The sequence below is a fragment of the Choloepus didactylus genome, chromosome 8 (genome assembly GCF_015220235.1).
Source record: "Choloepus didactylus isolate mChoDid1 chromosome 8, mChoDid1.pri, whole genome shotgun sequence".
In the NCBI taxonomy this organism is placed as follows: domain Eukaryota; kingdom Metazoa; phylum Chordata; class Mammalia; order Pilosa; family Megalonychidae; genus Choloepus; species Choloepus didactylus.
Window position 1 is genome coordinate 42250210 of NC_051314.1, and position 72089 is coordinate 42322298.

General features: G+C 37.1%; 1 pseudogene; it reads right to left on the reverse strand.

The window, feature by feature from the left end:
• Window positions 1-36071: 36071 nt before the first annotated feature.
• LOC119542611 lies at window positions 36072-40914 on the reverse strand (annotated as a pseudogene).
• Between the last annotated feature and the right edge of the window lie 31175 nt (window positions 40915-72089).

The following is a 72089-nucleotide window of genomic DNA, read 5'->3' on the forward strand; positions in this document are numbered from 1 at the left end:
GGGTTTGTATTATTTTTGCAACTGTCCTGTAAGTTTGAATTTATTTCAAAATAAAAAGTTAAAAAAAGATGAGTGGTTATCATCACAACTGCACACACCTGAGTTCCACCTACCGGCTTTAATCTGCCTTTAGAATCAATTAAATAAAACCACATCAATTCCCTACCACCACTAGAATTGTCCAGAACTGACCTCTGATGGCTTGTTTTTGGTTTAGCAGTTGGGTTTTGGTTTTCCCATTGCTAAATTCCAAAACCCTTTCATGTTCTCACTTCTTGTTGACTACCTCCTGGATGTACCACATCATCATTTGGGAGCTCTTCATTGCCTGATGTTGATTCATTCTTTCTCTCTTCCTACTAATTTACATCAAAATTAAATCAAAAAGCTCCTCACTTTCCAGAATGCAGTTTTCTATTTTACATCATGTCCAGAGTGCAAAATTGTTCTCACTTTCAATTATACTCTCCTCTTGGGTGTTTAAATGCATCAATAAAATAGATCCAAAACTAAACATCCTCCACGGTTCTAAAGAACATGGAAATAGTTCCTTTCCTTGAGAGATACAAAATTTAAGTTAATATATTATTTCCATTGTTCTTCATGTGATAATATTATTTTATCCCTTCTGTAGGGTCAAGTTGGGTGGGTAGCAGGAGCAGGAAGCTACATATTCAGCGTGGTTCCTAAGCCTGGAGAAGAAGTTTCAGGCAGTTACATGACTAATGGGGCCACGCCAGGCAAATAACTGCACTGTACCGTGATTTTCTTATCTATAAAAATAGGGATGACAATAGCTCAAACTGGCTTAAAAATAATATAGAATTTATTAATTCATAACCGGCCATTCAAAAGTGGAGTTGTATCAGCACCAGTCACAGTTTGTTCATGGCTTTGGTTCCTTTTCTCTCTTTTCTCTAGGCTCTACCCTTTTCTGTATGTAGGTTTGTCATAAGGATGGCTCCTATCATAATTGAAAGATGACTGCCAACAAAACTAGGGGATAATTTTTCCAACCCTAGAAGAAGACAGAGAATGCTATCCTATCTCACTCATTTATGGGCTAAAGTAGAATTTTTATAGAAAATTCTAGTATATCTCTCCTCTGAAATGGGTGCTCATTTATTCCAGAAGTATCACTGACAGGAAGGGGGAATTTCCTGTAAACCAGTCAGGTTCTTTCCTTGATCTGAGTTCAGTTCCTGAAACTGCAATGCTGTTTCTAATCAGGAGAGAGAATATTAGAAAGTCAACCAGGGTATTCACTATACTTTATTTTTCAATTATGAAAGGAAGAAGATGGATTAAATGATTGGTAACATCCTTTCTAGCTCTAGTATTCGGTGACTTTCTATTAGACAGCAGGTGTTCTTAACCATTTTTCAGTTATAGACCTTTTCTGGTAGTCTGCTAAAGCTTATGGACTCCTCAGAATAATTACAAAGGAAATGAGCTATACTGGCATGTAATTATTAAAATACAAAAACTATTATGTGCCGTAGTAACACCTGTGTATATGTCAGAGTTCTCCAGAAAAAACAGAATTGACGGGATATATGTGTATGTGTGTGAGTAAATATTAAGCAATTTATTATAGGAATTGGCTCATGCAACCATGGTAATTGGAAGTCTGAATTCCATAAGGCAGGCTGCAAGTTGGGAACTTGATAGTAACATCAAATCCCCCGGAGATGCTGCAAGTTGGGAACTCTGATGAAGGTAATGAATTTCCCAGGAGAAGCTGGCTGGCTGGCTGAAGTAGAGTTAAAAATTCTTCTTTCTGACTGCTGAAATCCTCAGTTCTCCTTTTAAGGCCTCCAACTGATTGGATGAGAGATTCCTCTTGTTGCTGAAGGCAGTCTGCTTTGTTAATTGCTGATGTAATTAGCCACAGATGCAATCAACTGACTAATAATTTAAATTCAAGAAATACCCTCACAGTAACAATCAGACCAGTGCTTGCTTGACCAAACAATTGGACACCATAACCTATTCAATTTGACACATGAAATTAACCATCACACTATGCTTTTTAGTGGCATATTATATAGCAATAATTACTGTAATTCTGAAGGAGTGATGAAAGTAACTAATAGCTTAAGACCTCATTTGTGATTTCTATTGGTGTCAAAGACACAGACATAGCTAACACCACTGTGAATTTTTGCCTACATTTATAATTACTGGAAATTGTAAATTTTACTTAGAAGTTAATGGAAATAAAGATATAATTCTTTTCCCCTTCCTAGTCCATGTACTTCCTGACTTCAATCTATGGACCTTGTTTCAGTTTGCTAAAGCTGTTGGAATGCAATATACCAGAAATGGGTTGGCTTTCAACAATTGGAATGTATTAAGTTACAAGTTACAATTCTAAGGCCATAACAATATCCAAAATAAGGCAGTAACAAGGACACCTTCTATGAAGAAAGGCTGCTGGCATCCCCTCTGTCAGATAGCAAGGCACATGGCTAGCATTTAATGGTCCTTTGTTCCTGGGTTTTGTTGGTTTCAGCTTCTGATCCCAGTTGCCTTCTCTCTGTGCATCTGTGGGTTTTGTCTTAGCATCTCCACGGCGTTTCTCTCTGTAAGTGGCGTTTCTCTCTGCAAGCTCTCTCCAAATGTCTCTGCCTTTTATCCTCTCATAAAGGTCTCCAATAAAGGATTCAGATCCACCTTGAATTGGGTGGTTTACATCTTGATTGGTACAACCTAATCAAAAGGTTGCACCCACAATAGGTCTGCACCCACAGGAATTGATTAAAAGAATATGATCTTTTCTGGCATACATACAGCTCCAAACCACAGACATCTTGGGGTTTCATGAATCCCAGATTAAGAACCACTGTCATAGGACCCTGATTTAAGAAGCCAAGAAAATTCCATGTTACCCAGATCATAAGAATGGAGGTTCAGTTGTAAAATTCTTATAGCACTTATCACATTTTCCCCCATAATATGATTATGAGAGTCTGTGGTACACTTTGACAACTGGGTTGTAAGCTCCTTAAAGTAGAGAGCCATGCCATCTATATCTTTGATTTAACCACAGCACTATTCTTAAAACTGACCCTGAAGCAAAATCACTTTGGGAGTTGTCATGGATTGAATCATATACTCCATAAATATATATTCAAGTCATAATCTCTGTCCCTGTGGATGTGAACCCATTTGTAAAAAGGAACTTTAAAGATGTTATTAGTTGAGGGGAAACCAAACTGAATCATGATGGGCCTTAATCCAATGACTGGATTCCTTATAAGCAGAGGAAATTTGAACACACCATAGTAGGAGACACATGGGGAATGAGATGACCACGTGATGGAGGCAGAAATTGATTTATGAATTGCCATCAATCTACCACCAGAACACTATAGACTTCAGAGAAAGCATGGTTCTGCCAACACCTTGATTTTGGGTTTCTAAACTGCAAAACTGTGAGACAATAAATTCCTGTTGTTTAAGTCAATTAAGTCTGTGGTACTTTATATTACAGCAGCCCCGACAAACTAAAAAGACAGGAGCTCTAAAAAATACAGATGCTCCCAATTTCCTAAGACCCTCAGAATCAGAATCTCTACACAGGAATCTGAGATCTGTATCCCTAAAGCCTTCCAGATTATTTCAATGCAGTTAGATTTTACCTAGTCAATGATTCACATTAGAAAACCATGGTAATTTGGCACCTGGCATAATGCCTTGCACAAATTACATCCTCAGTAAATGGTTATGGATTTAAATGAGAGAAACTAGGACATATAAAAGGAGTTTATGTTTAGAAACAACATGAAAAAAAAATCTGTCATTCAAGTGTAACATGAAAGTTCTCACAAGAGCGAAGTTTCATTTTTTACAAATTTCTTTTAATAACAAAATTATAGTGGAAAACATGGTCCATGGCTCTTACATAAGTATTGACAGTAAAAATTGCTTCTTGAATTTAGTGCCAGAGAAATTTTAGCACCTCAGATGAACTCTTGTGATTCTTTATATTATAAGAGCCATATGATCCGTATGAACAGAAATAATGGAGGTGTTGAGACACTAGAGGTGGCATTCCTGTTTAGGAACTTGTAGCAGTAGTATTACAAATGCCACTGGGGCAGGTGACTTGGAGGAGTCAATTAAACATAATCCAACTTTGGCACCAAATCATGACTAGTTGGCCTGTTGGACACAAATTTCAGGTATATTCACTTCCATACTGAAGAAGTTTTTTTAAACTTGGAACTCTGGAAAACAATAGAATAAATTTGTTGAGAGGACTCCCAAACAAACTATGGATCGACTATCTGCAGGTTTATTTAAAATTTTAATTTATATTCATATATTACAGATTAAGTAGCTAAAATACATGTCCATGTACATATACTGCTTTTTCTAGGTGATTAACTAGAGTGCTCTTGAGTAATCATGAATCCTTCTTCACAAATGGATTGAAAACTCTTCTCAATATGGAAAGCTAGAGCCGATGTCTTAGTTTTTACACCACCCCTCCCATTTTTCTGCATCATTTCTTTTTTTCTGTTATGGCATATGCCGTTTCTCCTTGGTTGAATTCTGGAACTATCTAAACTTCTTTGCATTTTCTCATGGTTATAGCTCGAGACCATGCCATAACAATTTCTCTATTCCTGGTTCCTTTCCATTTTTTGAGCTCTGATGTGTATTTCTTTGTGCAGCGCCCTGCTTCTCTTTGCTTCTTTCTTTTTGCTTAAATTCTTTACGGTACAATTTCACATTTTGCTACCTAGTTCCCTACAAACTAATCTTAGTCATTCCAGTTCTTTAAGTAACACCATCTTTGGACATGTAATAAAAAGATATCAACCCACTTGTCACTTCTTTCAGGAGTCTCCCTTGACCTTCAGAGTCCCAGGTATAGTTCCTTGGTTGCAAGCAACAGCAATTAAGTTTGGCTAATTTTACTACAATAGAATTTATTGGAAAATGATTAGAGGCTCTCAGAATTGACCATTAGGGAAATAGTATTGGAGGCAACAGAAGCAGAAAGTTCAGCAACTATCTTGTAGTAAGAACAGTTTGCTTGGGCTACTTCAGTGGAGATGAATAATGAATTCCAACTATTTCTTCTGTGTTTTCAATACTCAAGATGTATTCTCTGGGAAAGAGCAGCTGATTAGCTGAGCTAAGCTCATACATCCATGCCCTGAATTAACTGGGCTATGAAAAGAAAGAACTTGAATCTTCTGATTTTTGCAGTATGAGGCAGGCATCTGAATTTACCATTCTACAAATACTCAATGAAAAGATAAGTCTCCAAGAGGGAATCCAGGCACTTTGGGAAGGAAGGATAAAGCAAGAGTCTTCAAAAAGACAAATGCCCACTACATCGTGTCTTCTAATTGTTCCCAAAAGCACTCTATGCTTCCCTCATCAAAACACTGACCATGCCATCTTGTGTATTTACTTCTATAAACACCTCACTAGGCACTAAATTCTGGAAGAGCAGAGGCCATACTTGGCTTGTTTATTGTATGTCTTCTAGACTTAGAGCAGCATTTGGCCCATATAATAAGTGCTGAATACACAGAAAGATGTTTTTGACAAACTTAATTAAAGTCATTTTATTGGCAGCCATCTCTCCACACTTCTGTGACAATAGCAGAAATAGACTTAATTAATAACAAAATGTATTGATTAATATAACTGGGAAGTTCAGAGGTAGAGCAGGTTTCAGATATCACCAAGGACTTTCTCTCAACCCAGCCTCTTCCTCTCAACCCAGCCTCTGCATGGCTGGTTTCTCAGCAATAATAGTTCCCCTACACTCTTGAAATGGTTTCCAACAGTTATCACAGTTATGGACATCCTTCTTTTATGTCCAGTAAGCAAATGAATTGGTCCCAGAATTCCTGGAACAGGGTGGAGGAGAATCACTCCTTTACGTACTGGGTTTGGTCGTATGTCTGCTTTGAATTAAATATTTCAGCCAGGAGGAGGCAATGGTCTTATTTCTTAGACTGGAGCTAGGGTTGTAGTCCATTTTCCCGGACATATTTCAATTCCTAAAAAACATTTGAAAGCAGTAGGAAGGAAAGGTTTCTGGAGAAGCTACCAACAAATGTGTACATCACCAGCCAAGTTTTATGGCCAGTAATAGCCACACAGTTTTGGTACAAGTCCAACCCATAGATTATGCTGTCTGGTATCCATATAGTCTTCTGGTCTACCCTCTCATGATCCTAGAAAAACTTATTAATCTTGATTCTGTGGTTGAAGAGGAAAAAAGAGAAGAGAAATACTTCTGCGCAGTCTAGAAGACTTTAACTCGGTAACAATAGATCTTATTTTCTGTAACATTCATTTTTTTCCCTCTTTGCATTGTCTGACTGATGGAGATGGCAACCAAAACTCTGTTCCCATCAAAGGTTGTCCAGAGACACAGAAAGTTGTCATAGTCCTTTGTAAAATCCTATTCTCCCCTTTCCTAGTTCCCACAACTACAATTTTGGTCTTGTTAACACAGTTATGGAGAATGATATACCAAAACAGGAAAAAGAAAAAGACAGCTGGAATAGTTTCTTGCCTAATCCCCAGAAACTTTTATATTTCCCTCTTCAAGTAAAAGAAAATTCCAGAGGAAAGTTTTCTAGAGGATGTTCCAAAAGCCACATTTATTGAAATACCACATAACGTATTGCAGCATTCAACCTATTAACTCTTATGGATTATTACTGAACACCTATTTATTTTCAAAACACTAGGCTAGATACTTTGCCATCCCTGGTAAAGTACTTGCTTCTTGGTATTCTCTGAGATTATCTAGGTAGTGATTTCTTATCAATAAAATTCTCATATGTGAGAGACATACACTATTAGTATAAATTACCTTAATTAAATTTAAGCTATTTGAGAATCTAAGTTTGACTAAAATAAGGTATCATAAAATACCTTAGTGCATTAGTATAGGTGAAATGTCACCTCACTTAAGCCCTCTAGTTCTTGGAATTCTCCAGTTCTTCAGAATGAACATTTTGGGGAGGATAAATTATTTCTGTTACTTCCTTTCTGTCTGCCAGACAGTGTCCCCACCTGCCAAGGCCTTAAAAATGCTTTTAACTGGTAGACTGTTATCAATGGACTTTTTAAATAGTTTTGCCTTAGAATTTCTATTTTATTGAATATGAATTCAGATACAGAGGTTAAAGACTGAATTTTATCCTGCAATTTATTCAGATATGTATTTTAAAATATAAACAATAAAAGATCAAAACCATGTCAGAACTTTAAAACAGTCAATAAAATTCAGAATCTAGCATGGCAAGCAGAATGCTAGATTTTTTGCCTGTGAGAAATAAGAATCCATTTAAAGCCAGTGACATTTTAGCCTCAGGAAGTTGATTTTCTGAGTATAAACAAAGCATTTTCAACATGCAAACAATGTTCCACATCTGTTTTTATGCCTTAATTTCTTTCCCCTTCTTGTTTGCTTCATTTTTGCCTTTTTCTTTTCTTTCTTTCCTACCTAAAAATCAATGATCCCTAAGGATTTGTCAATGGACCTCTCTCTTTCCTTAGCCAGGAGCCCTTAATAAGATTTGTGTTTTTTCTGTGCTTACTCTATCTTCCATAGAGACAGCAAGGCTTGTGCAGTTTCCAGCTGGCAAGGAAAAATTGTGATCCTGTTCAAAGAGTCTGTGAACATTCTCAGAAATCAGGGTGTTTTGTGTTGAATAGCACCTGGCAATTACATGTTGGGGATGAAAGGGAAATGCTTCCTTAGTTAATAAAATGTCTTTGGAATGTGTTCATTTCATTACATATTGCTTTTTTTCTTAATATATCATGCACAATGATGGTGTCTAAGTGAAAATATCCTATGAATTTCTGAATGACATCTTCATAAGGGCTCACAGGAAACATTTCTAAGAGTTTATTTTTAACTTAAGTGAGGTGCAACTTCAAAAGATATCCTTGGGAAACAATACAATAATGGATGGTGACTTTGGGGACTGACTGTTATATTCCACTTTCTGTCAAACCTCGTTTTATGTTTCTTTTACTTTTTTTTTGTTCTGCTGTTCTTTGCAGGGATTTCTTGTACCCTCTGTCATAATACTGCTGTTTTGTGGATGCCCATGGAAGGTGCTGGATCACTCTCTCCTACCCAAAATTGGTTTGGATGTGGAGATTGATGATGTCACACACAGGTTTATTACACACATTATGAGATTTTCACATTATGGGGAGAGCAGAGAAGATACCCACACCAGTCTGGAATGACTTGAGCAAAGGGAGGCCTGATAGCTTTGGATTTTATTGTGGTTAGGGGTGGGGTCATGGTGAGCATACCAGCACATGGGCCAAGGTTTGAGTGGTTGGAACTTCTCCCCTGGCACCAAGAGAGGGAGTGCCCTGGAGTTCTTATTGGCTTGTACAGCTGTAGGGCAAGAAGAGAATGGAGAGGGGCGGGACCCGAAAGCTGTCAGCAGTTAAACAACAAAAATGAAAGGAGATGCTTTATTATAACTGTTCTACATGAAAATCTATTCTCATGGTTTTTTTAAAAAAATAAGAATTTTTTTAGAATTAAACACATTTAAAAGGTCAAAAACAAATGTAATATGTAGATTTTTAAAAATATTTTGACATAATTTCAGACTTACAGAAAGGCTGGCTAACAGAAAGTCTGGGCTTTTTCTCATATCCTTCTCCCCAGTTCTTTCCTCCAGGAGTCCTTAGATAAAGCTGTGCATTAGGATCAGAGTTGGTACCTTCAAATACCTCTCCAGATCTCCTTCTATTACACTGATAGCTGCTGCTTTTTCTCTTATGGCAGCTGCCTGAAATGCTACCCTGGTATTACCAACTGCTTCCCAAGCCCTGCCTGCCAAGTTCTTTTGGCCAGAAAGCTTCCTCTGCTTCTTAAGACTTGTTCAGTTTCTTCAAAGGCATTCCCCTCAAGGGGAAAGAACTGCTGAGCCTCTAGGCATATGGATTTTTTTCTTTACACATGAGCTCTCTTTCTTCCTCGTTGGGATTGTGGGGTAGGAAGGGGTGTAATAGGCAGGTGCTGGTCAGGTTATAGTTAGGGAGCACCTTAAATTGGACCTGGAATTACTGTTACTTCTATATTCCATTCCTTGCTGCCAGTTTCGTCCATTTTCCCAGACTTCTTCACTTATGATACTTTTTCTTCTTCAGAGATCTCTTTTTTTATTCTCCCTCCAAATCAACTTCCATCAGGGTTCCAATCCGTTAGACAGGTCTCTACCGACCTACACTAATTTATGGGCTGTGTTCAAGTTTCTTGTCCACAGTATTCCTGAGCCCCAGGGAAGTCAAGGATATGGCTGAACATTTATTTTCACACCCTTGAATATTCTATGACATGAAAAGGAAAACTGTCAAAAGAGACTAAGAAGTCAGAGAAGAACCAGGAGAGTGGTATTACAGAGTCAAGTGGAAAATGTATTTACAAAGGGAGTGGTGAATTATGTCACATGTATCGGTAGCTTGAGTAATATGAGGCTTGAGAATTGATAAAGATTGACATTGATGACCTTGGGTATCAGCATTTTCAGTGAGTTTGGGGGATAAAATCCTTATCAGAGGGTGTTCAAGTGAGAATGGGAGGGGAGGAAGTAGAGGAGACCATGATCTGAACAGCACAAAAAGGTACTTTGCTATAAAGGGTAAAAGAAAAATCTCTCGGTACTTGAGAGGGGTGTGGGCTCGGGAAAGGATCATTTTACAGTGAGAGATATTGCAATCTATATATGCAGTGATGAAAATGATGGAGTAGAGAAGGAGAATTTGATTATGATGGTGAAAGAGAGAGAAAAAGAGATAGAGACAGAGAGAGTGGGGAGGGAGAGGGAGGAAAAAAGAGGAGGGAGAAAAATCGTTGCAAGAGCAAAGGCTTTGCATAGTCAGAAGGGGATAGTATTCACAACACAGGGAAGGTGTTGGCCTTAGAGATAAGCATGAATCATTTATCCATTATAACAGGAGGAAAGGCAGAGGAAATAGAAAAATAGGAACAGATGTTGGGATTTTGGAGGTAAGTATGAGTGGAATTTTCTTCTGATTACTTCCAGTTTTGCAGTGAAATAAAAAGCAAGTAACTAGTATATATTTATGCTTATGTTGGAAGTATATAGTTTATTCTATCCTTTGGGTTAAAGTCTTCTCAATTGTTCACTTTTGAAGTCAGGATTCCAAGTATAAGAAATCATTTCACATAATGTGTGGGAGAAACATGCAAATCAGTTGGGCACAACTCAGAGATTGCAAATTGGTGACCCACCACCAGTAGATGGATTTTATTTAGCCCTCACAGAGTTTAAATATTTTAAATTTAATTTCCATCATATAAATATCAGGGAATTTTATATTAAAATGAAATTGCGTTCTTCACTTTAAAAATATGGATTGCTGACAGTACTGGGCCTGTGTTCCTTCATGGCAATCATAGGATGGAGTTGAGTAACACTGACCCTTTAGACAGGGCACTCTGGTTTTCTCCAGTCTCTAATATTTCCTATTATTACCTTATAATTGACTTGATTTATCCTTTCTTGATTATCTTCTTGGCTTCTGTAAAGGATTGGAAATTGAGACACAGGCTTCGCAAGTTAGACACCAGGGGACACCAATCACGTTGGATCCTCTGTGAAAAGGTATCCCCTGGAGTGGAGATCTCTGACCCAATAAACATTTGCTGTTCCTTTATTGATGCTCACATTGAGTTAAACAACTGAATAGCACTCCTAACAGAATGGATCTCATCCATAAATGTATTTCTATTTAGTGTCTACATCTTTCTAAAAAAAAAGCCCTGGGATGTTACTTTATTTCAGTGTCCATATTTCTAAAACTTTCGCTATTAATTTTTTCCTGAGACTCTTTGAAAGCTCTTTGGCATTCAGTATTTATACCTTAACTTTGATTTCTAGGATTAAAGAAGGGTCCTGCATTTGAATTGAGGATCCCTGCTCTAGTTTGCTAATGCTGCTGGAATGCAAAACACCAGAGATGGATTGGTTTTTATAAAAGGGGGTTTATTTGGTTACACAGTTACAGTCTTAAGGCCATAAAGTGTCCAAGGCAACACATCAGCAATTGGGTACCTTCACTGGAGGATGGCCAATGGTGCCTGGAAAACCTCTGTTAGCTGGGAAGGCACGTGGCTGGTGTCTGCTCCAAAGTTATGGTTTCAAAATTGCTTTCTCCCAGGATGTTCCTCTCTAGGCTGCAGTTCCTCAAAAATGTCACTTTCAGTTGCACTTGGGATATTTGTCCTCTCTCAGCTTCTCCGGAGCAAGAGTCTGCTTTCAACGGCCGTCTTCTAACTGTCTCTCATCTGCAGCTCCTGTGCTTTCTTCAAAGCGTCCCTCTTGGCTGTAGCAGCTTGTTCCTTCTGTCTGACCTTACATAGTGCTCTAATAATTTAATTCAGACCCACCCTGAATGGGTGGGACAACACCTCCATGGAAAGGATAATCAGAGTCATCACCCACAGTTGGGTGGGGTGCATCTCCGTGGAAAATCTCAAAGAATTACAATCTAATTAACACTGATAGGACTGCCCACACAAGATTACATCAAAGATAATGGCATTGGCGGGACACAAGACATCCAAACTGGCACAATCCTGTTTTGGAATTATGCTTATTGCCTTTTATCAATGCTAAAGCACATTTAAAGTCACTCAGCAATCCAAATCACTAATTTTTCTCCAAATGAAATCTATACATGTCTTTAGGTCCCAGAGATTAGGCCCCCATGCAGATTTCTAATCTTTTGTTTCTCTAGCTTTTGGACCATAAAGTACATAATTATGCAATTCAATGATCAATAGTAGAGTTTCATTCTTATCAAGAAAAGACTTGGACTGTCCTGATTTTGTATTACTGTAGTGGATAGAGACCTGGACCATCAAAATTAATTATTTGACAAGATCCACATTTAAGAAGTTGCCTAAAAGCATCTCACCAGATGTAGAATTTATATTAGCGAAAGTGTACTGTCCTACTTAGAAGAAAAAAATGAAAAGGGATGTCCAAAAATGTTAACAGGAAACCTGTAAATGCCAATTATTTGTTTGGTTCCAACCATTGGAAGCACCTGGTAGTAGCTTCACTTTCTTTCAAATCATTTGGAGTATCGCTTAAGACAGTAATAAGATAAAGCAGAGTGAACATAAGTGTTTTACGTCAAGAAAGTAAGAACCATAGAGGATTCTGATTCTTACTCTCCAGGATCAGTGTAGTTTTTGAATTTCTCTAACACAATTATATATTGTTCCAATCAGAAAGGAGTAAACCATGAAAAACGAATTCATTAGACATTGAGCTTTGTGAATTTCAGTTACATGATTAATTACATGAAAAATATATGAACATTTTATTAATTTAACATTTTGGTAACTGAAAAATTAATTATAAGATGAAAGTCTCTCTTCCAAATAAATGACTTCATTAAAACGTTTAATAATCTCTATCTTACTGAAATATATTTTACTGTTAAAAAATCTACTGAATAATTGAACTGTTCTAACTATTGCAAACTAGATCTTTTCCATTATTTTTCTAAAATGGGTATCTTAAATTAAATGTTGTAGTTTTAAGTATTTGAATGTCTAATACTAATGGAGAAATGATTTTCGAGAATCCAGTCAGCTTTCTTAACAAAGGTAATCAAATCATAAATATATTATTTTAGGCAATAACATGTAGAGTTTTACTCTTCAGAGATGTAATATCCAGTCTAAAGTAATAAATTATCAAAATAGTACAAAACTAAAACCTTCATATTTAAAAACTGTTAACATTTCTTTACTACCATAGAGAAAGGTGTTTTTTGTTTGTTTGTTTTTTAATATTAAGCCACATGGACTCTTTGGTTACTGATTTTCCTTGGAGGAAGTAGCAACTAAAGAACAGTAGAGAAACTTTCCCCACAGATAGTTATCATTATTCCCACTTATTAAGGTATCCCCACCTACCATTATTAACTAGCCTCCAATAATACCACCCTATCACGATACAAATTCGTTAGTAATTGTCATATATAATAACTGACTCTGCCTCATGTTACGACTGTATGAATCAGAACTAATCTAATTCCACATAAGCAATTCACTTTAATTGTTGCACGTTAGAACTTTAACATGTTATGGACACAAAGGGCAGTATTCAATGAAAAATTATTTCATTTATTCTTTATTCATGAAATTTATATTGAATGTCTACCATACTCCCAACACCAGGAATATAACAGTGAACAAGACCTGGAGCTTTATGGAGCTTATCATCTATGAGGAAAAAAAAAATGAACATTTGTACAGATGAGCTTTTGTTTTCTCCAAGATTTTGTTGCATATATTAGGTGGGGCAGATAGCATTGCCTGGGAAAATCAAGAAATGTTGTGTTCCTTGCTTCAGTTGGATCTGACAGGTTAACCATTTTACCCTTGTGTCAAATATTTTGTATAAAAAGCACACAAGTACTCAAGTCCTGCCTCACACCCTTCCACTCCAAGAATTGGCAAAGTTCATACAGAGAGTGCCTATATTCCTTTCCTCCAATTTCCCTTAATGCTAACATCTTATATTACAAGGTATATTTGTTAAAATCAAGAAATCAACACTAGCACATTACTAACAATTAAGTTCCAGACTTTATTAGGATTTCACCAGTTTTTCCTTTCATGTCCTTCTATCCCAGGGTCCAAACCAGTATACCACACTGCATTTAGTGGTACCTCAATTTTGTGATTTTCTTAATTTTAAATCATATGCCTTGACTAACTGGAGACAATACAATTTTGCTATTTTTCTCTCTGCCATTCAATTTCATATTCACTTTAATGAAATTACTGTGATTTTTAAATATTCTTTGTCTGCTACACCACTCAATAAATTCACATCTCTTCTGAGTTTCAGGAGGTAGGTTCTTTCCATTTAAATGAAAAATCAGATAGAAAACTTTAGGAAGAGAGAATAAGACCATCAATTTTTCTAAAAATTCATAAGATAATGGAACTTCCTAAGACCTGGTAGAAGAAATAACTTTTCTCTAAAATTCCAGAAAAATATTTTATACTTCAAAGTTAGAAGTAAATTGATCTGATTGCTGCCTGACCTACAAATTCACAGTCTACAGAGATTGAATTCCTGTTTGTAGAAAATCAAAGTGAGATAACTTAAGAACTATGAAATCTGAGTTAGAGAATGGTCTTATTCTCTCTTCCTAAAGTTTTCTATCTGATTTTTCATTTAAATGGAATACTGTCAGCAAGAACATTGGGAACTTTCACAGAGGACTCCTACCGTTGCTTCAGACTTTCTGACACCTGTGAACACCATAAAGCTCAGGAAGATGCTAAGAGGCACTCTCCTATTTTCCCAAACTTCCTTGTGCATCACATAATTTTATTATCTCTTAGAAATGTTTCTGTATGATTTTACTTTAACTATGAAGATTGATGATCTACAATTACTGAAAAAGTGAGTGGTTCAATGAATCTTGTATTTCCCTAGGATCAACATTTTATATGGTTTTGATTTTTACTTGACTAAAGTAATTTTCCTTCATTTATTTTATTATGATTGTTTTAAAACAGAAGATAATATATGAATGTGGTTAAAACAATTAAATCATAATATAGGACATGTAAGAAAATACAAATCCCTTCCTCCCCTCTTTCCAGTGTCATACCCTTGAGGCAAACTCTTTTAACCAGATTTTTTTTTTTTTTTTTTTTTTTTGGTTCCTCTGCTAGTTACCTTTGCAAACCTAAATAATCTATTTATACTACTTTATTCTCAGACTAACCCCTCTCTGGAAAAGACAAAAATGCATCTGTACTTCTGTGTCTTCCCTTTCTACTCCAACCTGGTCTACAATCCTCTTCTCAGGCTTTGATAGTCATCATTTTCAGTTCTCTCACAGGTCACCTTGTAACTTTAATAATATATTAAACACCAGAATTCTTGTTCCACTGACTTTAGACAATGTTTTTTTCCTCCTAATATGCACAATAAGTTTATCATAGCCCTATTTCTTCCCTGCTTCTTCTTCCAACATCTATTAACAAGACTTTTATCGCTACATTGTAGAGGTTAATAGTATTTACATTTTATTTTGTAAATATAATTGTCTTCTACATTTATAGATTAATTAAAAATATAAAAGACATTATACAGCATTCACATTATATTCACAAAGTACATTTTATTCACTGTTGAGCCATGTGGGGGTTGCTAAGATTACATTTTCACTTCCATAGGTACAAAGTAATGATCCCCGTTTTTCTCAACAGCATATGTTAATAGAATCCATATTTTACCCTTTTACACCATGAGTTCATTGCTCACTTTGCTTAACAAATATTTTTGAATGCCTACTATGTGACAGGTGCAATTCAAGGTACTGTGGAAACAGCAGTGAATGAAACAAATGGAAATCTCTGTCTCCATGAAGAAGAGAAGGAAGCATAAGAAGATTATTTGTGGCTATAATGTAAAATAGGGTAAGTTAGAAAAGGTGTCACTAAGTAGGTAGAATTTGAGCAAGACCTAAAAGAGGAAGGGGGAGGAGTGGTGAATTGGTGGGCAGGACATGTCTATTGACAAACTCCACTATTATTGAGTGTGTAGGAAACTGGAACATGTATGAGTCATGTTGTATACCAAACACTCCAAACTCAGTGGTTTACCATAACTATAACAACATATTACCTCACATTCTTCTTCTAGGCTCACCTGGAATCACTCATGTGGATGCAGTCAGTTGGCAGCTCGGCTGGGATGGATGGTCAAAAGGGTTTTGCTCACATGTTTTGGGCCTCAGCTGGCAGAGCTGGAAAGGTTGGGATGGTGGGGCCCTCTCCATGTGGTTTTCCATGCTGGGCTCCTTCACCTAATGGGAGATGTATTCCAAGAGGATGATGACAGGAGCTACAAGAACTCACACAGTGGCCCTTTTGCTCTATTCTGTTGGTTGAAGAAAGCTACAAGTCCAGATTCAAAGGATGGAAAAAAAAATCTACTTCTTGTGGGAAAAGCTACAAAATATTGTAGCCATGTTTCTTCAATCTACAGAAGGTTGCTTGCCTCCCAAATAATTACATAATGAGGGATATGCTCTGGGGTGTTAGCTGTGTAACTTACCGTCGCACAGATATTTCAATTCATTTAGAGAAAATAAATTAATTTTTTTGCCTAGTTTAAGCTTTCTGATTGATTCTGCGCTTAAGAGTGTGTAGATGGAAGCAAATGGCCCAGTGGCTAAAGGAAAGACATTCAGTTAATGTCTCTTTCTCACACTTATCTTCCGTAACTACCCACCCTTAGTCTAACGGCCGTCCATAATTACACTGGAAGAATGGGCTCCCTCACCCATTGCAGCACAATTATTTGTATATTCTAAGCTGCTGCCTTTTCCACTCTGTTTCATTCATCAGAACGCTTCCATCTGATTCTCATCTTCTAAAAATGGTTGTCAATAATGACCTCTTTCCCAATCTCTCTGCTCTTATGGAAATGTTTTTTGTTGATCAACATTCATTTCCACTGTTTTCTACTCTATTACAAGGCACTGAAAGCTTGGGAACTACATGTTTAGAATACTTTGGTTCAAAGGTTCTGATAAAATTTGTTCTTCTAATAAGATGCACTCATGGAAAGAGGAAGGGAAGCAGACACCATTCCTGATCTTGGATTCACAGTAGGCTGCAACAAAAGAGTGCTTCTGCAGCAGCCACTGCTTTTTCTACTGCCAGTCACCAGATTAGTGGTGGTAGAATAACTATGGCTTTGTGAACTCAGGTGGCAGCTTCCTGGTATCTTGAGTTTGGTTTGTTGTTGTGTAACCTAAAGAAGTAGTAGCTATTTGTTCCTGAGATTTGCTCTTTAAGACCTTCCAATTATTTTGTGAACTTCTTTTTTTTTTGTAATGACCCCCTTTCTGTTTGAAACACTTAGAGTTTTTTCTGTTTTCCTGATGGGTATTTGGAGTTATTTCTTTACGTACTCCTCCACTGTCATTTTAATGGTGTCAGGTGGAAAGAGAGACAAATACATGCACTCAATCTCTTCTTTTGAACTAGAAGCTGTTTGTTTCTCTATCACTTGTTTTGCTCAATTGTTTGAGTTTTTATCCTATATACTTATATACTTATATACATGTATACATATGCATAAGTGAGATAAGACTGTACATAGGGTTAAAATTGATTCAGGTAGTAAACGTTGTTGCTGTTGTTATTGCCAATTATTCACTATTCATCTTTGTGAAGAATTAAATTCCTCATCCCACTGACACCAGTTTTGGCTTTTTCACTTGCTTTGACCTTTTAGGCAGTTGCAACATACGCTATTTATTGGCAAAAATTTAAGAACATCAGTGTGGTAGGTTGAATTATGTACATGAACAAACTCATCCTCTTAATCTTAATCCACATCCCTGTGGGTGTGAACCCATTGAAAATATGACCTTTTTTTCTTTTCTTTTTTTTTTCTCTTTTTTTTTTTCATTTTTATTGAGATTGTTCAGGTACCATACAATTATCCAAAGATCCAAAGTGTACAATCACTTGCCCCTGGGTACCCTCATACAGCTGTGCATCCATCACCACACTTAATTTTTGTTCAATTTTTAGAAACTTTTCATTACTCCAGACAAGAAATAAAGATGAAAAAAGAAAAAAAGAAAAGGAAACTCTAATCCTCCCCTATCTCTAACCAACCCCCCCCTCAATTGTTGACTCGTAGTATTGGTATAGTACATTTGTTACTGCTTATGAAAAGATGTCGAAATACTACTAACTGTAGTATATAGTTTGCAATAGGTATATATTTCTTCCCTACGTGCCCCTCTATTATTAACTTCTAATTGTATTGTCATACATTTGTTCTGGTTCATGGAAGCGATTTCTAGTATTTGTACAGTTGATTATGGACATTGCCCACCATAGGATTCAGTTTTATACATTCCCATCTTCTGACCTCCAACTTTCCTTCTGGTGACATATATGACTCTGAGCTTCCCCTTTCCACCTCATTCACATACCATTCGGCACTGTTAGTTATTCTCACATCTTGTTACCGACACTCCTGTTCATTTCCAAACATTTAAGTTCATCCTAATTGAACATTCTGTTCATACTAAGCAACTGCTCCCCATTCTTAAGCCTCGTCCTTTATCTTGGTGCCTTATATTTCATGTCAATGAGTTTACATACTATATTTAGTTCCTATCAGTGAAACTCTGCAATAATTGTCCTTATGTGTCTGGTTTATTTCACTCAGTATATTGCCCTCAAGGTTTTGTCATCAACCCATTTTTTTTTTTTAACATGGTTTTGTTCACTCACCATACATTCCTTCCTAAGTAAATAATCGATGATTCTCTGTATGGTCATATATTTATGTGTTCACCACCTTCACCACTATCTATATAATGGCATCTACATTTCTTCCACAAGGCAGGAGGGAGAATCAAGGAAGGTAGAGAGGCAAAAGAAAGAGGAAAAAAAAATGACAGCTAGGAAGCAGCAAAAGGAAAAATAACCTTAAATCAAAGTAGAGTAAAGAATCAGACAATACCACCAATGTCAAGTGTCTAACATGCCTCCCCATCCCCCCCCCTTATCTGCATTTACCTTGTTATATCACCTTTGTTACATTAAAGGAAGCATAATACAATGATTCTATTAGTTATAGTCTCTAGTTCATGTTGACTGCATCCCTCCCCCAATGCCTCCCCATTTTTAACACCTTGCAAGGTTGACATTTGCTTGTTTTCCCTCGTAAAAGAACATATTTATACATTTTATCACAATTGTTGAATACTCTAGATTTCACCAAGTTACACAAACCCAGTCTTTATCTTTCCTCCTTTCTTCTGGTATCTCACATGCTCCCAACCTTCCTCTCTCAACCATATTCATAATTATCTTTGTTCAGTGTAGTTACATTGTTGTGCTACCATCTCCCAAAATTGTGTTCCAAACCATGCACTCCTGTCTTCTATCACTCTGTAGTGCTCCTTTTAGTATTTCCTGTAGGGCGGGTGTCTTGTTCACAAACCCTCTCATTGTCTGTTTGTCAGAAAATATTTTGAGCTCTCCCTCATATTTGAAGGACAGCTTTGCTGGATATAGGATTCTTGGTTGGTGGGTTTTCTCTTTCAGTATCTTAAATATATCACCCCACTTCCTTCTTGCCTCCATGGTTTCTGCTAAGAGATCAGCACATAGTCTTATTAAGCTTCTTTGTATGTAATGGATTGCTTTTCTCTTGCTGCTTTCAGGATTCTCTCTTTGTCTTTGACATTTGATAATCTGATTATTAAGTGTCTTGGCGTAGGCCTATTCATATCTCTTCTCTTTGGAGTACGCTGCGCTTCTTGGATCTGTAATTTTATGTCTTTCATAAGAGATGGGAAATTTTCATTAATTATTTCCTCTATTATTGCTTCTTCCCCTTTTCCCTTCTCTTCTCCTTCTGGGACACCAATGATACATACATTATTGTACTTTGTTTCATCCTTGAGTTCCCGGAGATGTTGCTCATATTTTTTCATTCTTTTCTCCTTCTGCTCCTTTGCGTGTAGGCTTTCAGGTGTTTTGTTCTCCAGTTCCTGAATGTTTTCTTCTGCCTCTTGAGATCTGCTGTTGTATGTTTCCATTGTGTCTTTCTTCTCTTGTATTGTGCCTTTCATTTCCATAGATTCCACTAGTTGTTTCTTTGAACTTTCGATTTCTGCTGTATATATGCCCAGTGTTTCCTTTACAGCCTCTTTCTCTTTTGCAATATCTTCTCTAAAGTTTTTGAATTGATTTAGCTTTAGTTGTTTAAATTCCTGTATCTCAGTTGAAGTGTACTTTTGTTCCTTTGACTGGGCCATAACTTTCTTTTTCTTAGTGTAGGTTGTAATTTTCTGTTGTCTAGGCATGGTTTCCTTGGTTATCCAAATCAGGTTTTCCCTGACCAGAACAGGCTCAGGTCCCAGAGGGGGGAAATATTCAGTATCTTGTTTCCCTGTGGGTGTGTCTTAGAAAATTGCTCCACCCTGTGATGCCTCAGGTCACTGTGCTTTTCTGCCCAGCAGGTGATGCCTGTTAGCCTATAATTCTTGACTAGTGTGAGGAGGTATGGCTGTGTTCCCCCAGGCTCTGGGATCTGGTTCTGAGTGGAAAGGGCCCCACCCCTTTCCTCTTAGAGAAGACAGACCCCCCAGGTGGAGGTCATTAGCATTTCAATGGTCTCGCTCTCTGCTTGTGCTGTCTCCACCCTTCTCTGAGTTACAGCCCTGGAAACTAAAAATGACTGGGGCTTTCTCCACTGGGCCCTTCAGATCTAGTCCAAAGCGACCCTCCGGCTCTCCAAGGTGAGTCGTCACACAAAGCCTCTGTCTGTTTTTTGGGGATTCATATCTGTAGTGAGCAGTTCACACTCACTACTTAAAACCCCAGTTGGAGCTCAGCTGAGTTATATTTGCTTGCTGGGAGAGAGGTTCTCTCTGGCACCATGAGGCTTTGCAGCTCAGGCTATGGGGGAGGGGGTCTCGCGACTTGGATCTGCAGGTTTTATTTACAGATTTTATGCTGTGTTCTCGGGCATTGCTCCCAATTCAGGTTGGTATATGATGAGTGGATGGTCTCGTTTGTCCCCCTGCAGTTATTCTGGATTATTTGGTAGTTGTTTCTGGTTTTTTGTAGTTGTTACAGGGGGACTACTTAGCTTCCACTCCTCTCTATGCTGCCATCTTGCCCAACTGCCACAAATATGACCTTTTGAAGATGTTATTTTTAGTTAAGATGTGGCCAACTGAATCAGGATGGGTCTTCAGCCATATTACTGGAGGTCTTATAAAGACAACGCAGGAGTCACAGAAGCCAGAGAGGAGGGAACATCACCATGTGATGGGAGGCAGAGATACAAGCCAAGGAACCCAAGGATTGCTGGCAGCCAGCACCAGAATGCCACAATCTTTGGGGAGACTGCAAGCCTTGCTGATATCTTGATTTTGGATTTCTTCTATCCACAAAACCATGAGCTGATAAATGCTTGTGGTTCAAGCTAACCCACCGTGAGGTATTTGTCATAGCAGCCTGACAAATTGAGACAATCAGCATTTTCCCTCTGCCATGAGGCCAAAATGTTCCAGATAGGCAATGCTGCTTCAACCTAAGTCCCCAAATGGAAAAGCAGCCACCCCAAAAGGACAAGAAATTTGAATGAAGAATAAACCTTTGTTTGTGGAAACCAGTGAGGTTTGGGACATTTATTACTGTAGCATAACCTTCTTAAGTTTATTCCCAGGTATTTTATCACCCTGCTGATATTATAATTGGAATCATTTCTTTCATTATGTATTCCTAATGGTTGTTTTTTATGTGTGTGAAGGAAACTGATTTCTGATATAGTTCAGAAAAAAAATTAGAAAAATTTACATCTTTTCTCTTGTCTGGAATAGGTTAAATTGCATTGTAAGTTTTCTTGTGGAGCCATTTGGGACAAATGCTTTTTTTCTTGGAGGGGTGACTATCTCTCCGATGGTTTAAACACTTCTTTACTTTGAAATTGTCTCTTCAGACTTTCTGTCATTTCTTGTAAGTTTTGGTAAGTTATATTTAACCAGAAAAAATATTCATTTCTTCAAGATTTTCAAATTACGCACACAGAAAAGTGCAAATTAGTCACTCACAATTTAAATAATTTTCTCTGTATTATGTTTAAAACTTTTAATAATCATTATTTTCATTGGCACAGAAAAATGGGTGAATAATTTAAGATTGGCATCTATTTAAAACGTCAACATTTAAAAATAAAAATTGGTATCTATTTGGTTCAAAATGGAGTTGAATTCTATTTTCCATAGTTACATATTGCAAGAAATACATTAAGTGTTGCAATACATTTACATTTATATTGTTAAGACAGATGCCTCAGTCTCAGTGGGTCTCTAACTTCCGTATCCATTAAAAAAATCTTCACCTTGAAAATAATAGAAAAAACCCTCATAAATAATTGAAGCTGATGATATATGAGGAGTATGACAAAATATATTTTATCATTGTGGAAAAATAGATATATTGGTCAAATCAAGGATCAATTTGTAGCTGGTTTAGCAGTTTAGTAATAAAGGGCTATTGATTAATCTTCAACATTTTAATCAATGACTTGGAAGGTGACAAAGAAACTGTGCTACCCAAGTTTGTAACTGACAGAAACCCAGGTGGGATAAATGATATAATGGATGATAGAATCAAAATTCTTAATGATCTCAATAGTTTAAATGCAAGGCTGAAACAAACAAGGCAACATTTAAAGACGATGAATGTTAAAGTCAGTATTTTGGTTTGAAAATGAATTGTCATTGTCCAGAATGAGCCTTGATAGCAGTTAAAGTGACTGCAAATTTTAGTTTACCATAACCTCAATTTGAGCCAATTGTATTTTGTTCCCTTAGGCCTGCTTAAGAGTTAACCAAACCTTAGATTAGATTAATAGGAATATAAGGTCATGAGAGGTACATATCTAAATATTCTCTGGACTGGACAGCCTCTTTTAAAATTATTATATTCCATTTTTAAGTTTGTTAAAATTATTGTTTTTTTCTTTAAATTAGAGAGGTTGTAGGTTTATAGAAAAGTCATGTAAAAAACACAACATTCCAATATACCCTCCTACTGTTGACATTTTGCATTAGTGTAATACCTTTGTTACAATTGATAAAAGAATATTAAAATATTACTGTACTCCATAGTTTACATTAGATGAATTTTTTCTGTATGCCACTCCATTATTAATACCTTATAATAGTGTCATACATTTGTTATAATTCAAGAAAGAACATTCTTATATTTGTACTATTAATCACAGTCCATCATCCACAACAGGGTTCACTGTGTTACACAGTCCCATGTTTTATCTTCTAATTTTCCTCCTAGTATTATACATGGCCTAAATCTTCACCTTTGAATGACATTCAGCAACATACTACACTGCTGTTGTTTACTCTCATAATAATGTGCTACTACCACCACTATCCATTTCCAAACATTTACAATCACCTAAATGCAAATTCTGCACAAATTTAGCATCAGATCCCCTTTCTCTACCTCCATTCTGTCCTCTGGTAACTTATATTCTACATTCTAACTCTATGAGTTTGTTTATTTTAATTAGTTCATATCAGTGAGCTTATACAATAATTGTCCTTTTGTGTATGGCTTATTTCGCTCAACATTATATACTTGAGGTTCATTCATGTTGTCACATGCATCAGGATTGCATTCTTTCTTACAGCTGAATAATATCCCATCATATGTATATTCTACATTTTGTTTTCCCATTCATTGGTTAATGGACACTGGGTTGCTTCCGTATTTTGGCAATTGTGAGTTATGCAGCAATTACGTCAGTATGCACGTGTCTAAGTCCCTGCTCTCAGTTACTCTGGTTATATACCTAGCAGTGGGATTGCCAGATCATATGGCAATTCTATACTTAGCTTCCTGAGGAACCACCAAACAGTCTTCCACAGCAGCTGCACCATTCTGCATTGAATGAGTGTTCCTATTTCTGCACATCCTCTCCAACACTTGTAGTTTTCTGTTTTTTTTTTTTTTAATAATGGGCATTCTGGTAGGTGTCGATGACATCTCATTGTGGTTTTGATTTGCATTTCCCTAATGTAGTGATGCTGAGCAGCTTTTCATGTACTTTGTAGCTGTTTGTATTTCCTCTTTGGAAAAATGTCTACTCAAGTCTTTTGCCCATTTAAAAATTGGGTTATTTGTCTTTTTATTTACTCTCCTTTCATTGCCTCTAGCTGCTTTTGCCTGGAGAGTGAATTCTGGGAGGAAGTTCAGCCCAGAGAGGACTTTCCCAAGTCAGTATTTCCCTGCCAGAACAGGGCCAGAAACCCACAAAGGGGTGCAGAGCAGTTACAAAGAGCCCTGGGGAGAGGGTCAGGAAAGACTCTAAAAAGCCTTTTTGATGGCTCCCTGAAAGCTGCACTTTCCTAGCTTGCCCAGCAAACGGTGATCTTCAGCAAACTTTTCCCTGCAGTCCTAAGGGTACTTTGCATCTTTGAACTTACAAAGCCTTCTTCCATGTTGGGAGTGGGATTGAAACAATGGCCATGGTGGTGGACCCTGTCTGAGACAGGCTAAAACCGGGGCTCAACCTGAAACCTACTGATCTCAATTTTCCAATCAAAATCTGTGATCAGTACTTGGCTGTGCACCCACCTCCCATTTTTGAGGAAAAGAGGAAAAGGGCTTCTCTTCCTTCTCCTTTGGCAGCACCCAGCCAGGAGCTAGACTGGAGGTGGCTAGCTTCAGGAGTAGGGTTTGGGTGCCGACAGTCTCCAATGAGTACTTTACACACAGTTCTTTATTGCAGTGTCTCAGTTTCTTCATCTTGCTTTTCCCTGGATACAATATAATGCTTCCCTGATCTTGGAACCCCCAGGCTGGTTGTTTCAGACAGTTTCTGCTTGTCCACCAGCTGTTTTTGGAGGAAGAGTGAGTACTGCAGTTCCTTACTCCACCATCTTTCCTGGAAGTTGCTATAACCTGTTTTGAAAGTTACATTCAAGAGGGAGAATTACAACTGGAATTTGTCCAAAAAATGGCCATTTGGGTGGTGGAGCTGGCCAGGTCTGGAAACCATATTATGAGCAGAGCATTGGATGCATCTGAGGATTACAGTGTGAAGATTAAATGACATTAAAGACCAGCAGAATGAAGAAGACATGTGAAGGGAAGACAAGATGTGAGGCTGAGCAGAAGGGTTTCTTTTTCCCCTAAAGTTCTCCATTCCCTGGTTCCAGCTTACACCTGACCTTTGTTCTCAATTGCATTCTTATAATACACTCCTTTTCTTCTATATTGTGATTCCTTAAGCTAACTAGTGTTAATTTCTGTTACATGCTAAAAAAGAAGCTTGCTAGTAATTGCCAATTTCTACTTACTTGCTGAATGATCTTGGGCAAGTTTAATCTCATGCTTTTAAAAATGAGGTTTGATAATATTATAATACCTAGTGTGCCTGTTTGGATATGTTATGTGCCCCCAAATGCCATGTTCTTTGATGCAGTCTTGTGGGGGCAGACATATTAGTGTTGATTAGGTTGGAATCCTTTGAGTGTTTCCATGGAGATGTGACTCAGTCAACTGTGGGTGAGAACTTTGATTGGATAATTTCTATAGAGGTGTTACCCCACCCATTCAGGGTGGGTCTTAATTGAATCACTGGAGTCCTATAAAAGAGCTCACAAAGAGAAGGAACTTAGAGTAGCTGTGAGTGACATTTTGGAGAGCAACTGAGAGAGACATTTTGGAGACAGCCATTGAAAGCAGACTTACGCTAGCTTTGAGTTTGCTCTGGAGAAGCTAAGAGAGTACAAAACACCCCAAGGGTAACATTTTGTAGAATGCACAGGAGCTGAGAGAGGAGCTGGGACACAATCTGGGAACAGCAGATGCCAGCCACATGCTTTCCCAGTTAACAGAGGTTTTCCAGACACCAATGGCCTTCCTTTGGTAAAGGTATACTTGTGTTGATGCCTTAATTTGGACATTTTCATGGCCTTCAGATTGTAGCTTTGTAACCAAATAAACCCCCTTTATAAAAGCCATCCATTTCTGGTATTTTTCAAATGGCAGCATTAGCAAACCAGAACACCTAGCAATAACATAAATTCAGATAATGCCATTGGATTGGGTTCTTTTCCTCTGTCTAGCTTACTTTCTTAATATTACATGTGAAAGATAGCCACACTTGTATATGGAGAAGAGGAAAAGGTCTGGTGGGGAAATAGCAGGCTAGCCCATTTGGGGAAAAGGGAAGGAGAGTGAGTCCCCAAGTCTCTAGAATTTTCTCAGTTTAATCACACCATATTTGATTGATGAAAGGAGCACTGGAATTGAATCCTGAAATTGCTCCCTATGACCTAGAAGTCCAAGCCATCCACAGGACCCACAATTGTCAGACACATAAAGATATTGAAGCCAGGGTTGACAACTGTCACCAGGTGGTGACAAGTTAAGTTGGTATGTCTGTATCTTGTATCCCAACCTCCTCCCCTCTTGTACATGTTTAACCAAGTCATTTCATTACATTTTTAATACTGTAACTTCATATTTTATGCAGTTGAACTTTTTATGTCACTTATTACATGATGTTGGAGATCATAAAATAAACAAAGCTATTAAAAGAATTAAATGAGATTGTATGTGTAAAGTGCTTGGTACTTAAGTATGAGACAAGTATAATTAATAATAATTATGATTATCCGCAAAATTATGATTATTACAATTGGAGGATGCACAAATAAAGGAGTTTTTGTTCTGGTTTGCTAGTGTTGCCATTATGCAAAATACCAGAAATGGATTGGCTTTTATAAAGGGGATTTATTTGATTACAAAGTTATAGTCCTAAAGCCATAAAAGTGTCCAAACAAGGCATAAACAGGAGTATACCTCCACTGGAGAAAGGCCATTGATGTCCAGAAAACCTCTGTGAGCTGGGAAGGCACATGGCTGGTGTCTGCTTGCTCCTAGGTTGCATTTCAAAACGGCATTCCCCAAAATGTCTCTCTAAGCTGCAGCTGCCCTGAGCTCCTTTTGTCTGAGCTTTTATAGGGCTCTGGGAAACTAATCAAGACCCATGCTGAATGGGTGGGGCCACACCTCCATGGAAATAATCTAATCAAAGGTATTATCTACAGTTGGGTGGGTTACATCTCCATGAAAACAACCTGATCCAAAGATTCCAATCCAATCAACACTAAAATGTCAGCCCCCACAAGATTGCATTAAAGAACACGGTGTTTTTGAAGGACATAATACATCCAAACTGGCAGACACTGTATGATGAATTTTAACACTTCTTATATACTTGGAGAATAAGGTTGATATAAATTACTGAAATTATAATATGCAAATTTCTTTTGTGTAAATTATTGCTGCCTTCTTTACCTATATCAATTGTGAATAGGATGCATATTTAATATCTTCAAAAGAGGAATTGGCAATGGCTTTGCTCTGTTGGCATTATACTGTTCATACATATACTTTATGTCTATAGATGGTATTATTTTTTGCTTCCCTGTCATCACACTGGTCTCCTTTTTTAAGAGCAAACATTTCAAAATATGAACATTTGGGATTTAGTTTATTCATTTTAAAGCACTCATTTTTCTTAACTTGTATTCATTTCCCTTGATATATAAAGTCTGTAGATTCTATGCTACTAAGGATTTGTAAAGCAATTACTAAAAGACTTTGCAATTTATAAAGAATCTGAAGCTTCCAAAGTGATTAACTATTGAGTCCCCAAATGAATCAGACTATCAGGCCACAATAAATATTTAATATTTTCTTGGAATGAAGTGATGCATTTCTCAAAGATTTTTTTTATTATATTGTTTTTTTCTGTGTTTAAAATTTTGTGTGGGCTGTATTGCAATTAGATGTGAACTACTTTAAGTCAATTGACTTTTCAGGTCTTTATATCATGTTTTATTTGTTATTTTAAATAAAGCAAATATATAATATTAATAACCATACATTTTTCATTCAAATATAGATGGTTTCAAATTTATTTGGGGGATTTTTGTGCCTGTTCTTTATTAACAAGTATACAATATTTTTAAATACATACACAAAAAAGGTTTGATGATTTCTCTGGTATGAGTAGATATGTCAATCAGTACAAGATCACTTCTCCAATAGTGGTTGATCCAGATTAATATTTGTAAAGAATTTGTTAAATCCAAACAACTAAGTGCTGTTACCTGTCTCTGTGAAATCAATGGTCTCTCTCTCTCTATATATATTTGATCCTGGAAAATATTGACCAACCCAACAATGTAAGCTTTTAACATCAGCAACTGCATTCAAACAATGAAAGATTTATAATATATTCTTTGTTTAAACATGTTCAAGAGTCTTTAAAGAATATAGTCATAATTCATTTTCCTGTGTTAGTGGCAACATTCATTTGTTTATTCATTTAACAGTTATTTGTTGTGTACATACTTTATGCCCTATGAGAGATTCTGAGAAATAGTGAAAAGGGAAGCCATGGTTCTTGCCTCTCAGAACTTGTAGTATGAGAGAGAAATGCAGTCAATTGCATAAAAGTGCTGTGATAAGTAAAGTACCAAGAACTAAGATAACACACTGAGAATACACTTAACTGTGTGCATTTGCAATTGTTTATCTGTGTTAATATGTGTGTGGTGTGTGTGTGAGGGGGGAAGGTGAAATAAGTAGGAATTTACCATGGAAAAATTGGGGATGAATAATTGAAATAGAAGGGAGGGTGCATGCAAATGCTCAGGGTTTTGAAAAAGTTAATCAGTAAAAAAGAAAAAGGAAGAAAGAATGAGAAATATGTTAAAGGAACTTAATAAACATAGGATAATGAATAAAATGACTTAAGAAAGGTGAAAGAGCAAGTAAAGAACAAGAAATATGGATGATACAAAGAATTAAAAAAGGAATTGGAGAAAAACTCAGAAAAATATAGTTCTGAAAATTAGATCATTTATGAATTGTTTAAAAGCTAAATGTGAGAATTAAGAGTTTGGAGAATGTATATCTATGGATGCTATTGAATATTACCTTAAAACATTTCCACTGCAAAATGAATTTATGAAAAATTGAACAGATTTATTCACCACAGGATTTCTCAGAGCCTTTAATATTCTAGGGTACCCTTTGACCCTTCAAGAAAGCAATATATTATGTAGTTTTCCCCCAAATTTCTTGACCATAAATGCTTTTTCTTCTTACTAGTATCTCCAGGGATTAAGCACCTGAGAAACATAAGGGAATATTACTAAAAGGTATGCACCATAGAGAGCACATAGGGAATCAAAAACAAGCCTTATCTGTTTTGCCTGATGCCAACATCATTTCTTCCCCAGAAAAGCCCTTCTTGTTCCTGTCACTGCTCTCCCTACCCAGTATTCACTTTGCTTTAATTATTCACTTTTTCAAGAATAAATACTACAATATCCTGTTATAAATACATACATGCATACATACACATAATGTCTTAGTTTGCTGTGGCTCCTATGACAAATACCACAGAGTGGGTAGGCTTCAACATCAGGAATTTATTGCCTCATTTTCTGAGGCTGGAAGTCCAGCATCAAGGTAGTGGCAGGCCATGTTTTCTCCAGTGAGTAGCATTCTCTTGCTGGCTCAATCTGTGCCTCTGTCACATGGCCACTTGCCTCTTTTTGTCTCCTCTTCTGGTTTCCACTCACTGACTATGTACGAATTTCCTTTGCTTATGAGGACTTTAGTCACATTGGATTAAGACCCACCTTCATTCAGTTTGGCCTCACCTTAACTAATAACATAGTCAAAGCTCTGATTTAGAAATGGGCTCAAACCCACAGGGCAGGGGCTTAGGACTTGAACATGTCTTTTATGGAGGACATGATTTAATCCCCAACATACATATACACATGCATGGATCTTTGGTTTTCCTTTAAACTCAGTTTTCTAGATTCAAAAGCAAATTGCAGACCTTTGGCTAAGATGGTGGCATAAAGAGGAGTGGAAGCTAATTAGTCCTCCTGGAACAACTAATAAACAACCAGGAAAAACTAGTAAATAATATGGAATAACTGTGGGGGAACAAACATGACCATCCACTCATCATACACTAACCTGAATTGGGAGGAATGCCCGAGATTGAAGCATAAAATCTATAAGTAAAAACTGCAGATCCAAGCTGGGAGACCCCTCCCCCCACAGCCTGAGCTGCAAAGCCTTGCGGTGCTAGAGAGAAGCTCTCTCCCAGCAAGCAAATATAGCTCAGCTGAGCTCCAACTGGGGTTTTAATTAACAAGCATGGACTGCTCAATACAAGCTATGAATCCCCGACAAGCACACAGAGGCTTTGGGTGAAGACTGACCTTGGAGAGCTGGAGGGTGGCCACAGACTGGCCCTGAATGGGGCTTTCTTTCCCTTTTTTGCTCAGTGGAGAAAGCCTCAGCCATTTTCAGTTCCCAGTGCTCTGACCCAAACAAAGGTGGAGACAGCACAGGCAGTCTATTCAAATGCTAATGACCTCTCCCCAAGGGGGTTATCTTCCCTAAGAGGAAAGGGGTGAGGCCAGCTCTACTACTGCCTTCCATTCAGAACCAGATCCCAGAGCCTGGGGGAAAACAGCCATGGGCCACACCTCCTTACACTAGTCTGGAGTTATAGGCTGACAGGCACCACCTGCTGGGCAGAAAAGCACAGTGACCTGAGGCATCACAGAGTGTATGAATTTTCCAAGACACACCCTCAGGGAAACTGGATACTGAATATTTCTTCCTTCTGGGACCTGAGCCCATTCTGGTCTGGGAAAATCGGATTGGGGTAACCAAGGAAACCATGCCTAGAAAACAGAAAACTACAACACACACTAAGAAAAATGAAGTTATGGCCCAGTCAAAGGAATAAAGTTACACTTCAACTGAGATACAGGAATTTAAACAACTAATAAGTCAATTCAAAAAGTTTAAGGAAGATATGGCAAAAGCAATGAACCATATAATGAAAACACTGGGTGTACATAAGGTAGAAATTGAAAGTTCAAAAAACCAACTGGCAGAATCTATGGAAATGAAAGGCACAACACAAGAGATGAAAGACACAATAGAAACATACAAAAGCAGATCTCAAGAGGTAGAAGAAAACACTCAGGAACTGGAGAACAAGGCACCTGAAAGCCTACACACAAAAGAACAGATAGAGAAAAGAATGGAAAAATAGGAGCAACATTTCCAGGAACTTAAGGACAAAACAAAGAGCAAGAATTTATGTATCATTGGTGTGCCAGAAGGAGAAGAGAAGGGAAAAGTGGCAGAAGCAATAATAGAGGAAATAATTAATGAAAATTTCCCATCTCTTATGAAAGACATAAAATTACAGATCCAAGAATCACAGCATACCCTAAACAGAATAGATCTGAACAGGCCTATGCCAAGACACTTAATAATCAGATTATCAAATGTCAAAGATAAAGAGAGAATCCTGAAAGCAGAAGAGAAAAGCGATCCATCACATACAAAGGAAGCTTTATAAGACTATGTGCGGATTTCTCAGTAGAAACCATGGAGGCAAGAAGGAAGTGGTGTGATATATTTAAGATACTGAAAGAGAAAAACCACCAACTGAGAATCCTATATCTGGCAAAACTATACTTCAAATATGAGGGAGAGCTTAAAATATTCTCTGACAAACAGACAATGAGAGAATTTGTGAACAAGATACCTGCTCCATAGGAAACACTAAAGGAAGCACTGCAGACAGAAAGGAAAAGACAGGAGTGAGAGGTTTGGAAAACAGTTTTGGGGGATAATAGCACAGCAATGTAAGTACACTGAACAAAGATGACTGTGAATATGGTTGAAAGAGGAAGACTGGTACCATATGGGACACCAGAACAAGAGATGAAGGATAAAAGCTGGACTGTGTAACTCAGGGAAAACTAGAGTCCTCTATAATTGTAATAAATGGTACAAATATGTTTTTACATGAGGTAGAACAAATGAATGTCAACATTGCAAGGTGTTAAAAATAGGGTGGGATTGGGGGGAAAATACAATTAATGCAAACTAGAGACTGTAATTTACAGAAACATTGTATTATGCTTCCTTTAATATAACAAAGGCAATATACTAAAGCTAAATGCATATGGAGGGGGTGAGGAATAGGGGAAACATATGAGACTCCTGGCATTGGTGATGTTGTTTGACTATTCTACTTAGGTTAATGCTATCTTTCCTTTGTTGCTTTCTATTTGTCAAGTTTTGTTTTTTGCCTTTTTTTTTTGTTTCTCTCTTTTTTCTTTTGTCTGCCTTCTTTGACTCTTTCTCCTTCTTTGTGGAAGAAGTAGAAAAGTCCTTATATAGATAGTGGCAATGGTGCTGAATACATAAATACGTGACTATACAGGGAACCAATGATTGTTTACCTAGGGTGGAATGTATGGTGTGTGAACAAATCCATCTTAAAAGAAATGGGTTGATGAAGAAATCTTGAGGGCACTGTATTGAGTGAAATAAGACACACACATAAAGGCAAATATTGCAGGGTCTCACTGATATGAACTAATTATAATATGTAAACTCACAGACATGAAATATAAGTTACCAGGATATAGAATGAGGCTAAAGAATGGGGAGCAGTTGCTTATTATGAGCAGAATGTTCAACTAGGGTGAATTTAACATTTGGAAATGGACAGGGGTGATGTTAGCATGTTGTGAGAATAACTAACAGTGCTGAATGGTATGTGAAGGTGGTGGAAAGGGTCAGCTCGGAGTCATGTATGTCACCAGAAGGAAACATGGAGATTAACAGATGGGAATGTATAAAACAGTGAATCTTGTGGTGGACAATGTCCGTGAATAATTATACAAATATAAGAAATCTCTCTCACGAACTGAAAAATTGTATGACACTATAACTACAAGTTAATAATAGAGAGGCATATAGGAAAAAATATATACCTATTGCAAACTATATATTACAGTTAGTAGTATTTTAACATTCTTTCATCAACAGTAACAAATGTACTATACCAAAACTATGATTCGTAATGGAGGGGGCATGGTTAAGGGTGTGGGAGGATTTGAGTTTCCTTTTTTTTTGTCTTTATTTCTTTTCTGGAGTAATGAAAATGTTCTAAAAGTTGAAAAAAATTGTGTTAATGGATGCACAGCTGTATGATGGTTCCATGGGCAATTGATTGTACACTTTGGATCTTTGGATAGTTTGGTATGTGAGCAATCACTATATATATACACATATATATACAAAATATGTATATAAATATATATATAAAAGCAAATAAATTAATATAGATATATAAAAGCAAATCACATCTAGTAACCAAATACTGTATATTCAACCATTTTAATAGTGGTTAAGAGTAGTAGATGACTCAATAATTAGTAATGGAAATCTCCTGTGATTTAAAGGAAAAGATAAAAACTTCTAAAAATAGGAAAAAATATAATAGCATGGGAAAGGCTACAGAAAGATTCCCCCAGTCTTCAAACATATTACAGCAGAAAAACTCCTAAGGGATCAATAAACAGGATGCTTATGCATGGCATATGGAAATATTTCCTCTGCAGTGTGCCTGCATTGCTATATAAATGGAGAATAAATGTTATGTTAGCAATATTTTTATATAGCCTAGAATTTTTATTTATTTATTTTGCTCCATTGCATCTGCATGGTAAATAAAAGATAAAATTCAGCTAGTGAAATAGCTATCTGTATAATCTTACATAGTAATATGATTTAAAATGAAACTTTATAATTCTTGAAGGAATAAACAGCTTTTCTATTTACAAAAAATGTTAAGCTCATTTGGTAGATAAATGTGTATGCTAACAACAAGAGAAAAAGAATTTGTGGGTTGTTATTCTATAACTTTAAGCCAAATGTTGAACATAGCAATGAGCCTTATACTAAAATGCTAATGCAAATAGGAAAATTCAGTAACTTTTGAATTTCCAAAGCTATTCTTCTGGATGTCTGTAAAAAGGACCAATTCTTTTGCATGATTTTTACCTACCAAATAAGAGCAAAGATGAAAATCTTCTTAACATTTTCAATTTGCTGAATATAAAACATTAAATATTGTAAAGCAATAATTTTCAATTATAGAAAAACTGTAAACCATAGAAAAATATGGGAAGAATATTGAAGTTTCACATAATTCAATCATCCAATGTTAACCATTCTTAATACTGACCACATTTGTCTATATATGCATTTTATATGCATTTCTTTATCTATAATGTGTTATAGATAAAGTCTTACTTTTCAAAATAGGGTCATACCGGATATACCGTAAACCACATGCTTTTGTCATTTTTTCCCCCAAATGCACTCTAGAGTAGTTCTCATGTTTACTCAGAAGGAAGTCCTGTTGGCTACTGTGTGGTAGCCATATCTCCCTCTCCTACTCCAGCAGCCCTTTGGTGTTAACCTGTTACACTCACTTCTTCTATGTTACTGTTATTGCATACTGCATTGTTTTCTCACATCAAACCCTACTGTCTTGTATACACGGTCCTAGCAGATCTGATTTTTCCCGGGTTCTCAAAGCATGAACAGCATGCTTTGGGAACATTGGAAGAAGAGCAGAGAAGACCTCTCTTCAACACCCTGCTTGTCCTAAAGCTGTGATGTTTGTGCCCCAATTATGCAGTTTTTTTTTTTTTTTTGAAAAAGCTTTTTCATTGTTTACTTATGGTTGCAACTTCTTCCTTCCACGAAATGATGGGGTCAGCCAGGAGATACATCTAACTGACAACTCTCACTTTGTGCTCAGAATGCCTCTCCCTTCATACCACTAAAACTTTGACACTGGCCCAAGCTTACAGATTTTCTGTATTCTCTGGTACCCTAGGTTAAATATCTTCTCAGAGGAATCCCCAGTTCTTTATATATTTAGATTACTGCAGGAAACCTTCACATTTTGCCAGACATACCTAGACATATCTAAATCCCAGAAGATGCAGTTCAAACTTCATCCTACATAAACTTCTCTGATCTCACCTTTTTAACCTAACGTGTGTCTTGGAGAAATTGCTTTGTTCTTGTTATCAAATGCTGTTGCAGTTAATATTTTTGTACACATGTTATTTTGTACCTGTTGAATCTGTCTATAGAAAAATAAAAAGAAAAGTAGAATTGCTTTACAAAGAATATGTGTACTTTGGAATTTGGTGGGCACTACCAAAATGTTTAACGTCCACTTTTAAAAAAATTTTAATATATGTTTTTAGATTTTAATGCCTTCACTGTTTTAAAAGGTTTTTTAAAAAAATGTATATATATTTTATTAGCGCATTTGTGGGTTTACAGAAAAATCAGGCAGAAAAGTACAGAGTTCCCAGACAGCCCCCAACCAGTTTTCTGTATTATTAATATTTTGCATTAGTGATACCTTTTTTACAATTGATGAACCCATATTATTATAATTATATTAATATCTATAGCCCCTCATTTACATTAGAGTTCACTTCGTGTTGTTGCCAAGTTCTGTGGTTTTTTTTTTTTTCTTTCTTAAATTTTGTTGTGGTAACACATGCAACCTAAAATTTCCCATTTTAACCAGTTTCAAATATACATTTCAATGGTGTTAATTACATTCACAATGTTGTGCTACCATCACCACCACCCATTCCCAAATCTGATGCCCTTTTTCATCCTTCACCCAGCTGAAGGGGTTCCAGCCATGGTGGGTGGTGAGGGTGGATAAGGTTCTGGAACATTTCTTTTGAAAATCAGAGTGCGCAGGGGCTGAGCTCACCCAGCTTCCTGATGGCTCTGATGCAAACGACTGAGCTGCATTTTTACCTCTAGTTCCAACCTGCCAGGCTGCACTGTCAGGACAGTAGCTGAATCTTACTCTAAGTCTTGGTGCCCCGAAGGCACAGAGAGGCTCCGCTGAGAAGTATGTAAGGACTCTTTAGTCCACGTGGTGTTCCCTGCCTAGCCTCATCACCCCTTGTTGTTCACTGTTTGGATCCAGCTGGCTTTTTCTTTTTTTCATTTAGTCAATTTGGTGCTTTAAGGATCAAAGTTTAAGTCTACTGAGGATTTTCGAAGAATGTTTTGGAAGTACCAAAGGCACTCCCAGGAGAAGCACTGGAGATGTTTCCAGCAAGGGGCGACCCCGAAGACCCGGACCCACTCAAGCAGGCTGAGGTTATGGGCAACTTTAAATAAATTTCAAAAAATTAACTTGGGGGAAAAAAACATCAGCAGACTCAAGAATTAGGATTTGTGTTTGTTTTTTTGTTTGTTTGTTTTTTTAAATGTATTTATCAGTAGCTCATTTATTGTGACACATTTGCTTTTCTGACTCTGAGCTTGGGGGAAGTCATTTGGATGAAAGTTCAGGTTCGCACATGACATTGACTTGTGGAACTCAGCCTGCACTCCCCGCCTGAAGGGCTGTAACAGACAAGAGCACGAATTCTCCTTTCTAGGATGACTCTGCTTGCCACCGGTGCCCGCTCTCTCCGTGCCTCACTCAGGTATGCTAATTCTGGGTAATTTCTTTGAACAGCACTGAGGTGGCCTTCAAAGGAGACGGCAGGTGCCTCGAGGAGGAGTACTGGTACCCAGTGGTGCCCATCCCCAGGGAAGGAGCTCGCTTGGCCGAATGGAATAAGTCACAATAAGCAAAACAACAATGAGCCTTTTTCTATCTTTCCTGACCCTTTAATTAAAATAAAATTTATTTTATAAACCGAAGCAATAGAGAGGCAGGGCAGGTGTATATTTGGCTCCCTGAAGAGATGCCCCATCCTGGCTGTGGTGGCACGCAGGGTCAGGACCAGCATCTGGTGCATGAGCAGGTCGTGGACATTCAGGTCAACAGCCAGGATCAGGTTGACGGTCTTCAGCTCTGAGGTGGCCGACACCACATTCTGCGGCATTTCCTTGTGTGCCAAATCCACGAGGAGCACGGAGTCCCCCCAGCGGCTGTTGCGGGTCAGCTCTGTCAGGTACTGGGGATCTGCAGCAGGCCCCTCCAGGGATTCCACGATGTGCAGGTCGTCCTGAGTTAGTTTGATGGTCAGTGCCGCCTTGAGGCCCAGCACGAGTCCCTTCATGGGCAGCACGCGGTACTAACTGGTGGGGCCCTGAGGGCCGTGGGCGACGCCTCCTCCTGGCCAGATCCCAGAGCGGATGCTGCCATGAGGGGCATCCACTGCCTTTCTGCTTCTAGGGATTCCAGGATCGTTCCGCACCTAGGCTCTAGTCTTGGTCTTGCCATCGCTGATTCTCTTGAGGTTCTTCTGCCATATGGTGCCCCGGTGCAGGATATCTAGTCTGGGCGCCATGGCAAAGACTTCGGGGTACAGCTCCGCCAGGACCACGTGCTCCTAACAGAAGCTGGGTATGGAATCCACCCAGGCCTGCACCCGGTCGTGGTGAGCGGGTACCCGGAATACGCAGCTGTGCAGCGCGGGCACCGGGGAACCTGCGCTCGCCGTGGGCCCCGGCTCCTCCGCAGGCCACGCTGCCTCTTCTCCAGGGTGTTCAAGCTCCCGCAACCCGCCACAGAACTCCCGCCCTCGCCTGGGCACAGAGGAGCTGCAGCATCCCTGCGCCACCTAATGTTGATTTTTGAATGCTTTGTCAGTGAGAAAAACAATATTCTCACTGCAACATTCATTTTCATTTCTAAGTGTTATTAAACACTCTTTACCTATAAGAAGTTCTGTTTTATTTTCCTTTTTAAAATTTGAACTGTCCATATTCTTTACTCATATTTTCATTGGGATCTAAACAATAACCTTCTTACTGATTTAAAGGCAATCATTATACATTAAGGAAATTAGCTGTGGCTAGGTGGACATGATTCCTGCTCTCACCCTGCTTAACCTCTAGTGGGGGGAGCTTTTGGTCCAGAGAGGGATGGTTTGTTCTGTAGGGCATTTATTTAATTTTTAAATTGTATTAAGATTTTAGCAGTTTTTAGCGGTTTGGCTGTATTTATGTACTAGAAATTGCGTTAGTCAGGATTCTTAGCTGCCAGCTAAATTAATTTAAGCAGAAACTGGATTTATAATGGGTTGCTCCCAGGATCTCTGGGAGGGTGTGTGAAGTTGCCTGTGAGGCTAACCAGCTAGGAACCCCGTTCTAACTCGTGCTTCAGGCAGTGAAGGTGCTACTGCCATCACAGCCTGCCCTGTTGACCCTAGAGTTGCTTGTTTTGCACGTCTGGAAGCTGCACGTGGCTCTTGCCACTGTAAGAATACTGCTTGATCTCTGCTTCTATATGTCACTAATTCCCTGTTAAAATCTGAATGTATCATATTGTATGAGACAAAGACGACTAATTAATTAGTCCCTGTAGTAAAGGGCATTTAGGTTGATACTTTTTTTTTTTTTTTGTAATTACAAACAATATGGAAATGATTGCTTCGGGCACCTGTGATGTTGTATCTATGGAATAAATTATTAGAATGTAACTGGAAGGTCATAGTATATATACACACTTTGGATTTAACAGGTATATTTAAATTGTTGTCCAAAATATTTATTTTGAATGTATGAATGCATAGTTTCTCAAGTCCCTGTGAATACTGGACATTAGCAATCATTTTAATTTACCATCTAATAGGGGAAATATGGTATCTCATTTCTTGTTTTAACGTGCATTTCTTTAATTACGACTGAGACTGCATATGGTTCAAATGTTTATTGGTTATTATTTTATTTGTTCTGTAAATCATTTGTAATGTCCTTTGGTCATTTTTAATAGAACACTTTTGTAAGGAACTTAGTCTTTGTTATGTATGTTGAACATATTTTTCCTGGTTTGTTATTTATTAGCTGAGTTGTCATTGACTTTTTTTATAAACTATAAAATGTATCAATATTTTCCTTTATGGCTTCTATATAACATCATCCTTAAAAGATCTTCCCCTCATTAAAATTCTATTAAAATATTATTTAATTTTTTTTGTAATTTTATGGTCTTAATTATTATATTTATATTTATTTTTCATTTCAAATTTATTTTGTTATAAGAATAAGGAAAGGATCCAGCTTTATCATTTTTTTTTCAAATGGCTTGCCAGTTTTCCAACAGTCTTTATTGACTTATCTATCATTTTCCCATCTATTTGGAATACATATTTTCCAAATTTACTGTGTGCCTGGAGTACTCTATTCTGTTTCATTGATCTATTTGTCTATCCCATGTTTCTCAAATTGTGGTTTTTGCATTAGAGAAGGCATTCCTTTAGCCAAAATGATTATAAATAATATTTAGTCTGTTAATAAAATAAAAACTAAAGCAGTTAAATTAGAGAATCAGAAAAAATAAATGCATACCTGTGGTGGATTACATTATGTTCCCAATTTAGACATGTTCTTGGTCTTGATCTGCATCCTGTTGGTATGAACCCATTGTAAACAGAATTTCTTGAAATTGTTATTTTAATTAAGGTGTGGCCCAGCTGAATGAGGGTGGGGCTTAAATGGGTACTGAGTCCTTTATAGGCAAAAAAATATTTCTGATGTATGAGAAAAAGCTGTGGGGAAGAGTTGGAAGCTGGAAGTCAGTGGGAACTGGAAGTGTAAGGTGACATTGCCGTGTGACAGGAAGCAGGGATTCAGGATGCCCAGTCACCCCAAATATTGTGGCAAGCCAGCGCCAGAATGCTACTGATCCTGGGAGGAAGCAAGCCTTCTAGCCCTCGGAAGAGAGAGATAATAAATTCCTCTTGTTTCAGCCAAGTCATTGAAGAGTATTTGTCATAGCAGCCTGGAAAACTAAGGTGGTACCCTAAATATTTTAATTTAAAATATATAAATACACTTTAATTTGCAAGTGCTTGATTTAGAACTCAGGTGGGTTTTTTTTTTTTTTTTTTGGCTATCGATCTATTTTTAATTTTTGTGTCACCAGCCTTGCTTTAATGATACTCATATATTTCTTTAAAGTGAGTCAAGAACTTAAAGACATTTATGAATAATTTGAGTGAGAATCCCTGTAGATTTTTACTTTTTTAAACTACACTTGGGTATCCTTTATTAATCTCCGTGTTTGTCACTGGGTTTAAGTTCATAAATTATAGAGAATTTTTGTATCTATGTGTGTGAAAGGTATTTTTGGTAGTTTACTTTTTTTTTTATTAAGATTTATTCACACATCATACAATCATCCCTGTAGAGTTTTTATGATTTGTGTAACAATCTCTTACAGTTTTTTCATCCACACCCATTTAAAAGAATTTTTTTTAGCAATTTACTTCTATTGTGCCTTTCTAAAACATTAAACTTAGTTTTATTAGAAACAACCTTCTTTTTGAATGCGCATTTCATGGTTTTACGTAACATTTAATTAAATTAGGTAATTACTTAGTGTTAATAGGCATAAACAGTTCTGAGAAAGAACACAATGAACTTTAACCACGTGAACAGATTTGTGGGAATGTAACAGAGTGGTCCATTGGCTCTGAATTTTCTGTGTTTAGAGGGCATTGGTGGGTATATTTTTTAGTGAAATTAGAGTTCATCAGTTAAGCTGGTGAGTTAGTTTAGGGAAGGAAAATCACCTCTGGGTCCTGTTATTGAAATGCATATTCCCATGCTCATTTCAGACCTAGTAAATCAGAATTTTTAGAGGTTTGAATCCTCCCTCCCCTCCCAGAGAAATTGAAAAATTGGCAAGTATTCTAGGAGATTCTAAAGCACTGTTTGAGAGTCATAGATCTATTATTTCTTTAGCACCCAGCTGTTCTAGTTGATGTAGCTCTATAATATTTTAATATTTGGTAGGGTTTATCCCCAATTTTCTTCTTTATTTTCTTGGCTAGTTCCATGTTTATTTTATCAGATCAAAGTTAACATCTTACTTTCAAATTGCTTTACTTCAGGTTTTATTGATTCAATACATTAACTTAGAGAGAATTAGCATTTTTACAATGTGAAATTTTGTTTTCCACAAACAAGTTATATCTTTCTACTTATTCAAGGATTTTTAATATGTCTCAGTAGGGTTTTAAAGTTTTCTTTATAATAGACCTTACAACATTCTTGTTAACATTTCTTCCATTTTATTCCTACAGAAAATGGACCTATTTATCCAATAAAGGTTCTAACTGGCTATAGTTTGTATATTGAATAACTATTGCTTTTAAATTAGAATTCTGTTATCAGTCTCCTTTTTGATTTTTTTCTCATTGTTTCTAATTGTTTTTTTCTCATTTCATTCTCTTTTGTTTTCTAGGTACTATATCTACTGCAAACAGTAATCACTGTGTTTTTTCTTTTGCATTCTTTTTATTTTTTGTTTCTCTTTCCAGTGCACAGACTTCTGCAATGGCACTCTGCTGCTCGGCAATATGGAACTGGGTTCCCATGGGGATCTCGTTTATTCCTCCTATCGCTGGCCCTATGGCCACAACTCTTACCAGTCCAAGCAAATTATTCTGGGACCTTTCAAAGCTGTGCTGTTTACTTCTAGAGAAGTTTTGAAAGGTTTCATCCTCCCTCAATTTGCTCCAAAGTGAACTGTGTTTGCAAGATATTTTTCTTAGTCGCTATTTTAAATTTGTAACTATTTTCTGAGATAATTGAACATGGCTTATTATTTATTTATGTTTAATTTTTATTGCATTTCAGGTTGGGTATTAGTGTATAATTGTCTCTATCTTATTAATTAATAGCAGGAGTCTTTTCCGTCAGCTTTTTAAAGATCTGAAAAATAGGACATTTATCTTTTAGTTTCTTTTTCCTCTTTTTTTGCATAAATTTACTTTGTTTTTACATAAGCAAATGAGTAGCATTTTTCATGTATAACTTTGTCTATGTACAAGACATTTGTGGAATGTGGGTAATTGTTAAGTTGGATAACGGAAACACAGAAATTCATCATGCTATTCTTGCTACTTGTCTTATGCTTTTGGATTTCAAAACAAAAAACCACACACACGCAATTAAGGGCATTAACTTTGAAAAAAGCTTTTCCCTTCTGGGATCTGACAAATATTTACCAATTACTTTTTTTCTCTAATTAACTTTATCAAAAAATTAAAAAAAAGCAGACAATAAAAAATCATTTCAAACATAACCAAAACAAAGGAATAAGAAAAAAAAATAACCTAAAATAACTACATTACTTTCAACATGTTCCTATTCTGCCTGAAGAAAATATACAAACTATAACCCAGGAAAGGAATAAGAAAAACAGATAACCTAAGGAAACTGCATTTCTGTGAACTTGTTCCTACCATACCCACCAGAAATTAACAAACCATAGCCATTCCTGAGCATTCCCAGAACGTTAAATTTACCCATGATAATTTATCTATTCTTATTAGATTATCATTCCCCCTTCACTAATTGCTATCTATCGCTAGAGAAATATTATGTTGCCACTAATGTGGACACTGAAAAATGTGAAATAAATGGTTTAAAATGTAGAATCATTACTTTTATGATTTTATTTTTAGTTCATTCTTTCATTAATTTGAAATAATTTTTTGTTTGATCTTAGATGAGAATATGATATTTTCTTCCTAAAGAGACAACTGAGTGCCCTAGCACTATTTACTGAAGAAACTTTCCTCTTTATATATACTCCCACCCCCCTTTCCTACATATTTATGATGCCACTTTCTGTTTCAGGACAATTTCATCCTTACATGTATCTGCCAGTTATTTTTTTCACAATAACCCGCTTACAATTTTTGCAGTTTTTATTATTTTAATAACAGAAAAATCTCCTTCATTACTCTTAGTAAATTTCTCAGATCTTTTAATCCATTCACTCTTCTTGAAAAACTTTGGAATCATGTCAATTTCTAAAAACAATCATTTGGGGATATGATTTAAATAGTATTAAATCTACATAGTTACTAGGAGGACTATTAACATCTTTTTGAGATTCATTCTTCTCAAGGTGGGTACGTAGTTTGGTTTTCCAATTATTCCAGCCTTGTTTTAAGAACCTCAGTGAAATTTTATAAATCTTTTTTCCTATATGTCCAGCACATTTCTTCTTAAGGTTTGTAAGTATCATAATTTTTTTGGCAATTGTGAACTAAATTATTTTTTTCTAATTAAATTTTATCTTTTTTGTTATTCCTGGCTTATATAATACTATGGATTTTTGAATGCTTATTTAGCATATACCTACTTACTAAACTCTCCTGTTAGTTTTAAAATTTTTTCTAGAATTTGTTTTTTTTTTTTTTTTTTTTTTGCATTTACTTGGAAAATAACCATTATCAAGAAATAATCTTCTTGATGTTATTGATTGGCACAGTGTCCCAGAATAATGCTAAATTATAGTGACAATACTGAGTAAACTTTTATTGCCTCTGATTTTAATGAGAATTCCTGTAGTGTTTTACTGTTAATCATGGGGTTATAGATTGATTTAGGATATATATAACACGTTGTATGAGTTTCCAGGGAGGAGGGAAAATGGTGGCTTAAAACAATAGGACTATATTCTTTCTCAGGTCTGGAGGTCAAAAGTCTGAAATCAAGGGTGTCGGATTTACTACTCTGGATTTTCATTTTAATGAAGGACACTCCATTCCATTCCTTTCTCCTAGCTTCTCGTGGTTGCTGGCAGTCCTCAGTGTTCCTTGACGTGTAGATGCACCACTCCAGTGTCTGCCTCTGTCTTCACATGGCCTGCTTCCCTGTGTGTCTCCTCTGTGCCTCTGTGTCTCCAAATCTTCCTCTCCTTATGAGGACACCAGTCATTGACTTTAGGGCCCACACTCATCCAGAATATGACCTCATTTTAACTTGGTTATATCTACAAAGATCTTGTTTTCAAAGAAAGTCACATTCACAGGCACTAGGTCACATTCATAGAACTTGGACATATCTTTTTGGGGAACACAGTTAACCCACAGGACATGTCAAGAAAGTATTTTTAGTACCTTTACTGCTAAGATATTTTCTTTTTTGGCTGTTTTAAAATCAAACATTGATACCACATTTTTATTATGTCAAATGCATCTTTTATTTGTAATTTCTTAATTTCTCCCTATCAATTTTATATTTACTTTCTCATTCTTAATTTTCTATATTTATATTTTTCCCTTTATCATGATAGTGCTTGCCAGAGGTTTGATTGTTTTGTTTTGTTTCACAGAAAAAAATCTGTCTCTCAGATTTACTCTTCATTTTAACTTTTTATTTTTTAAATTTATTAATATTTGCTTTTGTCTTAATTATGTCTTTTCACTTTACTTAGAATTTTTTTTCTGTTTCTCTTTCTCACTTCCTGAGTTGAGCATTTTGATACCTGCTTTGATGCCTTCTCATTTAATAATTAAAATATTTACCACCCTGGATTTTCATTTTAATATAAATTTGGCCACACACCATATGGTTTGATAGTTAGCTTCACAGTTAGTATTATATTCCACTAAGAATTAAAGAAAATCTGTGAATTCCAACAGCTTTAAAGGAAACATTAGTGGTTTATTTAGGGAATTTTTATCTTGGATTCTTGTTGAATTCTTCTCCTTGAATGTAATCACTCCTGTGATAGGCTTACAAACATGCACCTGGGGCTGGGTTCTCTGCCCATCTGCTGGACAGCAAACCCTTTGTTCCTCCACACCCATACTTAGTAAGTCTAGCTATTGCTTTGATAATGCTGCATATCAATCACCTTCAAATCTTATAGTTTTCAATGGAGATATTTATTTTGCACTCAAGGCTCAGAAAGTCAGCTGGGCCAGCTTTGCTTCAGGCTGTAGGTCTGAACCATATTTTTCTGCCCAGAACTGCACACTATCACTTCACCCCACATCCCATTGATCAGAGCAGGTCAGAGCAAGCCCAAGTAGGGAAGAAAAGTATACTCTGTGCATAGAGAAATCGTGGGAAGGACAGAAAAGGAAGAACTGTGAAACAGTGGTATAGCACCCATAAGCAAGGGTAAGAACAACGGCTTTACTTAGATTTTTTTTTTCCTGGACTTTTTTTAAACAGTGTAGTTGTAAGACCTAGATGGCCCAGGTTGGGGTGTTAGCTAAGCTCAAGAGTCCAAGGAGGCACCTGCTTGATCAGATGTTAATGTAGACCATGGGACAACAGTGATTCTTACACCATATATGTGCTTCAGACAAGCTTAGCATGGGAAGAAAGTCATTAAGGAAATAGGGTCAGAGTCCTAGCTAGAGTAAAAACTGTAAATGTTAGTTTATCAACTCAGGAGTGAAAGAAAGACCACATTCTTTATTTCATTAAGTTGAAGTATAGACTCAGTCCTCATTGCTACATCAGGATTTACATCACAACATATTTCATGTCTTCCCCATTCCCTCACTGAAAGTTGCAAAACAATCTGGGAGGCTTATGCTGATTCCCAGAAAGTGTGGGAAGGATCTCTGATTTTTAAGCCCTCAAAATTGCTCCATATATCCTTATTCTTCCTTAAACATAGAAAAGAGCCAGGGAGGATATGCATAGAAAGATCAATAGTAATTACATTGAGGGCAGGGATATACATGTGGAAGATGGGATCGGAAGTAAGGAGAGGATATCTTTTCTTTTTCTTATTTTTGTACCCTTTTTAAGGTGATGAGTTTATAAGTAATTTTGTTACCATTCTTCTCAGTGTTTTTCAAAAAAATAATGATAAATAAAGAACTTATTTAATAGGATTGTTATAGACATTAACAACATAAAAAAAGTTTAGTATAGTGTTACCCCACAGTAAATTCCTTAACCTGGTGTGCTGGTTGTTCTGTTGTCAACTTTGCTATGTTAGGAACTATATTTCCCAGAATCTCCTTTCTTGTGTGGTACCAGATAGAGTTGATTAAAAGTGAAGTCACATGATATTTGAGAGGTGGAAATGAAGCTGCAGCTATTATAACTGAAGGTCATTACGGTAGATAGAGGTAGATACAGTGGTGCAGATGGGATCCAGTTTGTCCTTGCTTTTCCAGACTTCATGTTCAGAGATCTCCACTGTTGACCCTGTTAACTCACAGCAGTAAGGTGCTTCTTTATGAACTCACAAAGGTGGTGTCCACAAAAACTTAACCATCTTTGATAGTTCCCTATTTGCTCCCGTTTGGTACTAATCCAGCAGCTGGATGTGCCAGATTTCCATATATCTCTCCAAGATCCAACTTTTCATTCAAATAGGACTAGTGGATGAATATTCTTTGATTCTTCTACTTACCTTTGCAGACTTTTATTTCACAGCTGCTTCTACAATTGCATAAAGTGTAATTCCTATAATAATTTCCTAATTCTATGATCATTATAGTTCTGTCTCTGACTGCACTATAACTTACATAGTTATTGGTACTAGAAACTATTTTAGGTCTACAGAACCTTAAGATTGAAAATTTGAGATCAGTTATCTGATGAGATCAGTTTAAAATGCATTAACAAATCTTTGCCAGAAGTAAAGGCACATTGGTGGCCCATGGCATGTTATGACAAATAGTTACTTAAATTGTCACCTGTAGACATGTATTACATTTTCATGTAAATAAGGAATATAATTGAGTTGGCTGAATTCTTCTAAGTGTGCTGGAGGACTTGTGGGGAAAAAATGAGTTCAGAATTTTAAAATCTCAGTTCAAGGCCTGGTATTGTGACCAGAAAGTTTCTGTGATTGCCCTAAAATAATCCCTTATCTCCTGTAGTGGTAGGGATGTTATTTCTAAGGAGCAAACATAAAGTTTAATACTAGATCTCACAGAGTGTTTTGTTATATTTAGGGTATCAATTGGGAATTTATGGTAGATTTCAGTGAAATGGGATACCTTGAATCCATAAAGTTTGCTGAACTTTCTTCTACAACAAAACTAGCCCTTTCTTCCTGGTCTAAATAGGTTAGTCACCTTTTCCTTGAAAAATTGCAATGGTCTCCTCAGTTATAGTTTCCTTGTAGGAGATTGCTGATCCTCCTATGAAACTACCTTCACCACTTCTCACTGCTTCTAGAACAACAAGGCTCAAATCCAGGTAGGCCTCAGGGGTCAGGTACAAAGTGTGACCAATGAAGAGGTGCCATAACCACTAAAAGATTTGCATGATTTTGTCAATTTGTATCAACAAAAGCCTGTATGTGAGAATAGAGCTTAAGTGAGTGTGATAATGGAAGGAATGCAATTTAATTTGATACAGTGAATTGATATGGGTGTACTAAGCAGAGATTCTGGATTAAATGTGTTAGAATAAGTGTCTGGGAGTGGCTTTAACAGTTTGTTATATTGATTGTCTGATATATGGACCCAAAAGTGAACTTCACTGAATGAAGGTAAAATGCATTGATTTCCTTGGAATAACAAAGAGGACAAAATCAAAGACTCAGCGATCAGAGTGCTAGAGTAGATTTATTATGTATGTCATGCTCACATACTCCCTAAACATATCCTCTGGGAGGATCCTGCAGACTTTCTGTACCCATGACTTTGAAAAATGCACTGGTGATGGGAGCAGCACTGACATCCTTGAAGAGCTCTGTAGTGGTGTTCTCTGTAAGCAAGGAATGACAAAAGGAATTGCTGCCATTAAACTGGAGATGATATTTCAGGGGGCAGTGGCCATATAGTAGCACTTAATGTTGATAGACAATGGAGGGGGTCAAGGTTACCAAAATGGGCAGCAGAACCAAAATAGTTTGCTCTGAGATGCAGAGGTCTTTGACTTTGGCTAATAGATATTCTCTAACTAGCAGGATCCCCACATTAGTTCCCTGCCCTGTGGAGTGAGGGTTATTAGGATAGGAGACACCAAGTAGAAACTACTAACCCTGCCTTGACTTACTGAAATAGTAAACCAAAAGCAACATTGAATTTCTGCTAGTAGTGCCAGCAATTGAGGACTTGAAAGATGCAAGAGTGGTGATTTCTCATTACAATTCCATTCAACTAGTCTACCTCATTGATGAAGAAGACAAATAGATCTCGGAGAATAACGTGGAATTTTGTAAACTTAATAAGTGATGACTTTAATTGAGCTGCTGTTATAGACATGGATTCATTATTGGAACAAATCTGCATATCTCTTGGCTCTTAGTATCTGGCTAATACTTCTTTCTCTGTACCTTTAGTAAAATACAGTAGAAGTTTACTTACAGCTGTCAAGAACAATACACTTTCACTTCCCATATGAGGACAATATCAATTATTTAGTCTTCTGTCATAATCTAGTCCATGGGAGACCTTGATTGATTCTCCATGCAACTATGTATTATTCTGATCCATTGCACTAATGATATTATATTTGGACCTGGCATACAGGAAGTATTGCCTTGGAAGACACATAGGTGGCAGAAAGGGGGAAATAAGTTTCATCTGAATTCAAAGATCTGCAACCTTGATGAAATTTCTAGAGATTCAGTGGTTTTGTGGTATGTCAAATCTCTTCCAAGGTGAAGAATGAAATGTTGTATCTGGCTTTTGCTATCTATAAGGAAGAGGTACAGCACCTGGTGGGCCTCTTTGAATTTTGGAGAAAAATATACATCATTTGGGCATGGCTACTCCAACCCCATTAACTGAATAATCTGAAAGACTATTTGGTTCAAGGGGGTCCTGGAATGAGAGAAGACTCTGCAATAGCTCCAGGCTGCTGGGTAAGCCACTGTGCCTGTGTCAGATAGGCGTGCTGTATGAAGCCTTTTGTAGGTCCCTATAGGTGAATCACAGTGCACATGTTTAAGTTCTTGTCACAAAGCTATGCCATCCCTTGCAAGTATCTATTCTCCTTTTAAGAAACAGTTTCTGGCTTGCTAAAACTTTTAGTTAAGACTAAACACTTGACCATGGGTTATCAAATGACCATATGATCTGAGCTGTCCATAATGAACTGGGTGGTGTTTGATATTTGACCTGCCAACCTTTAATGTTGGTCATGCTCAGCAGCATCCCATGATCAAATGGAATTATTATATATGAGATGGGGCCTTACCAGCTCCTAAAATCACATGTAAGTTGCATGAGCAAGTGGCCCAGCTGCCCATAACCCCTATTACTGTTACACTGCCTCCTCTCTCCCAATTTGCATTTATGACCTATGACCTCAGAGACAGTTGCTATGACAAATTGACTGAGGAAGCAAAATTTGAGGCCTGCATTTACAGATGGTTCTGTATCACATTCTGGTACCATCTGAAAATGCACAGCTATGAAACTGCAGCTCTATTTCAGAGAAGCCCTGAATGGCCATGGGAAAAGTCTCTTGGTGAGAAACATCAAACAATGAACCTGACTGCTCATTTTACCTGAAAGGAGAGATGGCCAGAAGTTGAGTCCCACATGGCTCCAAGGACAGTAGCTACTGGTTTGACTTGATAGTTAGGGGCTTGGAATGGACATGATTAGAAAAACTGGTGACAAAGATGTCTGGGAAAGAAGTATATGGATGGACATCTCTGAATGACCAGAGTGTGAAGATGCTCATGTCCCATATGAATTTTCACCAAAGAGTAACCTTGCCTGAGGGTAAAGGGGAATAGGTAGTAGAAGAAGAAAGTTATAAATACCAACTGTGACCATGTGGCTAGCTGCAGAAATGAGGACAGTAAGAGTTATGAGCATTTCTTCCTTATTTTGCCAAGAACATATTTGTATATCCATATACTTATTCCAGTAGCTAGACAGACCTAGCTTCTACATTTCTCAGCAAGCTTCAACTTGTTCACTTGCTCCATGGTTTGTTAGTGACCTCTCTATGATCTTTCTACTCATCTTTTTTGGACCTTTATTTATCCAGGTCCTACTATAATTTCATAAGGCTTAATTTCTATATCAAATTCTTTATTCCATAATACTCATAGTGGTTCTTCTTTCTTCATTGAACCATAACCAAAATACCAGGCTTATAAATGTCCACATTGTCTGGACTCTGACTATCCTGTGATTTCATCTTCTGTGGCTCTTCCCATTTTCCATTGGGTTTCAGCCACACTACCTTTTTTTTTTTTTCATCACCATTGGCAAGCTTATTCCACCTTTAAGGTTGCTCCTTTTGTATAGGCTGATCCCTCTTCCTGGAATATTTACTTGATCATCACATCTGGCTTCTTCTTAGTCAGATATCAGCTTAAATGTCACTTCTTCACTCCATCTCTCCATTTTAATTGTCTGCTTAGCAACTATGGTGGATTGAATTATGTACCCCAGTTGTGACATGTTCTTCGTGTTGATCCATATTCTGGTGGGTGTGGGCGCGTTGTAAATAAGATCTCTTCAAGATGTTACTTCAGTTAACAGTTAGCTCAACTGAATCAGGTTGGGTTTAATCTGGGTTACTGGAATCCTTTACGAGAGAGTGAAAGTCAGATGGAGAGGAAGCCTACAGGGAGTACCTTTGTAGATATTCATTGTAGAAAATTTATAAAAAGGAGAAATGTATCATGAAAAATATAAAAATCATTACTAACCCTCTCAAGAGCTACTCACAATCACAAATATATACATATTATTAATTGACCTCAGACCTGAAGCTATTAAGCACATATTTCCTAAATAAAAAATGAGTTGTCTGCAAGCTGTCTTGACATGGTCTGCAAAGTCTCACTACGTGAAACAGCACTCAGCAGATTGTCAGAGAGCTTTTGAGATAACCCAAAAACGAATCAGACCTCCCCCTTCCTGTTTTACCACCTCAGCTTTATCCTCTAAGTGAAGATGCCTGATAGTTTTATTTCATGAGCATGTTATAAAAATTATGCATAATTTATATTTATGTTGTCAACAGTTGATGAGAATTGGCAGTAATGTGATTTGATTATCATTATGAATCAAAAATGAATAAAGTGTGGAACGTATCTTTATATTTGTCCTATCACATTAAAGTCACCTTCTGTGTATTCAGAGTCATACAATAATCAACATCCCAAAATTAGTGACAGAATAAATTCTGCAGTTATATTTACATTTATTGTTACATTACATTACCCATTTTCTAAAATCATTGCATATTCTGCATACAACAGCATATCACTGAGCAAAGGAGTCTTTCTATCTTTGAAAAGAAAACAGTGTTCACATCCAGGCATTCATAAATGTGAGAAACTTCAGTGAGAGAAACACATCAACCACAATAAGAAAATATCCTCTCACAAGTAAGATTTCACCCACGTAATTGAATGACCATGACAAGCTGTGATAGTAATACCAAATGTCCCTGGAATGTTTCTTAACCATTATTACATTTCTGGAAACAATTCATGATACAGACTTCCCTGACTTTAAAAGTACATTTGAGGGACTAGAAAAATAAACAAGAGATGAACTTGCTAATATCTCCAGAGCAATAATACCTAAATATAATCCACGCAGAACTTGGCATAAGTCTGTACATCAAAATGTGGTTAACTGGATGGATAATTAAAGTGGATATTCCATTATTGTTATTTGTTTAACAAATATTGGAAGTTTATAGCAAAAAATTAAAGAAAAACTGATTTTAGAATTTATAATAAGTTGGCTTTGTAAACTACATATCTTCAGTACTATCATTTAAAAAAATAACTTTGGAGTAGACTAAACTTACATAGTCACCTGTAAAAATATTAAACTGCAGCAATATAAATTATTTGCAATAGCTCTGTAACTGGAGAAAAAGCATGGAAATACAAATGCAATATATAATGCCATAATAAAATATATTAAGGCATATCAAGATTTGAGTCACCAAAGTATTGGTTTCACATGAAATCATAATTAATTCATGTTCTGTCTCTTTTCTGTGTAGAAAAGGACATAAACAAGGGGAGTTTTCATTCACATCTCCCCTACTGTCAAATTCCAAATGAAATGAAACCAAAGCAAGCACACTACAAAATCTGATTCAAAGGAAACCTCAGACCTGAAGCTATTAAGCACATATTTCCTAAATAGAAAAACGAGTCGTCTGCAAGCTGTCTTGACATGGTCTGCAAAGTCTCACTATGCGAAACAGCACTCAGCAGATTGTCAGAGAGCTTTTGAGATAACCCAAAAACGAATCAGACCTCCCCCTTCCTGTTTTAGCACCTCAGCTTTATTTTAGCAGAAGAGAAATTCTCCTTTACGCTCTAAAAGAGAGCTCCAAATATCCCAATAAGGATTTGGGCTGTGTATCTTTTGATTTGGAATAGGTTTTCAAAATCTGGGAAGTAATGCACCGACTGCATGCAAAAGACGCATGATTAATGTCTCATTTAGGGAAGTAAAAATTAATTACTTTTATTAGGTATATCAACTTCTGGCAATTAAAACCCAAATTTCAGGAAAGATTTTAGAGTGATTAAAGACTGCATAGCATAGTTGTTAAGAAGCAAGGAATCTGGAATCTGACAGTTTGAATTCTATTTCTGCATGTTCTAACTCCAACTTTGGACAACTTTCAACAACTTAGACCTGCCTGTGCCTAATTTTCCTTGTTTTTAAATAGAAATAATAGTAGCACCTATCTCATAGAGCTATGTTAGGAATTAAATCAGTTAATGCATATTTTATAACAGTTTATGTCATCTAGTGTTATATGTATTAACTGTAATATGATAATTATTGCTATTATAGTATTGTTATAGTTTGACTGTTTTTCAATTCCCAGTTTTTTTCTGTGAACCCACTAACTTTGTACCATGTAGTCACTCTCTGTCTTTAGGGGACTTGCTAAGTAGCTTCCTTTGCTTTGTGGATTTCCGGACCTCTACAAAACAGTTGTGTGTGTGTGAGATGGGAGAGGGAATGGAGAGTGAGCAATAGTGTCTGTCCTTAGCTTCTTAAATGCATTAAAGAGAAAAAACTTTTATTCCATGTTTCTTAACATTAATCATAGGCAAAACTGTGACGTTGACAGGTTAAGATTTTCTTCTGTTGCATACAACTTCTTGTTCTACCCAACAATCATGGTTTGAGTTGTGTTCCTGCCTTAAAAAGGCCTGCTACTACAGAGTTCAGCTTCTTGAGACAGGGTCCATCTTCTGGATCTTTCCCTTATGCCTGAATTCTATTTACTACCATAACACCCCTGGTGAATGACATCCATGTTCCATATCTCTCAAAATCTTGTCTTCTGTTAGGCAATCCTGGACAATAATGTGTTAATCAGAAAAATGAATCCTAGATGGAATTTTAGTTTAATATGTTATGCTTTCCAAGTATTGTCTCAACCTCTTTTCTTTTGCACTGGTTGTCTCTTACACATTAGAAACCATCTTTTTGTAGACAATTACTTATACTCTTTTTGCCTCAATATTACGGCCCATGATGATTCATGTAAAAGATAAGAATGAATAAATGACTGAGTTTAGATATTGCTTGGGGTGTTTTATTCATTCTTGAGTCTAGAGGTTTGGCTATATAGGAATAATAGAGACCTGGCTCATTCTCATATATTTTAAGATGAAGTTGTTTTAATTTGATCAGTGCTTCCCAATTCATAGCTGGTGAGATGACCAGTGATAAAACGTTTGGAATGACCAGGGATAAAACATTTACCTACCATTTCCGAATTAGTTTGAGAAACATTGCTTACTCACTCTACTCTTCAAAATTCATATCATGTTAAAGACTTTGAGAAGTTTGATAAGAACAAGCATGTTTAATGTTACTTTAACCATTTCCTTTGTGCTTTGTATAATATCCATTAATATCTTATGAAACAAATATTTTTTGGACTTACCTTTGGGAAAGACTGTTTGAGTTGAAAGGCATTGGAGTATATTCAGAAGATCAAAATGATTATACTTAAATATGAGCTTGATATAAATAAAACAACAGATCTGAAACTGCAGTTATGCTTATCCTTTTTATTGTTTAACAATATTTGGAATAACAGTTCATCAAACTTTTCTTCTACTAATTTGAACACTTGACTGTCCAAACAGGTAGATTTTGATTTTCAAAAATGATAAATGAATTAAGGTCCACACTCTAAGAGAATGGCAAATGACTCATGGCACAGCCTCCATGTAGCTAACTGCATGCTGTGAGAAAATTAGGTTGTCTTATTCCATGGACTATACAGTAGCTCACACTGTTCTGGGAATTAGCCTACATTAAATTTTAGATCACAAAAAGCTTCATATGCTATTAGTAAAACTGTAGTTGTCAATCCTTTCCCTAATGAGAAGTCAGAATAATTAGAACTGAACTGGACTAATGCATCTCCAACTCTTAGTGCAATTGGTGAACATAGCAGAAAGTCTACAATGACTATTATTTTTATAGTTTAAGCAGCTCTGCCAAATGTGCACTATGTTGGGGGAAAACAGAATTCTATTAAATGCTTTAGCTCCCCTTTAGGGCCTCGAAGGATTTAAATTTACCTTCTTTTTATGCAGAGCCACAATTCGTTGGAACCTGAGTCAAGTGGAAACAATGTGTCCCCATATTCTAATACCTACTGGGAACTATTAAAGGCACCACATGCTTAAATAGAATAATGTAATCATAGCATCTAAAATGCTTCTGCATTTTCCAAAATAATAATTTTCCAGTTTTGCATGTTCCCTAAAGTCAGAAGTGCCAGGGAGAATTGTGCCTCTACTGTCGTTCCCAATTTCTGGCCTTGGAACTCTTATCTTTCTTTCTATTAAATTTAGTGAGATTTTGTGACTGTAGTAAATATTAGCCTAGTTTTAAGATTCATCCCAGACCACTGGCTGTTGAAATCATATTTTCTTTTTCCTACTGCTGAATAAATTCTCAGGACATAGGAGAGAATGGGGAAGAAATTTAGTGCTGTAGGGGTTTTCTATTCACCATCATTTTCTCCTTTTTCTTTCTACCATCTTTGTTAAAAAATTAGTGCTGGGGAGGCGGGGCAAGATGGCAGACTGGTGAGCTGTAGGTTTTAGTTACTCCTCCAGGAAAGTAGGTAGAAAGCCAGGAACTGCGTGGACTGGACACCACAGAGCAATCTGACTTTGGGCATACTTCATACAACACTCATGAAAACGTGGAACTGCTGAGATCAGTGAAATCTGTAAGTTTTTGTGGCCAGGGGACCCGCGCCCCTCCCTGCCAGGCTCAGTCCCGGGGGAGGAGGGGCTGTCAGCTCCGGGAAGGAGAAGGGAGAACTGCAGTGGCTGCGCTTATCAGAAACTCATTCTACTGATTCAAACTCCAACCATAGATAGACTGAGACCAGACACCAGAGAATCTGACAGCAACCAGCCCAGCAGAGAGGAGACAGGCATAGAAAAAAAACAACACGAAAAACTCCAAAATAAAAGCGGAGGATTTTTGGAGTTCTGGTGAACATAGAAAGGGGAAGGGCCCTGAGGCACATATGCAAATCCCGAAGAAAAGCTGATCTCTCTGCCCTGTGGACCTTTCCTTAATGGCCCTGGTTGCTTTGTCTCTTAGCATTTCAATAACCCATTAGATCTCTGAGGAGGGCCCTTTTTTTTTTTTTTTCTTTTTTTTTAATCCTTTTTTCTTTTTCTAAAACAATTACTCTAAGAAGCCCAATACAGAAAGCTTCAAAGACTTGCTATTTGGGCAGGTCAAGTCAAGAGCAGAACTAGGAGAGCTCTGAGACAAAACGCAATAATCCAGTGGCTGAGAAAATTCACTAAACACCACAACTTCCCAAGAAAAGGGGGGTGTCCGCTCACAGCCATCATCCTGGTGGACAGGAAACACTCCTGCCCATCGCCAGCCCCATAGCCCAGAACTGCCCCAGACAACCCAGTGTGACGGAAGCGCTTCAAATAACAGGCACACACCACAAAACTGGGCGTGGACATTAGCCTTCCCTGCAACCTCAGCTGATTGTCCCAGAGTTGGGAAGGTAGAGCAGTGTGAATTAACGAAGCCCCATTCAGCCATCATTTCAGCAGACTGGGAGCCTCCCTACACAGCCCAGCAGCCCAGAACTGCCCTGGGGGGACGGCACTCACCTGTGACATAGCACAGTCATCCCTCAACAGAGGACCCGGGGTGCACGGCTTGGAAGAGGGGCCCACTTGCAAGTCTCAGGAGCCATACGCCAATACCAAGGACTTGTGGGTCAGTGGCAGAGACAAACTGTGGCAGGACTGAACTGAAGGATTAGACTATTGCAGCAGCTTTAAAACTCTAGGATCACCAGGGAGATTTGATTGTTAGAGCCACCCCCCCCCCCCGACTGCCCAGAAACACGCCCCATATACAGGGCAGGCAACACCAACTACACACGCAAGCTTGGTACACCAATTGGACCCCACAAGACTCACTCCCCCACTCACCAAAAAGGCTAAGCAGGGGAGAACTGGCTTGTGGAGAACAGGTGGTTCGTGGACGCCACCTGCTGGTTAGTTAGAGAAAGTGTACTCCACGAAGCTGTAGATCTGATAAATTAGAGATAAGGACTTCAATTGGTCTACAAATCCTAAAAGAACCCTATCAAGTTCAGCAAATGCCACGAGGCCAAAAACAACAGAAAATTATCAAGCATATGAAAAAACCAGATGATATGGATAACCCAAGCCCAAGCACCCAAATCAAAAGACCAGAAGAGACACAGCACCTAGAGCAGCTACTCAAAGAACTAAAGATGAACAATGAGACCATAGTACGGGAGATAAAGGAAATCAAGAAGACCCTAGAAGAGCATAAAGAAGACATTGCAAGACTAAATAAAAAAATGGATGATCTTATGGAAATTAAAGAAACTGTTGACCAAATTAAAAAGATTCTGGACACTCACAGTACAAGACTAGAGGAAGTTGAACAACGAATCAGTGACCTCGAAGATGACAGAATGGAAAATGAAAGCTTAAAAGAAAGAATGGGGAAAAAAATTGAAAAAATCGAAATGGACCTCAGGGATATGATAGATAATATGAAACGTCCAAATATAAGACTCATTGGTGTCCCAGAAGGGGAAGAAAAGGGTAAAGGTCTAGGAAGAGTATTCAAAGAAATTGTTGGGGAAAACTTCCCAAATCTTCTAAATAACATTAATACACAAATCATAAATGCTCAGCGAACTCCAAATAGAATAAATCCAAATAAACCCACTCCGAGACATATACTGATCACACTATCAAACACAGAAGAGAAGGAGCAAGTTCTGAAAGCAGCAAGAGAAAAGCAATTCACCACATACAAAGAAAACAGCATAAGACTAAGTAGTGACTACTCAGCAGCCACCATGGAGGCAAGAAGGCAGTGGCATGATATATTTAAAATTCTGAGTGAGAAAAATTTCCAGCCAAGAATAATTTATCCAGCAAAGCTCTCCTTCAAATTCGAGGGAGAGCTTAAATTTTTCACAGACAAACAAATGCTGAGAGAATTTGCTAACAAGAGACCTGCCCTACTGGAGATACTAAAGGGAGCCCTACAGACAGAGAAACAAAGAAAGGACAGAGAGACTTGGAGAAAGGTTCAGTACTAAAGAGATTCGGTATGGGTACAATAAAGGATATTAATAGACAGAAGGGAAAAATATGACAAACATAAACCAAAGGATAAGATGGCTGATTCAAGAAATGCCTTCATGGTTATAACGTTGAATGTAAATGGCTTAAACTCCCCAATTAAAAGATATAGATTCGCAGAATGGATCAAAAAAAATGAACCATCAATATGTTGCATACAAGAGACTCATCTTAGACACAGGGACACAAAGAAACTGAAAGTGAAAGGATGGAAAAAAATATTTCATGCAAGCTACAGCCAAAAGAAAGCAGGTGTAGCAATATTAATCTCAGATAAAATAGACTTCAAATGCAGGGATGTTTTGAGAGACAAAGAAGGCCACTACATACTAATAAAAGGGGCAATTCAGCAAGAAGAAATAACAATCGTAAATGTCTATGCACCCAACCAAGGTGCCACAAAATACATGAGAGAAACACTGGCAAAACTAAAGGAAGCAATTGATGTTTCCACAATAATTGTGGGAGACTTCAACACATCACTCTCTCCTATAGATAGATCAACCAGACAGAAGACCAATAAGGAAATTGAAAACCTAAACAATCTGATAAATGAATTAGATTTAACAGACATACACAGGACATTACATCCCAAATCACCAGGATACACATACTTTTCTAGTGCTCACGGAACTTTCTCCAGAATAGATCATATGCTGGGACATAAAACAAGCCTCAATAAATTTAAAAAGATTGAAATCATTCAAAGCACATTCTCTGACCACAATGGAATACAATTAGAAGTCAATAACCATCAGAGACTTAGAAAATTCACAAATACCTGGAGGTTAAACAATACACTCCTAAACAATCAGTGGGTTAAAGAAGAAATAGCAAGAGAAATTGCTAAATATATAGAGACGAATGAAAATGAGAACACAACATACCAAAACCTATGGGATGCAGCAAAAGCAGTGCTAAGCGGGAAATTTATAGCACTAAACGCATATATTAAAAAGGAAGAAAGAGCCAAAATCAAAGAACTAATGGATCAACTGAAGAAGCTAGAAAATGAACAGCAAACCAATCCTAAACCAAGTACAAGAAAAGAAATAACAAGGATTAAAGCAGAAATAAATGACATAGAGAACAAAAAACAATAGAGAGGATAAATATCACCAAAAGTTGGTTCTTTGAGAAGATCAACAAGATTGACAAGCCCCTAGCTAGACTGACAAAATCAAAAAGAGAGAAGACCCATATAAACAAAATAATGAATGAAAAAGGTGACATAACTGCAGATCCTGAAGAAATTAAAAAAATTATAAGAGGATACTATGAACAACTGTATGGCAACAAACTGGATAATGTAGAGGAAATGGACAATTTCCTGGAAACATATGAACAACCTAGACTGACCAGAGAAGAAATAGAAGACCTCAACCAACCCATCACAAGCAAAGAGATCCAATCAGTCATCAAAAATCTTCCCACAAATAAATGCCCAGGGCCAGATGGCTTCACAGGGGAATTCTACCAAACTTTCCAGAAAGAACTGACACCAATCTTACTCAAACTCTTTCAAAACATTGAAAAAAATGGAACACTACCTAACTCATTTTATGAAGCTAACATCAATCTAATACCAAAACCAGGCAAAGATGCTACAAAAAAGGAAAACTACCGGCCAATCTCCCTAATGAATATAGATGCAAAAATCCTCAACAAAATACTTGCAAATCGAATCCAAAGACACATTAAAAAAATCATACACCATGACCAAGTGGGGTTTATTCCAAGCATGCAAGGATGGTTCAACATAAGAAAATCAATCAATGTATTACAACACATTAACAAGTCAAAAGGGAAAAATCAATTGATCATCTCAATAGATGCTGAAAAAGCATTTGACAAAATCCAACATCCCTTTTTGATAAAAACACTTCAAAAGGTAGGAATTGAAGGAAACTTCCTCAACATGATAAAGAGCATATATGAAAAACCCACAGCCAGCATAGTACTCAATGGAGAGAGACTGAAAGCCTTCCCTCTAAGATCAGGAACAAGACAAGGATGCCCGCTATCACCACTGTTATTCAACATTGTGCTGGAAGTGCTAGCCAGGGCAATCCGGCAAGACAAAGAAAAAAAAGGCATCCAAATTGGAAAAGAAGAAGTAAAACTGTCATTGTTTGCAGATGATATGATCTTATATCTAGAAAACCCTGAGAAATCGACGATACAGCTACTAGAGCTAATAAACAAATTTAGCAAAGTAGCGGGATACAAGGTTAATGCACATAAGTCAGTAATGTTTCTATATGCTAGAAATGAACAAACTGAAGAGACACTCAAGAAAAAGATACCATTTTCAATAGCAACTAAAAAAATCAAGTACCTAGGAATAAACTTAACCAAAGATGTAAAAGACCTATACAAAGAAAACTACATAACTCTACTAAAAGAAATAGAAGAGGACCTTAAAAGATGGAAAAATATTCCATGTTCATGGATAGGAAGGCAAAATGTCATTAAGATGTCAATTCTACCCAAACTCATCTACAGATTCAATGCAATCCCAATCAAAATTCCAACAACCTACTTTGCAGACTTGGAAAAGCTAGTTATCAAATTTATTTGGAAAGGGAAGATGCCTCGAATTGCTAAAGACACTCTAAAAAAGAAAAACGAAGTGGGAGGACTTACACTCCCTGACTTTGAAGCTTATTATAAAGCCACAGTTACCAAAACAGCATGGTACTGGCACAAAGATAGACATATAGATCAATGGAATCGAATTGAGAATTCGGAGACAGACCCTCAGATCTATGGCCGACTGATCTTTGATAAGGCCCCCAAAGTCACTGAACTGAGCCATAATGGTCTTTTCAACAAATGGGGCTGGGAGAGTTGGATATCCATATCCAAAAGAATGAAAGAGGACCCCTACCTCACCCCCTACACAAAAATTAACTCAAAATGGACCAAAGATCTCAATATAAAAGAAAGTACCATAAAACTCCTAGAAGATAATGTAGGAAAACATCTTCAAGACCTTGTATTAGGCGGCCACTTCCTAGACTTTACACCCAAAGCACAAGCAACAAAAGAGAAAATAGATAAATGGGAACTCCTCAAGCTTAGAAGTTTCTGCACCTCAAAGGAATTTCTCAAAAAGGTAAAGAGGCAGCCAACTCAATGGGAAAAAATTTTTGGAAACCATGTATCTGACAAAAGACTGATATCTTGCATATATAAAGAAATCCTACAACTCAATGACAATAGTACAGTCGGCCCAATTATAAAATGGGCAAAAGATATGAAAAGACAGTTCTCTGAAGAGGAAATACAAATGGCCAAGAAACACATGAAAAAATGTTCAGCTTCACTAGCTATTAGAGAGATGCAAATTAAGACCACAATGAGATACCATCTAACACCGGTTAGAATGGCTGCCATTAAACAAACAGGAAACTACAAATGCTGGAGGGGATGTGGAGAAATTGGAACTCTTATTCACTGTTGGTGGGACTGTATAATGGTTCAGCCACTCTGGAAGTCAGTCTGGCAGTTCCTTAGAAAACTAGATATAGAGTTACCATTCGACCCAGCGATTGCAATTCTCGGTATATACCCGGAAGATCGGAAAGCAGTGACACGAACAGATATCTGCACGCCAATGTTCATAGCAGCATTATTCACAATTGCCAAAAGATGGAAACAAACCAAATGTCCTTCAACAGATGAGTGGATAAATAAAATGTGGTATATACACACGATGGAATACTACGCAGCAGTAAGAAGGAACGATCTCGTCAAACATATGACAACATGGATGAATCTTGAAGACATAATGCTAAGTGAAATAAGCCAGGCACAAAAAGAGAAATATTATATGCTACCACTAATGTGAACTTTGAAAAATATAAAACAAACGGCTTATAATGTAGAATGTAGGGGAACTAGCAATAGAGAGCAATTAAGGAAGGGGGAACAATAATCCAAGAAGAACAGATAAGTTATTTAACGTTCTGGGGATGCCCAGGAATGACTATGGTCTGTTAATTTCTGATGGATATAGTAGGAGCAAGTTCACAGAAATGTTGCTATATTAGGTAACTTTCTTGGGGTAAAGTAGGAACATGTTGGAAGTTAAGCAGTTATCTTAGGTTAGTTGTCTTTTTCTTACTCCCTTGTTATGGTCTCTTTGAAATGTTCTTTTATTGTATGTTTGTTTTCTTTTTAACTTTTTTTTCATACAGTTGATTTAAAAAAGAAGGGAAAGTTAAAAAAAAAAAAAAAAACAAGGAAAAAAAAAAAGATGCAGTGCCCCCTTGAGGATCCTGTGGAGAATGCAGGGGTATTCACCTACCCCACCTCCATGGTTGCTAACATGACCACAGACATAGGGGACTGGTGGTTTGATGGGTTGAGCCCTCTACCACAGGTTTTACCCTTGGGAAGACAGTTGCTGCAAAGGAGAGGCTAGGCCTTCCTATGGTTGTGCCTAAGAGCCTCCTCCCGAATGCCTCTTTGTTGCTCAGATGTGGCCCTGTCTCTCTAGCTAAGCCAACTTGAAAGGTGAAATCACTGCCCTCCCCCCTACGTGGGATCAGACACCCAGGGGAGTGAATCTCCCTGGCAACGTGGAATATGACTCCCGGGGAGGAATGTAGACCTGGCATCGTGGGACGGAGAACATCTTCTTGACCAAAAGGGAGATGTGAAAGGAAATGAAATAAGCTTCAGTGGCAGAGAGAATCCAAAAGGAGCCGAGAGGTCACTCTGGTGGGCACTCTTACGCACACTTTAGACAACCCTTTTTAGGTTCTAAAGAATTGGGGTAGCTGGTGGTGGATACCTGAAACTATCAAACTACAACCCAGAACCCATGAATCTCGAAGACAGTTGTATAAAAATGTAGCTTATGAGGGGTGACAATGGGATTGGGAAAGCCATAAGGACCACACTCCACTTTGTCTAGTTTATGGATGGATGAGTAGAAAAATAGGGGAAGGAAACAAACAGACAAAGGTACCCAGTGTTCTTTTTTACTTCAATTGCTCTTTTTCACTCTAATTATTATTCTTGTTATTCTTGTGTGTGTGCTAATGAAGGTGTCAGGGATTGATTTGGGTGATGAATGTACAACTATGTAATGGTACTGTGAACAATCGAAAGTACGATTTGTTTTGTATGACTGCGTGGTATGTGAATATATCTCAATAAAATGAAGATTAAAAAAAAAAAAAAAAAAAAAAGACATAATGCTGAGCAAAATAAGCCAGGCACAAAAAGAGACATATTGTATGTTACCACTAATGTGAATTCTGTGAAAAATGTACAATGTTTTATACTGTAGAATGTAGGGGACCTAGAGATAGTGGAGGGGGAATGATAATCTAATAAGAACAGATAAACTATGGATGGTAATCTCAATGTTATGGGAATGCTCAGGAATGATTATGGTTTGTAAACTTTCTTGGATATAGTAAGATCATGTTGGAAGCAATAGAGTTATTTTAGGTTTTTTTTTCTCTTATTCCTTTGTTTTCTTAGCCGTTGTTAATTTTCTTGGGGTATGGTAGGAACATGTTGGAAGCAATGTAGTTATTTTAGATTATTTGTTTTTCTTACTCCTCTGTTTGGACATGGTTTATTAATTTTCTTGGGGTGTGGTAGGAACATATTGGAAGCAAAGTAATTATTTTAGGTTATTTGTTTTCCTTAATCCATTGCTTTGTTTGAAATGTTGTGGGGTTTTTTTGGTTGTTGTTTGCCTGCTTGTTTTTAATTTTTTGATAAACAAAGTTAAAAAATTGAAAAAAAATCAGTAGAAAAATGGGAGTAAAAACTAAATGACAAATAGGGTGGGATGGGGGGATGGTTTGGGTATTCTCTTTTCACTTTTATTTTTTATTCTTATTCTGATTCTTTCTGATGTAAGGAAAATGTTCAGAAATAGATTGTGGTGATGAACGCATAACTATATGATCATACTGTGAACAGTTGATTGTATACCATGGATGACTGGTTTGTGAATATATTTCAGTAAAACTGAATTAAAAAAAAATAAATAAATAAATACATTCGAAACAGATTAGGGTAGGGGGAATTCTTCAAAGGCAGTGAAGAACCGTCAAGTCTTTTCATGAAAGAGGAAGCATGGGCAGAGCTGCAGGTAACTCAGCCAGCAACATGTAGAGAAGGACTAAAGCAGAAACACAGGAAGCACGATTAGAAAGTAATTGCCCAAAGAAGAGTAACAAAAGTTGACACACCTTTCACAATTCTAAAATACTTTCTAAAATTACAATAATTTAAGCAAATTGATACTTGGTCTAGAATAGACAGAACAATGCAATCAAATAGGGAATTCATCAAGATAATCTAGTACAGTGGTTCTCAATTTTTTTGAGAACCAAAGAGCTTTTGTTTATTTGAGTTTGTGACAGTTTGAATGTAGTATGTCCCCCTAAATGCCATTATCTTTGATGCAGTCTTGTGTGGGCAGATGTATTAGTGTTGATTAGATTGCAATTCTTTGATTGAGTGTTTCCATGGAGATGCGACCCACCCAATTGTGGGTGATGACTCTGATTGGATAATTTCCATGGAGGTGTGGCCCTGCCCATTCAGCATGGGCCTTGATTAGTTTACTAGAGCACTATATAAGCTCAGACAGAAGGAGCTCACTGCTAGCTGCAGATGAGAGACAGTTTGAAGACGGCCATTGAAAACAGACTTTTGCTCCGGAGAAGCTAAGAGAGGACAAACACCTCAAGACCAATTGAGAGTGACATTCTGGAGAGAAGCTGAAGCCTAGAAAGGAACGTCCTGGGAGAAAGCCATTTTGAAACCAGAACTCCAGAGCAGACACCAGCCACATGCCTTCCCAACTAACAGAGGTTTTCCGGATGCCATTGGCCATCCTCCAGTGAAGGTACCTGATTGTTGATGCATTACCTTAGACATTTTATGGCCTTAAGACTGTAACTGTGTACCCAAATAAACCCTCTTTTATAAAAGCCAAAAAAAAAAAAAAAAAAAAAAAAGAGTGCTGGAATATTGAAAACTTAGGGAAATTTGTGAAGAGATTAACAAGAGGGACAAGATGTGGGGTATATGTAGGAGTAGCGATGACAAGGATGAGAGATTTCCCCAGTTACAAATGTGCTTCCAGAAGCTTTTCTGGCATATGAAAATTATCTGATTGTGGTTGGCAGTTAAAAAAAAAAAAGCAGTGAGATAGGAAAAGCTAAGAAAATTCTTGTTTAAAATATGTGGAAACAACATTAAAAATAGAAGCGGATGCAAAAATAAAGTAATTATAACATGGGAGTGGAATGGATGGAGTGATGATGAGTCTCAATTCAGAAGCTTGAAAATAAACTAAAAAATTTTAGACATAAAAACACAGAAAAGCAATGTGAGAGAATAGGTGGCCTTAGAGTGTGAGGAAAACTTTTTCAGCTGACATTTAAAAATACCTGAAATGAAGGAGAGTTCCATGTATAGGACATATAAGTAAATGAATTAATAACCATGGGTGGGAAATTCATATAAACTCACTGAATCACCTTAAACAACTCAATTAGCATCTAAATATATTTCTTGTTAAATGAAGTGGAATCAATAAAATATTATTCCCTTCCTTTTATATAGCATTTTGACTTTCAAAGCCCTTTCACAGTATCAACTCATATTGTTGAGCTTTCCGACAACAGTGGGGCATGAGAAGTGTTGCAGGAATACTCAGACTTTCCCAAGTAATACGATAGTAAACTGAATGACACAGCTACAAGAACAAATGAAACTAGTCCAACCAAATTAAGATTGCATTGGAAATAAACATTCAGAAGAAAATATCGAAGGGATATTTGGAGTTAAAGCCTGAAGAAACAGGCCAAAAATTCAGCAATAGATGAGTTTTGAGCCAACTCTCACCAGATGGGAACCATAAGGCATGTTAGTTATAAATATTTTTCAAGGAAGAGATAGATCCCTAGACTTCTGTCTCAGTTATTTTCCTTAATACTGTTACATCTGCCATATCAAGTAGTTATAAGGAATAAGAAATAACGATCATGACTTTCAGCCACCTGTAGGTAATGGTTACTTGCCTAAATCAATACTTCTAAATATCATCCTCCATCCCCCTGACACCCCCCCCACCCCTCCAAACCATGCTTGCAAGTCAAAGAGAAAGGCAAATAAAATTACCCATGATCCATACTTACAACATAATTAGGTCACCAAGATTGCTAAAGATTTCAAATCATGTGTAAATAGTGAAATAAATATGCAAAACCAACATATCAATCTCCAGAACACATAAACTGAGTCAGGAGTCAGTCACAGACTAAACAGACAATAGGAAAAATAAACAGGGACCTAATAGTGGTAAAAACTGATAATGAATATTAAGGGAAGCAACAGCTTGATTGGAGAAATATTGAGAATAGGCCAGAGACCTCATTGATCAGATTCTACCTACTGGGGAAGGGGTCAGGGGGCTGGGGAATTGGGGAGGGATATGAAAGAGCACAGGACAAGAGTGGAAGTGCTGGAAAAGCATGTCCTTTGGGGTGGAGTATGGGGACTTGGAGTGGGAAGCATCTCTTGAAGTCTTGGAGTTGAAGGAAAAGAAGGAAGCAAACAGCAGAAATGAAAGATCCTATAGAAATAAAGAGAATCACAAAATCAGAGGAAATAACCATTCTCCATCCTCAACACTTGCAAAAAATTTGACAACATAAATTAAAGAAACATCACTGTATTAACAGAGGAGGATGATCTTGAACTAAAAATTCTAGTAAACAATCCAAACTTCTCACACTGGCCTGCATAGGTCTGTTATTTTTGTATAAGAAAACATCAGATGAACAGAACTGAATAGAACACAAAGCTTCATAGAACATTCACATGAGGCTACAATAAGAAGAAAATAAAAAAGGAAACTTCATTAGGTGCTAAATATTTTTTCCTTAAAACCAACCATGAAGCAGAGAGGGATAGCAATACAACCCTCCTATGCCGGTTTGTATATATTATGTCCCCCAGAAAAAGTTGTATTCTTTGATGCAATCTTGTGTGGGCAGACTATTAGTGTTGATTATATTGTAATTCTTTGATGGAGTGTTTCCATGGAGATACGATCCACCCAACTGTAGGTGATAAGTCTGATTAGATAATTTCTGTGGAGGTGTGGCCTTGTTCATTAAGCATGGGCCTTGATTAGTTTACTAGGGCACTATATAAGCTCAGACAGCAGGAGTGAGCTTGCTACAGCCAAGAGGGACACTGAAGAATGCACAGGAGCTGAGAGAGGAGCTGCAGATGAGAGACAGTTTGAAAGTGGCCACTGAAAGCAGCCTTTTGCTCCTGAGAGGCTAAGAGAGGACAAATGCCCCAAGAGCAACTGAGAGTAGTCAAATAAACCCCCTTTTTAAAAACCAATCCAATCCATTTCTGGTATTTTGCAAAAGGGCAGCATTAGCAAACCAGAACACCTTCCTTGACAACCTTAGTAAAATATCCTTAACCAAGAATTAGTACATAAGAAAAAGCACTTTAGAATATAAATACAAAATCTCAGGATAGAAATGGACAAAAAGCATGAATATGTGAAGTGACAGTTAACTAGACTCAGGAAAGAGATGGAAGATAAAGGTAAAATCATAAGTGAAAATGATGAAATAATCATCTCAGAATAATTTACAAAGAGCCCAAGGGAAAATAGATTTGATTGAAAACTTAATGAACTAATGAGGAATTAAATGAAAATAGCCAGAAGAGTGAAAATTTTTTTAAAACATCAGAGAGAAAGACATAGATATAGAACATTGCAAAACAAGAACCAATATCCATATAACTGAAATGTCTAAAGAGGAAAACAGCAATGGAACAGAACCAACATGTAACACAATAGTCAAAAATTTTTTTCTGAAAGACAACTTGAATTTAATACTAAATTCATATTAATGTTTTCATGTACCTTTGAAAATGAACATAGAATGGTCAAGTCAGAGACATATTCCAATAACCTCAATACTTTTAAAGATAACACATCCTTTGGGCCTCCAGGCAAACAAACAAATGAAAACAAAACAAAAAACAAGGTTTTTTCAAAGGAAACAAAGGCAAAGATGCATCAAACCTTGAAGAAAAATGCAAAGCATGATAATAGTAGTACAACAGTTTGAAGTAACTCAAGAAAAGTAAGCTTTTTATATTCAACCAAACTTATTCAGGTATCAAGTCTAGAAAATCATGTTTAAGTCTGTGAATACCTCTGAGAATATTGTACTTATGAGTCCATCCTGAGGAATCTACTAGAGGATGGCTTCATCCAACCAAGTGTTGACTTTGAAAACTGTGGTATAAGGAATGCTACTGAGTATTGAATATACTAACTTAGTTGCAGATTCGAGATCACAGCAAAGTTGAAGACAAGGGGGGAAGAATATGTAAATTACAAAGTAGAAATAATACAACTAACAAATGGGCAGAGAGAGAGAATAAAAAGTGAATAAGCTCATTATTTGTCACATAGATAATAGAGGTATGTTAAAGGGTAGAATTATATTTCAAAAATCAAATAATGGAAGCCAAAGTAAGGAAACAAAGGAATAAGAACACTTAAAAAGTATTATATAAGGATAATCACTAGAACAAAATTACAAACCTTCTTATACGTCAAAGGAAATACAAAAAAAAAAAGCAAAATAAGTCACTCTTGAGAAGGAAAAACACAGTAAATACTACATAAACAATAGTAAATATAACAAAATAAAATTATTGTTATATAATATAAACAGTCTTAACTCACATATTAGAAGAAAAAGATTTTCAGATTAGCTCATTATGAATATTCAACTGTATCCTGAATATAAAAAACCTAAAAAAAGGTGACTGAGAAAAATTACAATAAAGAAATAAGCAAAGTTTTATCAGGCAAATACAAACAATAAGAGGGCAGGGATTTAATCCTGATATTGTACAAGATAGATTTCAGGTCAAAAGCCATAAAGTAATCACAAAGAAAGGTCTTTAATGTTGAAGGCCAAAATTCACAGTGAAGATACAACAGTAATGAGCATATAGCAAATAATACAGCATTCACCTTTATAAACAGATATGGGATAATTTCTAGGATATATTATTAAGAGAACATGGTACAAAATAGCATTTACAGCATGCTGCCTTTTTTTGTAAAATAGAAGGGGAAATAAGATGTGTGTGTGCATGTGTCTGTATGTATACTTATTTGGGGAAAAAACATACAAAAGCATTGACAGCACAGAGGGGATAAAACAGAAATGAGAGCACTGAAGGGATAAAAGAGAAACTAATCTCTGGTAGATGTGTGAGAATTGGTTGGAGGGGATATATATAGAAATTAAAAACCTTATGTATAACTTTTCTATATTTTGACTTATTTTTAGAACATGTACATATATTACATTTTCAAAAATTTAAATGAGATCAATAAGTATGAAAGAAAATCCTTATCATTAATTACAGCAGAAACAAATAAACCCATATGTGTATCAAACTAACATAGCCACAAAGTCTCCTTCAAGGAATTTTTGAACATTAATAGTTCTGCAGTTATTTTGTGCATCCTGTATGACAAAACAAATGAGTCAATATATTGTTGTTGTTTGGAAACAGGGTTTTCACTGTGGGAAAAAAGGAGGTGACATCCACAGGTAAAGAAAATCCTTGTAGTGCATAAATATATGTATAATTTCTATCTCTGCCCATGGAAGGAGGCTAGAATCAATGACCAGCCATCAGCAGGGAGAACATCTAGCACCTGGATCTTGGTTTCTAAAGACTGTGTCATGTTAAAAGAAACCAGAGTTATTTGGAGAAAGGGATGTTTCCAGATTTGTGGCAAGAAAACCATAATGTGAGCCTGGAACACTTTTTTTTTTAGTTAGAGAAGTTGTAGTTTTACAGAAAATTCATGCAGAAATACAATGTTCCCATATACCACCCTATTATTAATACCTTGCATTAGTGTGGTACATTTGTTACAATTGAAGAAAGAAAATTTTTATAATTGTACTACTAATTATATAATCTACGGTTTACATTAAGATGCACTATTTGTGTTTTGTAGTCCTAGGTTTTTGTTTTTTTTTTTTATTTTAATAGCATGTTCAACCTAAAATTTCCTTTTTAACCACATTCAAATATGTAATCCAGTGCTGTTGATTATGTTCACAATGTTGTGCTACCATCACCAGCATCCATTATTAAAACATTTCTGTCAACGCAAATAGAAACTTTGTACAATTTAAACATTAATTCCCCATTACCTACCCCCACCCAGGCCCCTAGTAACCTATATTCTGGTTTCTGACTCTATGAGTCATGCTGTCCCCAGCTGTCTGCAAGCAGCTTCTCTGCCCTCAGGACAAAATCTGGCAGGGCAAGCCTGATACAAGCTGCCCTGCTTCATCCTGCAGACTTCCACCTGAGAGATTAGCACTATTATACTTGCACCCCAGTGTACACACAGGGACCACTCTGCTCTCTTTGGAACAGAGCCAGAGACCCACAATGGAAGCACAAGCTGACTCCACCCTGCATTGTAGAGGGATGGGGAAAGGTCCAGCAAGGAGCCAGGACCTTCTTCTGTGGCTTTTTAAACTGTGTTTTTTTGATTCAACACTTCCTCAGTGAACTGTTTTTAATGTTACGTACCCCATAAAAAGTCATGTTCTTTAATGCAATCTGGTGGGGGCAGACCTTTTGTGGGTTGTTTCCATGGAGATGTGACCCACCCAACTGTGGGTAGGAAACTCTGATTAGATTATTTCCATGGAGGTGTGACTCTGCCCATTCAGGGTGGGTTTTGATTAGTTTACTGGAGTCCTTAAAAGAGCTTAGACCTGACACAGACCCAGATGCTTGGAGATGCAGACAGAAAGACATTTGGAGATGCAGACAGAAAGACACTTGGAGGTGTGAAGCTAAGAGATGAAATCCAGAGTTTGCCCCAGAGAAGCTAAGAGAGGACCCCAGACGCTTAGAGAGAAATGCCCTGGGAGAAACAAGCAGAGAGAGAAATGCTTAGAGAAAATACCCAGAAACATTTTAGAGAAAGCCATTTTGAAACTAGATGCCAGGAGAGAAGGACCAGCTGATGTCACCATGTGCCTTCCCATGTGACAGAGAAACCTTAGATGCCATTGGCCTTTCTTCAGTGAAGCATAGCAAACCAGAACACCCAGTTAATGCAACTCTAGCTGTGTTCCTTAGTTTTGAGGAAGATTACTGCCTTTCAGGTTACTCTGCCACCTTTGTCCAAGGGGGATTGGAACAATGGCTGCCTTCAAAGCTGGCCCTCAGCAATCTGAAGTAGCTAATCAAAAGCAGTGGTCAGTGATCAGACTCCCCCCCCCCGCCCCGCCCAGAGTTTGCTGGACTAGGCCTTTATGTCCTACCCTGGAAGCATCAAGCCATGCCAGGAGCCTGAGCTGGGGTCCCATCATGAGGCTGGAGGCTGGGGGAACACAGCCATTGCAGGAAGGGTGGAACTTGCTGGTATTTGCTGCAATTTACCAGCTTCTTCCTCCTTGGATGTGGCACAGTGTACCTCTAGTCTCTTGAATTTCAAAATAGTTGATTCAGATAATTCCCGCCAGTTCAATTATTGTTTTGGTAGAGGGATCATTTCCTAGAGCTTCCTATTCTACCATCTTCCTACAATCCCTTGAGCCTGGAACATTTTGATGTACCAGAGAGTGACAAACGAATATTATTGTGCTGAGAAAAGAATATGGGAATACAATTCTATTTAAATTAAAGTAGGAGCTGACTTGAAAGAGCTTATATGGCTCTTTATTTGGGACAGTTTGGACATCAAAATAATGAAATTAATGGGTTATAACAATAGAGTTAATCCATTTTTAAAATTCATTTTATTGAGATATATTCACGTACCATGCAGTCATACAAAACAAAGTCTATATTCACTTGTTTATAGTACCATTAAATAGTTGTGCATTCATCACCAAAATTAATTTTTGACATTTTCATTACCACACACACACAAAAATAATAAGAATAAAAATCAAAGTGAAAAAGAACAATTAAAGTAAAAAAGAACACTGGGTGCCTTATTTATTTTTTTTTTTTTCTTCCGTCATTTTTCTACTCATCCATCCATAAACTAGACAAAGAGGAGTGTGGCCCATATGGCTTTCCCAATCACATTGTCACCCCTCATAAGCTACATTTTTAAACAATCATCTTCAAGGTTCATGGGTTCTGGGTTGTAGTTTGATAGTTTCAGGTATTTACTGCTAGCTATTCCAATTCATTAGAGCCTAAAAAGGATTGTCTATATTGTGCATAAGAGTGCCCACCAGAGTGACCTCTCGGCTCCTTTTGGAATCTCTCTGCCACTGAAGCTTATTTCATTTCCTTTCACATCCCCATTTAGGTCAAGAAGATGTTCTCCATCCCACTATGCCAGGTCCAGATTCCTCCCTGGGAGTCATATTCCACGTTGCCAGGGAGATTCACTCCCCTGGGTGTCAGATCCCACATAGTGGGGTGGGCAGTGATTTCACCTGCCAAGTTGGCTTAGCTAGAGAGAGAGAGGGCCACATCTGAGCAACAAAGAGGCATTCAGGAGGAGACTCTTTAGACACAAGTATAGGGAGGCCTAGCCCCTCCTTTGCAGCAACAGTCTTGCCAAGGGCAACTCCCATGGTAGAGGTCTCAGCCCATCAAACTACCAGTCCCCTATGTCTGTGAGCACATCAGCAACCATCAAGGTGGGGAAGCTCAACACCCCTGCATTCTCCACCAGCTCCTCAAGGGGGCTCTGTGTATTTTTTCATTTTTTTAATTAAATCTTTTTTTTTTTTTAAATCAACTATATCAAAAAAAAAGGTAAAAAAAAAAAAAATTAAAAACAAAACATTTCAAACAAACCATAACAAGGGAGTAAGAAAAAGACAACTAACCTAAGATAACTACTTGCAACATGTTCCTACTCTACCCCAAGAAAATAACCTAACATAGCAACATTTCTGTGAACTTGTTCCTACTATAACCATCAGAAATTAACAGACCATAGTCATTCCTGGGCATTCCCAGAATGTTAAATTTACCCACGATAGCTTATCTGTTCTTGTTGGGTTATCATTCCCCCTTCCTTAATTGCTCTCTATTGCTAGTTCCCCTACATTCTATATTATAAACCATTTG